The sequence below is a fragment of the Oryza sativa genome, chromosome 5 (genome assembly GCF_034140825.1).
Source record: "Oryza sativa Japonica Group chromosome 5, ASM3414082v1".
Taxonomy (NCBI): domain Eukaryota; kingdom Viridiplantae; phylum Streptophyta; class Magnoliopsida; order Poales; family Poaceae; genus Oryza; species Oryza sativa.
In genome coordinates, this window is record NC_089039.1 from 6,408,759 (window position 1) to 6,480,847 (window position 72,089).

The 72,089-nt window shown below is 39.5% G+C and overlaps 5 protein-coding genes, 1 non-coding gene and 1 pseudogene across 10 annotated transcripts in view; 4 read left to right on the forward strand and 3 right to left on the reverse strand.

Moving 5' to 3' along the window:
* The first annotated feature begins 11,499 nt into the window (after positions 1-11,499).
* Positions 11,500-13,758, forward strand: LOC107277091 (uncharacterized). Its single transcript, XR_010741613.1, has 2 exons — positions 11,500-11,713; positions 12,820-13,758. It is a non-coding gene; the product is annotated as an uncharacterized protein (transcript).
* Positions 13,759-19,515: 5,757 nt separating this feature from the next.
* On the reverse strand, positions 19,516-19,929 carry LOC4338064 (protein RALF-like 33). The gene has a single exon (XM_015783516.3). The coding sequence runs from the start codon at positions 19,927-19,929 to the stop codon at positions 19,516-19,518; it is 414 nt and encodes a 137-aa protein (XP_015639002.1).
* Positions 19,930-29,341: 9,412 nt separating this feature from the next.
* Positions 29,342-31,223, forward strand: LOC107280915 (uncharacterized; annotated as a pseudogene).
* A 1,830-nt stretch (positions 31,224-33,053) lies between these two features.
* Positions 33,054-36,554, forward strand: LOC4338066 (uncharacterized). Of its 2 annotated transcripts, XM_015783560.2 has the most exons (3): positions 33,054-33,386; positions 35,099-35,472; positions 35,549-36,554. In XM_015783560.2, the coding sequence occupies exons 2-3, from the start codon at positions 35,107-35,109 to the stop codon at positions 36,239-36,241; spliced, it is 1,059 nt and encodes a 352-aa protein (XP_015639046.1). In that variant the 5' UTR covers positions 33,054-33,386; positions 35,099-35,106; the 3' UTR covers positions 36,242-36,554. The 2 variants fall into 2 exon arrangements, with proteins under 2 accessions (XP_015639046.1, XP_025881212.1); XM_026025427.2 differs by lacking the exon at positions 33,054-33,386 and having other exon boundaries at positions 34,938-35,472.
* LOC107280916 (protein ALP1-like) lies at positions 33,899-34,934 on the forward strand. Its single transcript, XM_015783046.3, has 3 exons — positions 33,899-34,102; positions 34,182-34,407; positions 34,488-34,934. The coding sequence occupies exons 1-3, from the start codon at positions 33,899-33,901 to the stop codon at positions 34,919-34,921; spliced, it is 864 nt and encodes a 287-aa protein (XP_015638532.1). The 3' UTR covers positions 34,922-34,934.
* Positions 36,555-39,332: 2,778 nt separating the features above from the next.
* On the reverse strand, positions 39,333-48,263 carry LOC9269965 (MADS-box transcription factor 58-like). 3 transcript variants are annotated; one of them, XR_010741452.1, is made up of 8 exons: positions 48,106-48,263; positions 47,370-47,578; positions 41,343-41,424; positions 40,761-40,822; positions 40,525-40,566; positions 40,323-40,419; positions 40,086-40,147; positions 39,333-39,601 (listed from the first exon to the last, which is right to left on the reverse strand). XR_010741452.1 is itself a non-coding variant. In XM_066310624.1 (8 exons), the coding sequence occupies exons 1-7, from the start codon at positions 48,151-48,153 to the stop codon at positions 40,114-40,116; spliced, it is 519 nt and encodes a 172-aa protein (XP_066166721.1). In that variant the 5' UTR covers positions 48,154-48,263; the 3' UTR covers positions 39,333-39,601; positions 40,086-40,113. The 3 variants fall into 3 exon arrangements, 2 of the variants coding, with proteins under 2 accessions (XP_066166721.1, XP_025881106.1); XM_066310624.1 differs by having other exon boundaries at positions 40,378-40,419; XM_026025321.1 differs by lacking the exons at positions 40,323-40,419; positions 40,525-40,566.
* A 12,213-nt stretch (positions 48,264-60,476) lies between these two features.
* LOC4338067 (MADS-box transcription factor 58-like) overlaps positions 60,477-72,089 on the reverse strand; it is a 12,209-nt gene continuing 596 nt past the window's right edge. Inside the window, exons 3-10 of one of the 2 annotated variants that reach the window (NM_001420258.1) lie at positions 71,367-71,626; positions 62,574-62,655; positions 61,973-62,034; positions 61,779-61,878; positions 61,638-61,679; positions 61,495-61,536; positions 61,249-61,310; positions 60,477-60,745 (exon numbers count right to left, since the gene is read on the reverse strand). In NM_001420258.1, coding sequence (NP_001407187.1) covers positions 60,742-60,745; positions 61,249-61,310; positions 61,495-61,536; positions 61,638-61,679; positions 61,779-61,878; positions 61,973-62,034; positions 62,574-62,655; positions 71,367-71,626 — 654 coding nt within the window. In that variant the 3' untranslated portion in view covers positions 60,477-60,741. Of the gene's footprint in view, positions 60,746-61,138; positions 61,311-61,494; positions 61,537-61,637; positions 61,680-61,778; positions 61,879-61,972; positions 62,035-62,573; positions 62,656-71,366; positions 71,627-72,089 lie in introns of both variants that reach the window. The other variant, NM_001420259.1, reaches the window with a different exon arrangement.

The following is a 72,089-nucleotide window of genomic DNA, read 5'->3' on the forward strand; positions in this document are numbered from 1 at the left end:
TTTTCATGTAAATACACTAAAATTTTAAAGGGTAGTGGGTCTTTTGGAGTGGAGTGGAGCTGTGGAGCAGCAAAAACCTAGCTCCACCCCCGTAGTACAAATTTGTGGAGTAGCTCTGCCAACTCCGCTCTATAAAATAAAGGATCTGAACCGTTTGGCACAGCTCCGGCTCTAGGTAAGTTGGAGTTGGGAGCTGGAGCTGTGCCAAACGGGGCCCTAGATTAGATCAAAGCTAGCTCTAGTCCGAATGAGATGAGGCAGTACAAGAAAGTGATGAACAAAATTAAAACTGAACTAGAGTAGCTGATGACAACGTGTGCTCCATCGATCAGGTACGTAAACTTGGAGGAGCTTCATCCCCAACGCCGTGGGCAACGTGTCTGTCGTGGCTCCGGATGGGGAGAGGCAGGCGCTGACGACTCCGCTCATCCGCCGCTGCCGTCGCCGGCGCTCCACAACCCCGAGATTTTATTTGGACGGTTTTACATACTTCAGGGGTACACATTTCTGGTATTACGGCTTAGATAGACTTGGCGTACAATTGAGGGGCGTCAGATGAACTTATTCCAAGATGGATAGGCTGAGTGGGCCCTTCTAGTTAGCGGCTCACACTGGATGGATCAAGATAAGAAGGTTGGCCCAACATAGGGGAGTTGACTGAAAAGTGGATTTTCTGAACTTTGTAGAAAATTTGCAGCAACTTTTTTGTGACGAATTTTACAGAAATTTGAATTGGAACGGTTTGGACTTTCCGGAAACAGGGCAAAGGATAGCTAGAACACAAAGTTATACAAAAAGATGATAGTGAAAGCGGGGCCAACGAAAAACATTTGGCGAGAAGGGGAAACATGCACAGGTCGTTTTAGAGAGACAAAAATATGAGTGAGAATGTAAAAAACAAAAAGAAAAAAATGGCCATAAAACTCTATGGATCCAAATTTTCGCCTTGAATTAATTCCGGCTATTTGTCATTCCTAAATTTTCAGACACGATAAAAGTATCACCTTCGACTGGTTTTCAGTGGTAGTAGTTTTCACGTCAATAGCTAGATGACTATTTTGTGCCTTGACACGTTACGGCTGTATATTTGTCTGGTTTCCATGTCGATAGTGTAAACAAGCAGATTTTTCAAGTTTTTTAGGACAGTCTAATTAATTCTAAGGTGACTAAAATAAAAGAATTCAGTCAAAGTTTTGGATGGCTAGAATTATCTCGAGATTGGTGCAACAGCAGTACAGCTATCCACTCATTTCCTTTTTCACCTCCAAACGGGCGACCTCACGCACGGGCGGCATCACGAAAATGCTTACGATCGGACGTCCGATCCAGCGAAAACTATCGGATACTCGGACGGCGGATGCACCGTATAACACTTTTCTCATATTATGAGCCAGCATGCATACCGTCTCTTTTTCAATACCAAAACCTTTCTCTCTCACATCAGATAGCCCACGTACTACTCTTGCCCTCTCTCCCCTACGCATGCATGCATTCTTTTAATAAGTTTCAAATGTTTTTTTTCCAATAATCAACTATCAAATTTGTGATTCGATTATACCATTATATTCATTTTAATTAAATCTTCATAATAAGATATCACATGACTATATTCTGATCGAAATATTTTATTTTTATTTTTTTATTGCAATAAATGTTTTTTCAGTGTTTCACATTATTTTATTTATATATTTTAATAAGTATTCGATTGTCCTACGCCTCGGTCGCCCGGGGTAGGGTAAAAATTGGTCACTCCCCCCTCCCCCCACGACACGCGCGCGCGCACACGTGCGCCCTGGGCCCCACGATGTGTCACTGTCTACCTGCTACGTGTCTCTACCACATACTCCGTTGCAACAAATCACCCACATATTTTGGAAGCTCACTATTAAGGGAATTCATTTTATTTTTTGTTTCACCAAAAAATATTTCACCTAGTGGTACTCACAATGTTTCACTGTGTATAGATCTAATATTGCAGAGAACCGAAACATTCTTTTGCAACAAATTACCCACATATTTTGGAAACCCTCTATTAAGGGAATTCGTTTCATTTTTTATTTCACAAAAAATGTTTCACCTAGTGTACTCATAATGTTTCACTATGTATAGATCTAATGTTGCAGTGAACTGAAACATTCTTTCTCTATTTGCTGAAACATTGTTTTCATATAAGGTGAAACAACACCCGATTTAAACGATTGAAACATTTTCGATCTACTTAGTGAAACAATCCCGAAATACTTGGTGGAACGTTGTGCAACATTTCAAAAAAAATCAATAATAAGCTAAAAAGAATTCGTTGGAATATATCTATGTGTGGTCTTGTTTTAAAGATTTAATTGCGATAAATATAGTGATATAATCGGATCATGCATCGGATAAATATTTTAGGATAAAAAATAGTTTAGAGTTAGTAGATTTTCATACTGCATGAGGGAAGAGAGAGCAACTGTGATAGTGTGTATGCATGACTGCATGCTACAGAGAGAGCAGAGAGCTATAACTAGAGACAGCTAGAAAGCGCATTTGCATGTGGCATAGACCGTAAAGACAGAAAGACTAGTGCATGGGCGTCCGATTTTTCGCTATTCCTCGAACGTCCGACGCGTAGTTATCTCGGCAACATCACCACGTTCACCGGCACCGTTCTTTGCCCGCTCGACCTTGCTGCCCTGGCTTCACTGGCTAGCCAGAAAACATGAACACGAAGCCCCTACCTCCCTCTCTTTTTCTTCTCCAAGTCCAATGATGTGAAGCTCCCGTCAAGCTGGTCGTTCCTCTTCTCCGGGGCAAGCCACCCCCGGACCCATCTTCGCCATCCCCGTCTCCAAACCACTTGTTGGTGTCACCCCCACCACCAACCCTAGCCACTACTGGTCCGGCCATCACCCAATGCCCTCCAAGCCTAGGTATAAGCCCCTTTTTCCCCTCCTCTAAACCCCCTCCCATCCTAACCCTAGCTAACTTCAAACCCTAATCCGTATCTCCACCGGAGTTATGGTGTTGCCCTCACTGGAGAAGAGAAGAAGCTCGCTGTCATCGAAAGAAGACCATCGTCACTATCGCCAGCAAGCTACCTCTCCTTTGTCTCGTCCTCCCTCCTCTCTCCTACCACTACAACAGGGGATTAATTGTTATGCTGAAGATTACTAAAATTCGTAGCAATTTCCATCACATAAAAAATAGCCAATCCCCTTTTAGTTCAGGTGAAGTTGAGCAGGTCCAAAGAATAAGTTTGATTGTACATGCATGGAAAAACAAGTTTGCTGACGTTTGACTTCATTATTAATATTCCTCCAATTTAATATGTTCTTCACTTTTCGTAAGTGGCGAATTAATTAGGGACAGATTTGACACGATGCCAATGACGGCGATTGCTACGGCAAAGGTAAAATCTTGAGAAGCGACCAAATTAGGCGATAAGGTACGGTCTGTCTACTAGCGACATGTATGGCCATAGTTTTACAGAAATTATTGTGGCCCTAGCAAGTATCTGTAGTATAGTTAATTACCCTCTATTTACCTCTGCTTTAATTTGTAACGAAATTGTGTAGTTCATATTGAAATATTTTATGTTCTTTTCGAAGATTGAAACACCTGAGAATCTGTCAACATTAGTGTCCCGGACTAAGATAAATATATGAAGGGACACATCGATATTTAAATATTACTTGAAAAAAATATCGGTGAATTGCAATAGATAAATGTAATTTTATTCAGGATTTTCTAAGATGCTTGGGATATAAGAAGGCCGTTAATCACTTATAATCTAACCAGGGCCATCTTTGGGCATATGCGAGATGCGCGACCGTATATGAAAAATAGTCCTAATATTATATATTTAATTTATACCAATGCGTTCTAATATGTTTTGGATCTCTTCACTCCATTTTTTAGTTTATCTCTTTATGCTTCATTGATTTTTTACTAGAACAAGATTTTTTTTTCTGAGCTTCAACAAGTGTTCGATGACAATTATAGCTACAAAGAACTATACTTCGTGACGATGATATGAACGTGTGTTCCAAACAATAATAGTTTCATTTTCCTACTTATTTAGTAAGAAAAACTGTAACAATTCTTCTTCTACCTAGCTAGATCATCATAGGTGGCCGAGCTTCTTTGCTATTGCTCTAAGTGTCGCGAGTACATGTAAGGCCTCATTTTATAGTTTGCAAAGTGCCTCTATATAGGGATGGTTCTTAATCTAACGACTTAAGATGAAAGGTATAAACAAAAAGGTGTTTAAACTATGGGTCAAGTATTGTTTTGTGAAAGGCTAGATAAGTAATTTGCTTTGAGAAACCATTCACTGATACAACAAAAGGCGATTATGCTAGTTAGGAACTGGCTATACGTGCTGGGTTTCCTAACCGGCACCTTTGAGGATTTAAGGGTGCCGATTTAGGAGCAGACACCTTTAAGGTTCCAGGAATGAAAAAAAACTTGGCTTGATATGCATCGGCTCGAATCGAGCTAATGCACCAAACAACTCCCCTTCAACTCTCAGATTCTATCATCCCATCACCCCCGAGATCGATCTAATATCATAGAGCACAATCATAGAATCAACACTCAAGAGCGCAATTAATATCCATATATATTTAACTCCCCATCATTACCACATATGATTCTCATTTCTTCGCCTAAACTTAATGTAATATTCCACAAATTAAATTAAGTTTTTTCCTGAAATTTTATGTGGTGGTCTCGGATCGCCTTCATGCTCTAATATGTGAGAGCTTTTTTTTTTGCTGAGAATTATTTAAAGATTTTATATAAAATTGAGTTTGTTCTTGAAGTACGATTTCACTAATTTTTTTACCAGTTATGTGATATCCTCTTGTTTCTTATTTGTCACCTAAATAGTCATTAAAAAGTTTAACTAAAAAAATTGACTAGTTCGATTAAAGTTTGATATATCACTATGCAAATATTTAAGTTCAAATTATATTTCTACAAGTTGTAATAAAAATAACAAATATAACTATAAATTTATATTAACTAGTTTTAGTTTAATTTCTCTTTTTCTACAACTTGTAAAAGTCAAATTTAACCTTACATGCTATCTCATATTAATCTATCTTATTATCTTGTATTAAAATTTTCAATTACTAATTATATGAAATGCAAGAAATACAGGTACATCCCTCGAGGGATAAAAAACATATCCAGCTAAGGCTGCATTCAATCTCTCTATTTTGAGAGAGATCTTTTGATGCACATAAAATGAGAAATTTCATTAGCACATGATTAATTAAGTATTAATAATTATAAATTAAAAAAACAGATTTATTAAAATTTTTAAATAACCTTTATATAGATTTTTTTTATAAAAAGTATTATATAACAGTTTGGAAAACGTGTTAACGGAAAATGAGTAAGCCTTAATTGGGGGTAGAATTGAAGTTCACACACAGGCTAGCAGGCTAGGCTAGGTAGCGACTTAGCGTGTGTCCTACATCGAACAAATAAATTTCAGCGTGGCGCCAAAACGGAAAAAAAAAGCTTTGATCGAGAGTGCAGCTATAACTATAGCAGGTTCCACAAGTGAAAGACATGGCAAAGTTATCTGAGTTTACTGTTGTAAGATTCCTTTATTATTATCTTTTTTTTCCTTTGAATCTTTCTTTCATTTTTCTTCTTTTTTGAGATGGAGATAAAAAGAGATCAATGATCGATATAATTGATTAGTGATAAGAGATAGATTCGTTTGAGTTATGGGTGGAGATAAGGCTCCTCCAATTAAGCGTGTGCCTTCAGTGGGAAGCGTGTGCGAGCTGTGCAACCGTGGGAACCACCTAAGCCAGAAATTAGCTTTTCTTTTGCTATCGCTCGTCCTGGAGTAACATGGTATCTGATTCACACATTTCAATGCACAACCATATATATTATGGGCATGTATATATCCCACCCAAAATTTTGCACCTGTCACATCCAGTGTTTGAACACCTATATTAAGTATTAAATATAGGCTGATTACGACTAATTTGTGAGACGAATCTTTTAAGCCTAATTGCTACATGATTTGATAACGTGGTGTTACAGTAAACATTTGCTAATGACGGATTAATTATGCTTAATCAATTCGTCTCGCGGTTTACTGACGAATTCTGTAATTAGTTATTTATTAGTACCTGAACACCCCATACAATACCCTATATAGTATCCGATGTGACACGTTAAAACTTTACACCCCTGGATCTAAACACCCCCTATATATCCTTACGTTAAAACTTCCTCTGTCCAATTTTAAGTGGAGTTGTAAATTTAACATATCCAATATTTGTTTGTCCGTTTTATTTGAATGTTTTTTATGATTAGTATTTTTATTACTATCATATGATAAAACATGAATAGTATTTTATACGTGAGTTATTTTTTTATTTTTTCATAAATTTTTTAAATAAGACGGATGATCAAACATTGGATATAGAAACCCACAACTACATTTAAAATGGGACAGAAGAGTACAACAAATCTCATATATATAAAGTAATATGCAAATAAATCATACATATATATACCTAAAAATGCTTATATATTTTAGAAAAGTTATATAAAACCAGTTGAGAACCTATCTTATATATATCCTCCCTCCAGTCATGATTACATGACGTTTAATTAGAACGTACAGTATCTTATATTTTAGATTGAAGGTAGTACTACACATGCTCTTAATATAACAACGAAATCTCTTTTATGGGAATCTTATTCGTAGAAAGTAGTATCAAGCATAAATATATTATTCATTTGTTGGGTTAAAACCTATAGTGCATATATTTGAGATTCATTGTGGCGACTAAGGCCATGGAAAATATCCAAATCCTAGGGATAACAGTTGCTAATTAGATCAGCATTGCCACACCAGCCAAAACGGTGTCACATCCCCTCTGTGCATGCATGCAAAGCAAATTAATTGGTGCAGCAACATGTCGTTTTGGTTTTGTCGTAAATCAATTATATGTAACTTTAATAATCAATTTTTAGAAATAAATATATTTTAACAACATATGAATTATATATTACATATGAAAGCATTTCTTGTGGTAAATCTAAATACATGAACCTTACGATTTTAAACTATATAAAATTTCAAAAATTAATGGTCAAAGTTTAGAATGTTTTAGTAACAACAAAGCTAAAATGAAAAATAATTTGAAACTGAGGCAATGCCATTTTGTAGCGATATATGGTTTATATGAATGGCACTACTTTTCCTAGCTAACTTGGCTCTTCAGATTTTAAAAAAAAATCATTTTAGGAATATTGTTTAAAAATACTTTAGAAAATTCTACCACCTACAATTGGACACCTTGATGAGAAAAAAATATATAGAAAAAACAGTTCGTCCGTATCCTGGCGCGGCTATATATAGCGGGGGGAAGCCACGGCCATTGCTCTTCATCACAAGCCTCGCCTTCCAAAGCTAATCGAGATCAACCACACCAAATTAATCAAGCTCAGTTCATCGCAGATCGATCGATCGATCAACATGTCGGACAAGTGCGGCAACTGCGACTGCGCTGACAAGAGCCAGTGCGTGTAAGTACACACCCCAGCTAGCTAGCTAGCTGCCACTCCTGAATTCGATTCCCTCTTTAAGATTTACTAATTTTTCAGTCCTGCATGCGAACTGAATCAACTGATCGAATCTATTAATATAATTGACATGTTGATTAATTTGCAGGAAGAAAGGAACCAGCTATGGCGTCGTCATAGTTGACGCCGAGAAGAGGTACATACATACTGGCTTCTCCTCCCCTTCCCATCCCCAATACCTCTTAATTAACTCTACAACAACTCCTATATCTAAGAAAACCCAAATTAAATGGAGATGTGACATAATCCCAAATTCGTTGTACTATATTATACCATATATATCTTGATCTGTTCAGTTTTTTTTAGGGAGTACAGCTTTTGTTGGAATTAATGAATGGGCCTTAGCCCACTCGAAGATTAATTCTTTGGAAAATCACAAAAGCCCACCTCATGGGATGGCATGCATGTGGAGTTTAGTACCACCTTGCTTATTCTAGGAGAGGGGGACCTCCTTAAAAGGGAGGATGCCCTCCTAGCCACTTGAAGCATGTGTGGTGGAGAGAAGAGGGGAAACACACGCGCGCGCGCGCTCGCTCGCCTGGCAGGGCAGGGCAGGCGGCGCGCGTGCACGACGTACGCGTCGAATGGAATGGTCCGAAAAATTGGCTCCTCACCCTTGCGCAGATGCAGCCTCCTTTTGCAGTTTTGTTTTGCTGCAAATTCGGATTCGTTTTTGTTTTGGAAACGTTCCGAAAAATCCGGTGCGTGCAAACGGCGTGGAGTCCGGATAAGTTACGCGCGACTTATCCGGTTCGGTTACGCGCAGTAGAGATCGTGCGGGCGCCCTGATCAAGCGACCCTTCTCTATATAAACCGACCCGCCGTCTTCACGCAAAATATGCGAAAATCAATCTAGGGTTTGCCTCCTACTCTGTACTGCGCCGTCGCTCGTAGACTACTCCATCCCGCTCGCCGGCGTGCACCAGCGATCGGGAGAGCAGGTCTCCGGAACCTCTGCCTTTGACGTCCTGCACCGGGAGAAGGCGGCAATAAGGTTTTTGGGAAGCGCTTCGCGCGACTGCTCCCTGTTCGTTCGCGACGGCTCGCCTTCCTCTTCGCTCGCGTGTTTCGTGCCTTCGTAGACACCTGCGAAAAGTTTCGACCAAGCAGCCGGTCTTTTCGTCACCTCGGTACGTGTTCAATATGTTGCGCATATTTGATCTGTTCATGTTATTCTGCGTAGTTTACATGTGTAGATCTAATGATGCGTTCATGCTAGTTTTCATCTGTAATGTCATAATTTATTTATGGAATAAATTAAATCATTATATGCCTATAATCTCAACAGCTTTAGCCATACTACTAGCCTGATGATTGATTTAGATTCTGAGGGGTTATTATCACCGCTAATTATAATATTATAACTACAAATATTTTAAAACATGTGATCTAACCAAGTTTCGGAGAAAACATATTTTTCGAAGCTCAAAGCAAATAATATATCCGTTTCTATAATATAGTGAATAAACTAAAACGGACCCCAATACATGAATCTTACACTTCTGTGAAAGTAATTAAAGTCGTGCAAACATCATAACTCGAACAAATCGCGGTCGCTTCCACTTAATTAAGAATCATATAAATAAATATTGAACGATAAATTTAGATGTAAGTGATATATTTCTGTGCAACACATGCAGCCACTTCGAGATGGCTGAGGAGGTCGGCTACGAGGAGAACGACGGCAAGTGCAAGTGCACCACCGGCTGCTCCTGCGCCGGCTGCAACTGCGGCAAGTGATGAACAAAGCTATCCTCTGCAACCTGGCCCCACAATCCAGTGTGTCATCCGTTATGCGCCCATGCGTGCATATATATGCATATGCATGCATGCATGCTAAATAATGTTTCGTGTTGCGTATGTGTGCCATGTGACTTGCTATCATGTGAGTCATCACCTGCACCTTTGTGTGTCTATATGTATGTACGTGTCCTGTGATGTGATGATGTACCTGTGCTGTCATATATATGGAGTATACTGATATATAACTTAATTGGTGTGCTTGTATTTAGACTTTTTGTGGTATCATTTTGCTCATGCAGTTCTTTTTTCCAATACCAAGGACATATACATTCATTCATACATACATACATATACTATATTACAGATGGGTTGTGCTGTATTAAAACACAACCCCCTACCCTCCCCCCTCCAACCGGGGCGACCCACCCCACCCACCTACCTTCCTTTATGATCCGCACTTGTTATAATGATTGGTTGTTACTAGTAATGTAGTTACTGGAGTATATGATAACGTATTTAAGGGTCAGTAATGTAGTTACTAAGGGCATGTACAAAGGTAGAGTCAGATATGCTGAAATTTTCACAATTTGACCCTTTGCAAAAACTTTTTTCACAAATGAACCGCTGCCAAAACTTATTTCAAAAATGACTCTTTTGGTCAGCGCCAAATCACCTGGCGCTGAACTTAGACACCTCAGCGCTATGTCAACTGGCGCTGAATGCCGTGCCACCGCGGATGGGAGACTAAGTCAGCGTGCCAACGCATATTCAGCGCTACGCTATTTGGCGCTGAGGTGTCTAAATTCAGTGCCAAGGGTTATTTTTTAAATAAGTTTTGGTGACGGTTCATTTGTAAAAATAGTTTTTAAAAAGGGTCAAATTGTGAAAATTTTTGTCAGATATGAGCTCTACGTTATCTAGAGACTAGCACCCTACAATAGTTAGAGACAATATGGTCTCTAAACATTAATGAATCAAAAAAATCTTAATATTTTTTCCTTTCTTTCATCACCATGCAACAAAATTTGCTCTAAAAAATGCTAAGAGTCGACTCTAAGCCGTTGTCATGCATAGCAATAGAGAGAGACCACTAATAAAGACCGTTATACGTGCCCTAAAGGGGGAGCATCTATCCATTTGTCGGGTGATTTCTAATAAAAAATCACCTAGATTTTTTCTACCCCTAGATTTACATCCAACGGACTACAAAATAAAATAACAAATACATATTTACTTATATATTATTTTTACCAAAATTACAGTGCACTTACATGTCATATCAACTGAAGTTATAAATGTAAATTTAGTTACATAGGACTGTAATTTTATAATTTAAAGAAAATACCAAATACATATTTACTTACATATTATTTTTATCGAAATTACAGTGCGCTTACATGTCATATCAACTGAATTTACAAATGTAAATTTAGTTATATAGACTGTAATTTTATATTTTCTATATTTTAAATTTAGTTATATAGGACGTGCCGGCCGGCTGACGAGCTGAAAAAAAAGGGTTAAATGTCAGAAAAAAATCACGAGCAAAATCGATATACGATATGTAATGTGCCAGCTACCCAGCGAGCTGCACAAAGCTTACGACAAGCCAAGGCCGACGGTAGCAGCAGGTTAGCTAAGCACTTCGTGTTACTTAAAGATACAAAACCATATCCTTCACGATCGGACGGCCAGAAAAACGTCAAATAACCTTTAGCAAAATCGAAAGGGAATACATACACTGTCAACAAATTGGTGTGTTCTCGACTTGTCGCCTCTCATCCTCTGAATTTCGGATCTAGCATGGCAGGCGAGGTTCGTGCTCGAGCCAGGCGGCGATGGAGAGGAGCCCCGGTCATCCTCCGTGTGCGGCGCACGCTACTCGCCGCCGTCCTATACTCCGCCCCCATGGATATGCACCACCGCCACCGACCTCTCTCCCGTCGCTTGGTAGCCGCCGTTCGGGGGCGCCGCCCGGGATTGTCGTCGCGTCGTGGCTGTCCGTCTCCTCGATCGTCGCCGGATCAGGAGGCCACACTCTTCCTGGCCCTGGCGCATCTATCCCCGGTGCCAGATCGAGCCTCCCCACGCCCAGTTGCGTCAGATCGCGACCAGTTAATGCTGTGACCATTATTGAAGGTTTGCGTCTCGCTAGATCCACTCGCCGGCTAGAGCCCGAGGGACGCCGGGATGCAAGGGGAGAGGAAGGAGCGAAGACGTACGTGGTGTGCCTGCTTCATGGCAGTCGAGGTGGTCAGGTGGGGAGGCGAGCATACAGCAGCTACGTGCCTGCTTGCTGCGTCGTGGATTCGACGATGGCGGGTATCTGGCTGCAGTTTGGTGCGACGTCGATGTACCAGACAGAGAGGTGAGCAGCTGCTGTGTGCCTGCATGGTAACGATCAGAATGCCGGATGAACATTTGTTATATGTGATGTTTGGGGATGATTCGTAGCTGCATGCCTGCTTCATAGTTTTTTTTTTCTTATTTTCCAATCCGTCTTTTTCTGAAGCTGTTCATCCCCGGTTTACCCCACTGTTCTTGTATAAAGTCTCATGTTCATGTCCTCATCTGTCATTATATTGCTGTAATGGATTATTTATTACTCCCTCTGTATCAAAATGTTTGACACCGTTGATTTTTTTAAGTACATGTTTGACCATTCGTCTTATTCAAAAATTTAAGTAATTATTTATTCTTTTCATATCATTTGATTCATTGTTAAATATACTTTCATGTACACATATAATTTTACATATTTCATAAATTTTTTTTGAATAAGACGAATGATCAAACATGTGCTAAAAAGTCAACGGTGTCAAACATTTTGAAGCGGAGGGAGTAGAATATTTAGTGAAATAAGTAAACATGCTAGTAGTTTCTGATATTATCCAATTAGTACTTGACTTAATTTGGTGGTTCTTGGTTCATTGTTCTTCTGACAACATTCAGTTTTTACAAGGCATTAAGCTCCTCATTTTCACGCACTCATCTGAATTCACATCCGTTCAGTCATGAATTAGTTTTGTGCAGTATGTTCAGAATACTGCTATCATGAATCCTTTTTCCAGTGTTCCGAAAACTGCCAATAACATCATTATCAGGGTGGGTGGCAATATATTGATTTTTATACCTTTCTACCCCATTAGGGAATCTTATTTTCTCATCTGGCTGAATTGCGCAATATCAGGTTCCTTTTTTACCCCATTAGGAACAATCAGATGAAGTTCTAAGGTTTGACTACCATGGACAACCTGCTGAAATGAAAATTGATATGCACGTACCATGGTAAACATATAGAACCGCATCAACAAAATGCTGCTAAAAAATTGAATCATGTAGCCTTCCTTTATACAATGGAGAAAGTTTTGCTCATACTTAGGTATAAGTTTCACCTTGTCATGTTACTTTTCTAAAAGTGCTTCGGAATATGTAAATGATTTTCAACTATGTTGACCCATTTTCTTTAACCAGGCTGACCGAAGTATTGGAGCCGAAGTATTGGAGTCCAAAAATTATTAAGCTAAGGGAGCAAATATTATTAAGCTGGACCGGAGAGGCAGTGAGGAGGCCCTCCCAGGAGGGTGAAGCAGCCTCCTCTAGATTCTGATGAGACGAGGGCCGCGACTGTGGCCTTGACTACTGCCTACTGGTGCGATGACGGAGAGGGGAGAAGCATGCAGAGGCCGCTCACTTTCTACATCGCGTCATTGTTGTTGGTTCGCTACGACTACCTGGGACCTCGAGGGAAACTGTTTTAAACACTCGGGTGGACGTCCACCCATTTCTTGCATGTCATCTAAATGGTTATGAAAAATTTTCAAAAAAATTGACATGATAGGTTAATTTGTAATATATCACTTCACAAACATGCAAGTTCAAATTCGACTTCTACAATTTGTAACAAAAATAACAAATTTGACTGTGAATATACGTATACTAGTTAGAGTTTGATTTGTTATTTTTGTTACAACTTATAGAAGTCGAATTTGAACTTGCATGTTTGTGAAGTGATATATTACATATTAACCTATCTTGTGAATTTTTTTGGAATTTTTTCATAATCATTTAGGTGGCATGCAAGAAACGGGTGGACGTCCACCCAAGAGATTAGAATCCATCCTCGGGACCTCGACTTATCTGCCCCTGTCCATTCGCTCTACTCGGCTTGGTAAAAAAATCCCAATTTTTCTTCCTGTATGTCTAAGTTTGTAAATATAATTGTTTTGCTGAATGGAGATATATCATTTCTACAAAGAATGTCAGTATGTAGGTAGAAAGAGTGAATGTTGTTGTGTATTTTCCAGTTTATACCTACTAAAATCTGAATAAGCCAATTGGCTGGGCGGGAGTATATAATTTTTGGATGTAATGTACCTGTGCATTTTTTCCAAGGTTAATGTGCCTGCATTTCTTTAAATATGCCGATAAAATGTAAATCTTTTGGTGAATGGAGATATATAAATATCAGTTATAGAATGTCATTTTATTGCCAGCCTATCTGAAATACTTTATGTTTTCTGAGCAGGACAACCTATCTGAAATCTATTTTCTCCTTGTTCTTTTGGATTTTGAGAGGCAGGACACAACAGAACTCAGGCAGTGGAGGCATGACATCCAGGGCCGAGAGGTTGGCGGCTCAGTAGGGTAGCTGAATGGCGATTGGCGACAATGGCGTTGGCCAAGTAGCGCCACAGCGGCATCAAGGAGTGCTGGCGGTCAACTGTGCCAGGATTCGTGCAAGTATCGATCCGCGTCGTCGGCCCTAATTAGTCCTTGCATCAATCTCCATTAGCATATCCATCAGTGATGGTGCTATTGTGATTTTTAATAGTTTTGTGCATTCTACCTATGTATCGCATTGCATATGTGATTAGACTATTGATATAATACTGAATCTTATTCGAACAATTCCTTGATTGGAATGATTTTATTAAATTTTGTGGTTAGAACAGTATGTTCTTAAATCTTGTACTCTAGAAGCCTGGGTGTAATTTATTTACCGAAAGAAGATATCAGAAGAAAAGTATAGGAGTAATTTATTTACTACAAGATCTTGTACTCCAGCAGCCTAGGTGTAATTTATTTACTAAAAAAAGATATCAGAAGAAAAGTATAGGAGTAATTTATTCACTGCAAGAATTTACTAAGAGATTTTGTGGCAAGATTAATAAGCTGATCGTAAGTAACATATTTAATTTTGTGGCAAGATTAGTCACTGATAGAAGGGTTGTCATAAGTAATTTGCACCGGTCCAAATAATAATTTATTTACTAAAAGATATAATTTATTTACTAAGAGAAATAATTCTGTGGCAAGATTAGTCAGTTGATCATAAGTAACTTACTCCCTCCATTCCATAATATAAGGCACAACCACTTTTCTTAGATGTTCCATAATATAATGCATGCATGCAATTAATTATGACATTTTCTCTATTAAATTACTACTTTTTTAAATCCTCTACTCTCATGTTATCTAATACTATTGGATGCATGCATTATATTTATTAGGATGATCCAAACTACAAGATGATAATAATTATTTATTGGTTTTTGGGTTGAGGGTGGTTGTGCCTTATATTTTGGAATGGAGGGAGTATTTACTAATAGAAGGGTTGTCCTAAGTAATTTTCACCGGTCTAAATAATAATTTATTTACTAAGAGAAATTTTGTGACAAGATTAATCAGTTGATCGTAAGTAACATATTTACTGATAGAACGATAGTCATAAGTAAATCAGTTACTAAGAGAAGCACCGAACCAAATAATAATTTGTTGTAGAAGGGTAGTCATAAGTAATTTAGTAACTGAGAGAAGTAGAAGAAGTATCAGGGAGTGAGATGGGAAGAACCAAATAATAATTTATTTACTAAGAGAAATTTTGTAAATAATAATTTATTTACTAAAAGAAATTTTGTGGCAAGATTAGTCAGTTGATCATCAGTAAGATATTTACTGGTACAAGGGTAGTTATAAGTAATTTAGTTACTAAGAGAAATACTTGAGAACAAATATCAGGGAGTGAGATGGGAGGATACATGTGCAGGAGAAAAAAAAAGTGCGGACGGGAAGAGGGAGGGGTGCGGGAGGGGGGAGGAGGGACGGGAGGGGGTGAGGGGGTGTATCTGTGAGGGAGCGCTTTAGCTATTGCGCACCCTAGACGTGGTTTAGCGTGTCCCCATACATACATACATACGTACATACATACATAACATACATATGTATGTACATATGTGTGGATGGATGGAAAAGCAAATGTGAACCAAGGTTCATTTGCACCTATAATCTAGGACGTTGGTGTGTTCCAAGATGTGTGCAAGTTAAATGTTTCCTAGTATGCATTTGTGAAGGCTTACTATAGTGACAAAGGACATGGATGGTACATAACATCACTGTGCCTCATGGTCTTATTTTGCAGCCTTCCTACTTTACCCCTGAGCCTTAATAATATCGATATGATATATATATATATATATATGTATATATATGTATATGTATATGTATATATATGTATATGTATATGTATATGTATATGTATATATGTATATATATGTATATGTATATGTATATGTATATATATGTACACACACACACGTTGATCTTTTTTAAATGAATTGATGCATCGCAAAAGTAATAAGAACTCATGTGAAATCAAGACCACCGGTAAATATCATTTGTGGTGAACCACCGAAACATAAACATCATACACTTAGGCAATTAAGAGCTAGGAGATGTTATTATTGGTATTACTTTCAAGTGATTTGTACTCCCTCTATCTACTTTTGATAGTCATGACTTAATTATGTACAAGGTAAGTAGTTGTTTGTATTTCTTGCTGAGAAAGGAGAAAAAGTTATTCTGTTATAAAAGAAGTCATTTAATTAATTAATTCTCAATTCACAAACCCAGCGTTATGTTAGATGTTACTAACTTTGAAGGAGAAGACATTTTCACACATTTGAATACCTATCCTGATTATCTTGTACTCCCTCCGTTTCAGGTTATAAGTTGTTTTGACTCTAATCAAAGTCAAACTGCTTCAAATTTACCAAGTTTGTAGAAAAAATTAGTAACATTTCAACCCAAGACAAATTTATTATGAAAATATATTTAATAATTGATTTGATAAAACTAATTTAGTATTGTAAATATTAATATATTTGTCTATAAACTTACTCAAACTTGAAACAATTTGACTTTGATAAAAGTTAAAACGACTTATAACCTAAAACGGAGGGACCGGGACATAAATAGCCATGAAAAAGTTTGTAAAATATTGTAACATAGTACATCTTATACTAGCTCTACTACAATCTCTGTCCCAATATATACCAGGGATTTTGGTAATACAAATATATAGGCAGCTAAAATCTCTAATATTTTTGGACGGAGGTGGTAACTCTTATATTACTTTAGAGTGGCAAGTCTGCTTTTTCAAGAAAAATAAAAAAAAACAAATAGCCTTTTCTATGCTGTTGGTAGCCAATCGATTTTTTTCTCAAATCAAATTTGGAGTCTAGATTTATAAACATTGTCAAATTATTTGTATTAAACTTTTTTGCACAACTGTCGTTATTGGTTGATATTTCAAGAGTGAGAAACTATTGATGTAAAAACACGAGGCCTGGGAGATCTGCTTAACTCCAGTGCAGGTCCAAAAGCTTGCCTTTAGGTGTATGAGCGTGCCAGTTGATTTGATCCTACAATCAACAAGAAACAAAGACAAAGAAACCGCGGTTAAATCCATAAACGATAGCCGATCGGCTAGTTGCCGATGACGTATCATTTATCTTTGAGCCGATGTCATATGTTGATCGATTGGCAGTAATGAATAAGTAAGAAAGAACTAAATCTATTCGATCGGCTGTAGATATTAACGATATATAATCCTTATGTCGATATATACTTAAATCAGGTGATTGGGATAGATCGGTCGCCATGCCGAGATAGTATAAATCACTTAGGTCGAAATATATATTAACAACAAGACTATATATATTCATAGCATAGCCGATCAGATAGATATAGCATGTATCGGCTAATACTCCGATACCACTCTATATTAAGATATCAAAGGCAAGTAGAATATACCAAACAAAAAGCCTAATATACTTAAATGCAACAAGATCTTAACATAAATAGCAGATTTAACATGTCAATCAAGTATATAAGATAAAGATAATTAAATCAGGTAAGATCGGCTGAAACCCCGATACTACCCTAATCGGCAACCAAAGACAGGCTAGAGATTGAGATTCTAATATCGACTCATAAGATCAAACTCAACTGATGCAACTATAAGTATGAAAAGAAGGACAATATCTAGATAATCAAGCCGTTGGATGTTTCATAGAGTGGTAGATATCTTATATAATCTAGTTCAATGTCAATATATAACCTAACCGGCTGCCTTCTAGTAACAGATGCTAGCCAATTAAAGGTTAGATAGCGATATTGCCGAAGATTATGTAAGATATATGATAACTCGATGAATCACATAAACAAGATTAGAGTATCATGAAGATGGAAGCACTAATCCCGAGAACGCAAGCCGCCATAACAAGTTTTACCTTTTGTTGAAGATTGAAACCGATGCAGCTCAACCCGAAAGCAAGAACTCGTCGAAACAAAATAAAAGTAAAAAGGGCGGCGATGCGCCGAGATTGTATTGAACGTGTGTTAGTTTGATTACATGGGGCTCGGGGTCTATTTATACCCGAGATTACAAAATATGTCCATATCGGACACGACTCTTATCTCTAACAAACTCTAAGATACCATAAGTCTTTGCGGCAGACTTTTGCCCAAACATATCTCTAAGGAAATAAAATATCCTAACTAATAGATACAATTGCCTTCTCAGGATTCTATCCATGCGTGGCCATCCTCATGAAGCTCATTAACTTAACCCGACAACATATTCCTTGTCATATTGTCGAATTCGGCTTGATCGGCTAACCCTGTCCAACTCGGACTCTGCCGATCCTGGTCGCAGCCGATTCGGACTTCAGCCGATCCCACTCTGTTTCCGGAACGATCTCCATCTCGAACTCCGCTTTGATTCCTTCTTCATCTCCGATACTTAGATTACCAAATTTGGTCGTTAACGGAAACACATGAGATCATATATATGTGCCTAAGGTATAAAAATCCACATCCAGCTGCCATTAGGATGTAGGTGAAAAACATGAAATCCTAAGTGCTTCCTCTAGTCATAAATATTGGATATTTAGGTCAAACTTTTAAAACTTTGAAAATTAATTATATATGACAATAAGTTTATAAAACCTAATAACTTATAATAGGATGATTGTACTTTGTCAAGACCCAACGGTGAAATTTTTAAAAATTTGATCAAACTATATCTTAAACGTCCCATAGGGAGTACATATATGATTTGAGGTGAATAATATAATGTACACTACATTGGTCCTAAAATAACTGCCATTCTAAAGGCGAAGGGATGAATTAAGAAAAATATAAAATAACCTATATGCCCCTCATTCTAGGTGAATGGAGATGAGATGGGACAACTAATTCTCTAGGATTACACTTATTTTCAAGCGGAGGTAGTGCTTTACCAACATGAGTATCTGATCTATTTCTCAAGAGAAATAGATGCATGGTTGGAAAAGAAATAGATATATATCCCTCTATTTTGTAGTGTTATAATATAAGATCGGTCGCGCAAACACAAACTGAACTCAACCAACGCCATATCCACAAATCGGATCAAATAAAGAACATATATATATACATATGTACGTAGCAATGTTCGCATAGATAGAAGAGAGTAACAAATTTGAGGGGATTAAATTAAACTACATAATTACACATGAAACGATCACCAGCAACACACACATATGATCCTTCCGCGAAACTCATCGACTGATCGAACAAAAAGAAAAAAAAAGGAGATCCAAGAACATCATCACATCACATATATATAAATATATAATCATCATCATCAGCAGCATGCATATAAATACAACTAATCGATTAATAATTAGCCAATATATAATAATAATGCATCACACACACATATATATATATATATATATATATAATCGATCCATCCATGCATTCACCGACCGAATCAATGGATTGGACGAATTGGGAATTGGGGAATTTGGATGGACAATGATGTGATCACCATCATCATCATCGTCAGTTCATGTTGCGGGAGCAGCGGGTAATGGCGGAGCAGCCGCGGCGGTAGGGATTCGCCGCCTGCTGCGACGCGCAGTTCTGGTAGTAGGTCTGGCCTCGCTTGTTGCACGGCACCTTGTTCGCGTCCAGCGCCGAGTAGCTGACGTACCGGTTCGTCGGCTTCCTCGCCGCCAGCGCCCGCCGGAGCAGCCCGCCGTCGGCCCCCACCGCCGCTGAGCACTGCCGCCCCAGCCTGCCGCCGCACGACGAGGAGGAGATGGCGCCGAGGTGGGCCGTGGTGAGCAGCTGGCTGTAGCCGAGGCCGCCGCCGCTGTAGGCCTCGGCAGGCGACGCGCGCAGGCAGGAGACCACCAGCGTGGCCGCCACCACCGCCGCAGCCGCCGCCGCCACGCCGATGCCGAGGCGAGCCATGGGATGGATTCACGCCGAATTCCGAGGTGGTGGGGGGCTGGGGAGGTTGGCGTTTGGAGCAATTTGGGGAGGGGGTTCTTTGAGCGGGGTGGGTGTCTCTCTCTCTTTCAAGCGCGGGAGGAGGAGACGAGCGGCGGTGAGAGAACGCGGGGGAGACAAACGCGGCCATTCGCACAAGCCTCCACGGACGGTAAAATGCATACCATTAGACTCATCTGGTCAGAAAAAAATCGGACGTCCAATCTAATGTAGGTGCATGGCTAAGCAGTTCGTTAAGAGTACAAGGGAGCGTGCATGCAAGCATGTTTCAAAACTTAAATGATTTTTTCTCTTAAACTGTTTATCCAGATTTCAATCTAATTATATTACTGGATTCGTTACAATTAAATCTTTATAACAAGATATCACATGACTATATTGCGACAACTTTTCTTTTTACTTTTTAAATGTTGCACATATTGTTAATGAAATGTTCCAACAAGTATTTGTTGATGTTTCACTAGTGCATTTGCAATGTTTCATATTATCTTTTTATATGTTTTGGCAAATACTTTTTTTATGTTTCAACGATAACTATAATTCGATGTTTCAAGCTAAATATAAAAAATGCTTCAGTAGTTGGGACATAATGTTTCATGTAATAACGATTACTGTTGCAGTCAATTGCATCACTTTTTATATGTTGCACAGTTTATGAAGTGCGTTGAAACATCTCCACAGGTGATGAAACATTATATATATATATATATATATATATATATATATATATATATATATATATATATATATATATATATATATATATATATATATATATATAGTGCAACATAAGTTTGATTTTTCCAGAATGCACATATATATTTTCCCAAAAAAAATTGGATGGTCCAATGTTAGTTACAGTTGACCAACAAGTGAAACATTATGTTATATATGGTGAATCTAAAAAATCAGAAACTGAAACATTTAAATATTTATGAAACATAGTGAAAATACATGTTGAAACATGTCGCTATAACATAAGAAACAACAAGTATTAACAGACTGAAACATATGTTTTTCTTTCATCAAAATATAATCATGCGATATCTTGTTCTAAAGATTTAATTACAGCGAATACAATGGTGTGATCTAACCATAGATTGGATGCGCAATTTAGAAGAAAAATTATTTTAAAGCTTGCTAAAATAGATGCATGTATGCATGGATGAGATGGAGAGAGGAGAGAGGGTAGTAGCACATAGTTTTAGAAATTTTGTGAAACACAATGAAGACACACATTGAAACATATCGCTATCATGTTTGAAACATTTAGTTTTGACGGTTTGAAACACATGTTTTTTCTTTTGACATAATATAATCATATGATATATTGTTGTAAAGATCGATTTAATTGCAACAAATACAATGGTGTGATCGGATCGTATATCCGATAAGTAATTTAGGAGAAAAAAATATTTAAAGATAGGAGAAAAGGAGAAGAAATAGTTACGCATGCATGTGACAGTGACTGACAGGTGCTGCCATGTGTCAGTGGCATGCTGCCATACATGTAAGAAGCCGTGTGTGTAGTGCTTGTTGCCTGGCTTGGCGTCCGATATTTGGTAGGATATCGGACGTCCGAGCCATAGCGCTTTCCTCACGGACGACCTCGTGCGTGTTGCTTTTTTGCTTGGGCCGGCACAAGGCCCAGTTCCTATCTGGGTTGGGCTTAGCTAAAACTGGGCTGGTGGGCAGCAGGCTTGAATGAATAACTGGGCAAGGATATAGCTTGAAAAGGTTACTAGTAGGGATGTCCACTTTGGTTCCCTCAAATATAGGTCTGATCAGATTAAACTCTTTCCATCGTAAAACTGGATATCAACTATTGCAATTGGTATAGAATGACTCCATTAGCGTTTCTGAATGCGGTTTTCACTGATGTGGCTCGTTGGCCTGATCCAACCGGCTAAATCAACATGTGGGGCCCACATGTCAGCATCCCCTTCTCTTCCTCTCCTACTTTTCTCTTCCTTTCTCCCATCTCTTTCCCCACACGTGCGAACAACAATTAGCTCAAGTGGGGACTACGACACCGGCACAGTGGTAGCACAGCCTCGTGGTGGACATTCATTGGTGGGGACATCACTATCCATATCTCTACTCTTCCTTCGGCTTCTGGATCCACGAAGATGGCCGCAAAGGGAGTAGTCAATGTGCCTCTCTGATCCTGCTCTGCCTTCTGGATGCAAGAGGCCAAGGTCGAGGCAACCACAGTTGCTCTTCCTCCACGACACCCTCGACTAGATCTAGGTCCTCGCCTCACTCACTTTTCGCTCCCTGTCGCTGCTGCCCTCACTATCGGGGCCTACCCCACCGTCTCCATGCCTGACTTCGACACAGCCACAATGACCCTCTTCTAGCATGAGGATGGGGCATAGCGTGTGGTAATCGCAATTGGTACTTTACTTTTTTCACATGTAATTACACATAAGCATTGCATGTGTCATGTGAGGTAAAGGCCAAGTCAACATGCCACATAGACGTTTACATCATTGAAAACCATCTTCAAAACTGTCAAGGGGTCATTCTACACCAGTTTTAATAGTTGAGTAGTGGATATACTTGGTTTCAGGGATGCAAGAGCGGGAGCCGTATCTGATCGAATCTATATTGTGGGAATCAAATTGGACTTTCTAGTAATAGAGAAAAAAACAGACGAACAAGAAAGCCAGACCAGCAAAAGTGCCCTTATTGGGCCTAATTTCGAGTGGACCTATATGACTTCTAGTCCAACCATGACAACAGGAAGCTTTGTGTAGGTTTGTGACACGTTTCTGATCTGATCAGAAACGGTGACAACAGCAACGGCGGGATGGATAGATGAATCACCGGCCGACCGGCCGCCTATCTACTTGACGGCCCAGCACTGGGTGCCGGCGTCGAAGACGGCCGGCGCAGTGGCGTTCGCCGGCGGCGGGAACCATAGACACCTTGTACATGAGCGTCAGCGCCACGCTCACCTTCACGTGCACCGTCCCCTCCGCGGCCTCGCGCTCCAGCTCCGCCGCCGTGCCGCCATCCACCGCCACCACGCCGCGGAACGCCGGGTGCAGCACCTGCATATCCGAAAAAAAGTCAAATTAAGAACATCATCAGAACGTGGAGCTAGTTAAATTGTAAAGAAAAAACGTGTAGGAAATTAATTAATGTACGGAACGGTTGTGTTCTTGGGGTTCTGGCGGAAGAGCGGGAGCGCGTCGTCGGCGGGGCCGAGCTTGGTGTCGAGGTAGCGGATGGAGAGGCGGCGGTGCGCGTTCCGGAAGCTGAGGTCCACGGCGAGGTCGTAGACGAGCTGCCTGGAGCTCGGCTGGTCCTCCGTGGCGTTGGCCGCCGGCGGCGGCGGCGGTGAGGTGGAGGGCAGCGAGGACGGCGGAGTCGATCCTGGGGTGGAAGCGATCGGGGCCGGTAGAGAAGCCATAGCAGGATGAAGGTGATGCTGAACTGCGTCCAGAACTGCACGCACATCCACGCGCATTCGATCATGGACTTGCAGCAGTCCCACGGCGACGGCTCGCCATCGTCGTCCATTTTCTTTGTTTGAAACTATGTCCTTCTCGGTTGATGATTAGATCATACTCTACATTGCCGTCGTGTCCTAGCTAAGCTTTATCGGACGTTTGGCGTGCAGGTGATTGATGGAGATCATAGCAGGAAAGAAAGAAAAACAATGACTGCGTCGATCTCGATCCGGCTTAGATCAATTAATCTTGTTTCTTGACCCGGCCGGACTCTCCGCTCAATATATGCAGTTCGTTTACTTTGTTTTTTTTATATAAATTAGGAAGGAAGCTCACGCTCAATATATGCACGGGCAACTTATTTATTGTTTATAAAAAAAAGCTAAAGAAAGTTGTTTGTTACCTTATTCACTATAAGAACTATATAGTACTACCTTATAATAATAAAAGAATGAAATAACTATATCAAAAACCATTTACTTGATATACTAAATGATAATAATGTCTTCTATATTGAAACATAAATTGTTTTATCATGGTTATATGTCTATCACCACTAATTATTATGGTATGGAAACCTGAATGCATTTTTGATAGATGGAATTGCATCCATACCAAAAGTAAACCTAATACGTTGTAAATACTATAAAGCGTTCATTTCTACTTCATACCACTGCATTTCTAATCAATAGAATCTGTATATAATATTTTAAAATACCTTTGATAAACTAATAGGTTAAAATCATTAAAATATATATCAATGCACCTCTAACGGGTGAAACCGACCGTAGCCACAAATGCTTTCTTTTCTTATGGCTTATAATTAATATGGGTCTCATACTGACATAATTGTGTCTCTTAAGATCAACGTAGAGCACAAGTTTAATGTCAAATTCACTAATTGCCAATGGTGACTTCTCACTGGGCATGCCCAGTGAGAAGATGGATGTGATGCAGATATTCTTTTAAAAAGTTGAGTCAAATTGTGATATAGAATAGACAACGGTACAAATATAATTTTCCCTTTTGAAAATAAGCAGGAGTGATCCTTCGACACTACTTTAAAAAATACAAATATAATTTTTCCTTTTGAAAATAAGCAGGAGTGATCCTTCGACACTACTTTAAAAAATCTAATAGGGTTGATGGAGCCGTTTGTAAATGAATATAATGCCCGCTATTAATTATTTGAAAAGGATAGAGTAATTGTTAAGAATATTTGAATGAGATTGAAAAAAAGATAGAATATTGTTCCACATAATATTTTTTAAATTAAAATATATAGTTATTATGGGATGTAACGATATACATCTAGGATATATCCTAGTCAAATACCTAGTAAAACAAAGGGGAGCGAAATTAAAGGATCCACATAGGAGTGGACTGAAAGTTAGGAGGGAAGGATTCATAGTTTTTTCGCGATTAGTAGTCTCCCGGCAAATAATAGTCTCTCTACCATATATAGATGTATATATGTACATATTTTTTTCGGACGAATAGTACAAATTAGACAGGAGATTAGGAGGAAGGGATTATTTACTTCAGGAGATATAATCTAATAATTGAAAATAATAAGTTTACTGGTTTAAGTGTAAATTGATCGCTCCATGTTTTGTTTTCTTCCAATTTTTTTAGATTTTATTGATCCTAAATTATCAGTTTAACTACAAATTAAATTGAGACATTAAACTGCATTAAATTGCTTGCAATTCCTAGGAAGTAGAGAGAAGGGAGAGAGAGGAAATATATGTCCTGCACGTAGCCCATGTACGTATACAGGTATGTACGTATGGGTTCGTTACGTACAGGGGGGAGAGAGAGGTGGAGGTGGAAGGATTTGTTTCGGTTAATATAATGGCTGAATATAATGGGTCCACCAACTTTAATAAAAATTAAAGGTTAATCTAATGGCTGAATATAACGGTTTTTTTCTCAGAATTTCTTGGATTTCTCTATTTCTATAGAGCGCCACGTGGCAGCCTGAGAGCGTTTATAGGAAGTTTAATGGACTTTTAGTATATAATAGATAGATAATAGATAGATATGGTATGAACGCTCACATATGGAGTACATGACATGATCGTACACACATACTTTTTCCTTGTATATCTTGAGATTGATGAAATCATTACAAAGATCAACATAAACTACATACGTATCTCTATCGATGGATACGTCGTCTATCACTGAAAAATAATAAGGCCCTTTTTAGATTTCACTCAAAAATTTTACACCCTGTCACATCGAACATTTGAACACCTGTATGAAGCATTAAATATAGGCTGTCGACGTTTGATGTCGCGATTCCGGTATTTGCATAGTATGGGGATCGTTGGTACTAGGATATATGCGAGACTGAGGTAAAAGAGATGGAGACAGGGATTTTTATACAGGTTCGAGCCCCTGAATTGTCAGGTAATAACCCTACTCCTGTTGGTCGAAGCCGGTCGTTGCTCTTATTCACCATAATCACACCAGTATAATATTTGGGGTAGCCTATCTAACTGTTGTCGACTTTAGCGGACTGAAGTATCATCACGTAGTCGACAACAGGGTAGTCTTCCTCCTCGAATCCGTATCCGGCGAGATCAGAGACCGCTAGATCCCTACAGCCGGCCTCCGTAGGTACCGGATAGGGTCGTCCAGGCATATCTTTGATGTCGATATCCGGCGGCTTGTCTTGGCGTATGTAGGCTTGTGTTGGCTTGTGGCTTTGTGGTATCTATGTTGTCCGTCTCCCCTCTCCTCCTAGGGGGCCTTGTATTTATATCCATAGGTATCCCCTTGTCCAAGTAGAACTAGGGAAACCAATATGGATATAATCCGAGTAGTCTTTATCGTTTCCATGTAGAACTCTAGTTGTCTTTCCTTATCCGGAACTACTCCTATATCCGAAGGTTGTTTCCGTATAAGACATGGTATGTGGTGGGTCTTGCTGAGATTCAGTCAACTACTATTTGGTATGTGGTATCCATAGCCCTGACATAGGCTAAGAAACAATTAATTGCACAGATTACAACTAATTTGCGAAACGAATCTTTTGAACCTAATTACTATATGATTTAATAATGTGGTGCTACAATATATATTTGCTAATGACGGATTAATTAGAGTTAATAAATTCGTCTCGTACTTTACTAACGGATTCTGTAATTATTTTTTTATTAGTGCCCGAACACCCCATACGACACCCTATATAATATTCGATGTGACACGATAAAACTTTACTCCCCGATCTAATCACCTTCTAAGTTGTAAATGCGTCTACCGTACTGGTTAGGTTTTTTTTTTTAACAACCTGTCCACTCAGGTTCAATTCCGAGCGGTTGTTTATTTGACGGCTCTGATCGACTCCAGTCTCCGGTCCAGGTCAACGCTTCGTTTTCTTGAAGGAATCTCAGCAGTCTGGATCTAACAGGTGATAGAAATTGATAGAGGAGTTTAGTTGGAGATTAGATCATTAATAAAAGGGTTTGTTAGAACCATGCCACCTTAATTTTGTAAAATTTAAGATATGCTACCCGTATCTCAATGACATGTAGAACCCACATGAGTCAATGACATGTGGGTCAGGGTGGCATATCACATTTTCTGTAAAATTTATGTGGCATGGTTCAAATTTTCCCTTAATAAAAATGGTTGCTGAGATTTGCTTAGACAAAGTAGAGGAGGAATTCCCTTTTAATTATCTGTCCCTACCCAGGTATTAAAAAAGAGGGAGTTCCTTCCTCAATTCCTCATCCCCATCCCACTAAAATTTTCATCCCCATCCCTACCTTGACGTGAGGGTGAAGACGACGCTGACGTACAGGTTCTGGCCCACCAAGACCACCCACTACTACGAGTACGACTGCTGGCTGCAGTTCGCACCGCCGCCGGGGAACGGTACGCCGGCGGTCACCGGCGGCGTCAAGTGCGGCAAGCACAAGTGGTGCATACGCTATATATGCACGGCATTAATTTAGTTCTTCGCATGAACTTTGTTAACTTGCTTGGCTTTTTGTTTCTGATCGACTTAATGATATTTCATAGAGATAATATCACCACATAATATGTTTTTTTTAAATTCTCACAGCTAGCTTTATTCGTTCAAAAAGAATAGTTACAAGAAGTTGCCGAATGAAGGCAGGGGGATCACCCAGGGTTGGAAATTTTGGACCGAAATTTCGGTCATTTCGGCGACCCCCCGATACGATATTAATTCGGCCGAAATTTTTGAATTTTTGAATTTTTTCATTAATTTGGGTAATATTTGTTTAAATTCAATTAAATTTTGTTCAAAATTTCGGGTTAGAGTGAACCCTGGGATCACCACAGAATATGTTTATGTTTAGGGTTTTACTTCTGTGAAATAAATCCGTCAGTCCATCATAAGGTGGTACGATGGGAATAAGCGAAACAATGAAAAGATAAGCGAAACCGCACGAATCCATCTCCTTCCTCGCGCCGCCGGCCTGCCGCATTCTCATCTCTTCGCTCTTTTTTCCTCCCTTCGCATATGTGCCCCCACGGCGGTGGAACCACCGGCGCACAGTCTCCTTCACCGGTGGCGGCGCATGCATCATCGAGTAGCCATCCCGCACCCACGCCCCCGCCGCTACCGATTTCTTTTTCTCCATCCCCGCAACCAGTCCACATCTATCTGCCCAGGAGCGACAGTGCCATCGCTACCGAGGTGCCTGGTACAATCTATCCACAGCCACCAACGTGGCAACGCCGCCCCTCGCCGGAGGGAGGCGGATAAGTCGGGTGCTAGGGAACACGATAGAGCTGAGTGCTCGACGAGACGGAGGCGGCAGCTCCGGATGAGTGCGAAGGTGGAGGTGGTGGCGGCAGCGACACCGATGCCAGGTGTGCGGCAAGGCAGATGCGACGGCGTAGATGGCACATTGGCGAGGCTGTCGGCGAGAGCACGGCCATCCGAGATAAGAAAAGGCAGACACGGTGAGAGGAGGAAGAAGATAGAAAATTTACATAATTACCTTTTTCAGTTAGTACCTCCTTTAATGGTTAATGAACACGTGGGAAGTACTACCATGTACCATTTTTCCCCAGCCGTTGGATGGAATGAAATGGATGGCCTGGATTGCATGTACCGGCAGGTACCAGGAAACATGATGAACGGTAAAAAATCTCTTATGTTTATGTTCATGAGTTTATATGAATGAAGTGTCGTTGTGTTCCTTGAATCGAGTGAATGATTGACACTGTATATCACCTTAACTTTTATCAGTGGGACTAGCTCTATATATCACGCGGAAGACTTTTAACACAATACTCCCTTCGAATTGATAATACTTGTCGTTTTAGACAAGGGTACAATCTTAAAAAAACAACTTTGACCACTATTTTTTTATTATAATACGTATACAAGTGTTAACAAATACATAATCTTATTGAAGTATTTTTTAAAACTAATCTATATATATAGTTACCATATTTCAAAGACAAATATTTTAGAAATTATTCATAATTAAAGATTTTATAGTTTGACTTCACCCTTATCCAAAACGACAAGTATTATCAGCCCGGAGGGAGTATATCACAATTTTCACTGTGGCAATTAACCTTAAATTAATTAAGCCTTTTGATATCTAGATCAGTGATTGCAATTTCACTTGGAAATTTCCGAAATTTCGGACCCCCCCCCCCCTGCAAGTGATTATCTCGGCCAAAATTTTTAGGTTTTTCTCAAATTTTTGTGAATTTGGTAAAACTTTAGTCGAATTCAGTTAAATTATGTTAAAATTTCAAAACATTTCGGTCCAAAAAGTGTCGAAAATACCGAAATTTCGAGAATTTTGGTTGAACCAAAATGTGCAAAGTCGAAATTGAAAACCCTGATCTAGATAGATTATAATGTTGAGAACGTTAAGAACATATACCTAATTAATTGTAGCGGATATATATATGATATGATCACTTCACTTGAAATCAAAGTTGGTCATGGCCGTGGTGTCGAAGCTTTGCTGCGGTGTGAGTATCCTGGGGTGCGGCAGCAGCGCGGCGGAGACGTCGACGTCGCCCCACCACTCAGCGCCGTGCTCGACGTACCACTCCGCCGTCTTCTTGATCCCCTCCTCCCATGGCGTCCGCTCCGACCACCCCAGCGCCTTGAGCTTCTAGTCGTCGACGAAATACTTGTGGTCGTTGAACGGCCGGTCGCTCACCGTCGCGACGGCCTCGCCGGGGTCGAGCCCGAACACGCCGCAGACATGGCGGGCGACGTCGATCACCCTCGGCTACGCCGACCTCCCCCGGTGGAGCACGACGTCGAACGCCTCGGCTACGTCGTCGCAGTAGAGGTAGCTCCGGGCGTGGCGGGAGCCGTACGTCGCCGTGGACGGGGAGCTCGCTTGCCGCCGCGCATGGCGAGGAGGATGAGCTTGGGGACGAGCTTCTCCGGGAACTGGCGCGGGCCGTACACGTTGTTGCCGCGCGTGGTGATCGCCGGGAGGCCGTAGGAGCTAGCGCACGTACGCCATGACGAGCATCTCGGCGGCGGCCTTGGACGCGGAGTACGGGTTGGTGGCAGGGTTTTAAATCTCCCGTTATAGCTGCCGCTATCTCCCGCTATAGCTATTTGAGAAAGGTTCTAGTTATTTTCTCTTATGTATAATTTAGCAGCTATAGCTTTAGCCCGTTATAGCGGGTATAGCTGATTGAGAAGCTAACTGCTAAATGCCTTTGCCCGCTCTTTAAAAGATTGGTTGGTGGGGAGCAGCCGCGCCCGCGACGCCTCGTGGTTGCCCGCCGTGGCAGCGTCGCCGTAGACCTCGTCGGTGCTGACGTGGACGAAGCGGCGGATGGCGCCGGCGGCGCCTTCCGGCGGCATGGCTCGAGGAGGACGTGGGTGCCGAGCACGTTGTTCTTGGTGAACTCGAAGGAGTTGTCGTCGACGTGGGTGTGGGCGGCGAAGTGCATGACAGTGTTGATCCGCTCGGCGAGGAGGAGGTGGAGGACGAGGTCGGCGGAGGCGACGTCGCCGCGGACGAAGGCGAAGTTGGGCGACGCCATCGCCGGAGCCAGGTTGTTGAGGGTGGCGCAGTAGTCGTCGAGCTTGTCGAGCGCCACCACCCGGTACGACGGGTGGTCGCGCAACAGCCGGTTCGCCACGTGCGACGCGATGAACCCCGCCGCGCCAGTGATCAGGATGTTCCTCGGCGTCGTGTACGACGCCGCCGCCGCATCTGCGGCCGCGGAGACGGAGGCGGCGGCGGCGGGCGCCATGATTAATTTCTCGCTAGCTTGTGATTAATAATTAGTATTTGTTAGGTTATACTGATACTGATACTAATCTCGAGTTTCCCACTAGATCCGTATTTATAGCCAGACGCCTACATCTCATCACTTCATCTGCTTTCATTTTTTCTTTTCTGAAGAAGAAAAATGGTGATTTTTTTGTTAGCACAAGAGAAAATGTTGTTGAAATTTCATCACGTATGTATGTAGTACCAGATCAAATTGCTTCCATCTTAAAAGTTTTGGGGTGTAAAAAACTTGCGGAAGTTTTCTACCAAATGCGCTCTCCAATAAAAAAAAAGTGTAGGTTATCAACTGTATATGAGCCCATGCATGGTTGTAAAAAGCCAAGTCCAAATGCAGCCCACTGAGAAGAGCCCGAGGGCCTCACACCTGACTGGCCGATGATCCAGCTGATTCATAGGCCCACCTCACCGACACACACCCACATTATGACTACTATTATAAAAATTAAAAATATTTTTGCTAGTATCTTGATATGTCATCCACGGTTTTTAAGTTTGTTCATTTTTGGAAATACAGATCCGTGTTTGAATTGGATTTTAAGTTTTTTTCCTTTGGGAAGTATAAAAGGAGTCGTATAAGAAATATTTTGAAAAAACTCACATGCTAACTTGAGACAATATGGGCTCCTAATTGCAGCTCATGATTTTCTGAAAAAATATCTAAGCGAATTTCCACAGTGGATTTTACCCTAGCTAAACCATATAACAATAATAAAATTAAAATAGCATTTACCTGTTGCAACGCACGGGTATTTTTTTTTAAGTATATAAACATTCTTAAAAAAAGTTGTGATGGTGAGGTGGGTCTTGTCTAATAAGCACTATTATTTTAAAATATTTTTATGTAAAAAAATATATGAGCTATATATCTTTTATTTGGTATCCCTCCGTTACATAATGTAGCAACTTAGGATGTAATTAGACTCATCTTAAATTGCTATATTTTAAAATGAAGATAGTAGTTTCTTTCATAATTTCATATATGTTACGTGGTCCATTTCTTAATTACAGAATTAATTTCCATCTTCTCTTCTAAGAACCTCTATATATATATATATATATATATATATATATATATATATATATATATATATATATATATATATATATATATATATATATATATATATATATATATATATATATATAACCAGTTATTTATAGAGTTTATAGGTTGAACGACTGTGAAGTACAAAATCATAACTTGATTAAAAGTAATAAAACTACTTAAAATACCAGCCTAAAGACAAAGATAACACCTATTGTTAAATTCCTATATATCTATGGTTGGCAAAAATCTGCAAAGCGGCTTGAAAGTTGTACATAGTCCTTGTCTGTCTCAAATCAGCGGCTGATCGTTGTGCCAATCAAATTTCACGTATGGTACCAAAGCGGCAGATAACGTCGGAGGGTAACTGAGCTATAAATCAATCGTTCACGTAGTTCTCTAGCTAGCACCATGGCCATCGAAGCCGATCTATTGGGGACATCTTGCACCCTGCCGTCGTGGACCGTGGCGAGGTATAGCGTCTTACGATGCTCAACATATGTCTATCTAATAAGCTATGCTAAACTTAATTTAAGTTTAATCGTGACAGTGGAAATTGTGATCTTGTGCACACTTCAGTATTCCAAATTATTCTTTTCATAATTTAGTTTTCTATTGTGCAATATAAACGAGAGGCGGATCTATCTATTGGGTAGGGTGCGTAGGTCGACTGGCACAACTACGACCCATATTGCCACCCCCCCTCGGGCGGAGCCATGTAGGGCCAAGGGGGTTCATGGGCACCCGACTGCAAAAGAAAAATTAACGGTCAATACCACTTGTTGGCCATATGGGCACCCCCCCAATCAAAGCTTGGTGTACCCCCACCCACATTAGAAAAGAGATGGAAGCACAGACAACCCACAAACCCACATCATGAGTTGTGTCCAAGCCTGACCTAGCAAATGTATTGAAGGCCAAGAGGAGCCCAATACGTTGTAGCTTGTTGTTGTCGCGAGGACGCACACGCGCATGTCTCTTTGCCTTCTTCCTTTTATTTTCTTTCTAGCAGCTTCCTGCTGCTCTTTCCTCCTGAAAGTAGATCTAACCTCCTTTGTGGGTTTTGGTGATTAATGACTAAATGGTTAAAGGGACTAATTTGTTTATTGAGTTTATATACGGATAATTAGAGCCTGTTTGGTTGCTACCCTGAGCAAACCAGCCTGGCCTGAGCCCAAGCCTGTAATCTGCCTGAGACGTGTTTGGTTGCTACCCTGAGAATTTTAGCCTGAGGAATCTTGCCTGACGAAACTTGCCTGAGTCAGGCGTAGCAAAAAGGTCGCCTGAGCAAGCCACAGCATTTCCCCCAACATGCTTGAGTAGAATCACCTCTCTTCTACTACTTCTCCTCCTCACTGTACCACCGTAGGGTTAGGAGGAGAAAAAAATCCCCATCGATCCATCCATGGCTGCAGCAGCAGCGACCAAGGGGCTGCTCCACCTTGTAGATCCGGTGGCCGTCTACTTCCTCTTCCACTAAAATCTGGTGCCATCAGTTGGAGCTCAGCTCTATGCGTGAGAGCTACTAGAAAAAAGAGAGCACTTTTTCAGATCTGAAAGGGAATCAACTTTTCAACTCTCTCCTTCCCTGTGCATGTGAGATTGCAAGTCTCCACTAGTTTTTCCACGATCTTCTGCAGCAAGGTGAGAACACACTCTCAAGTTCTCTTCTTCTTTTTCTTTCTTCTTCTTTTTTTTTTTGTTGCTTTTCCCTTCTATTGTTGCTTTGTTATTCCAGGATCTGTCAAGAGCATGTCTGTTAGAAGAAAAATCTATGTGAACCATTGCAATATTTGTGTTTTTCTCCACCTATTTATTATTATTTGTCATGTGATGCTCAGATGGATTTAGATCATACTCATGAATACATTATCCAACAACAAGCTAGAACTTTGGCCATTTTAGCTACCGTGTTGGCTATTATTCGTTGGCGACGTCGTAAGAAAAATAGACGGATTCCAAGGAAATATGGGCCTTTGGTGGATAGAGATCTGATCAGACAAACAAGACTAGATGATTTATACAATGGAACTGATATCAATTGCATCAATCAACTTCGTATGAGAAAAGAAGTTTTTTGGAAGCTTGCCTCCAATTTACGAGATCGTGGTTTATTATGTGACACAATCCATGTCTCAGTTGAAGAGCAATTAGCTATGTTCCTGCACACTGTTGGTCACAATTTGAGAAATCGTGTGATTGGATTTTTTGTCAAAAGATCAAGTGAGATAGTGAGTCGATACTTCAATGAGGTGTTAAGAGCTTTATGTTATCTTGCTAAAGATATGATACAACTTAGATCAATAGACACTCATTCAAAGATAGTTAGTAACCCGGGCCGATTCTACCCATATTTTGAGGTATCTCGTGTCAAATTTATTGAACTTCTAATTTGTAGTTGCCTTCTTTTTTTTGTAACAACAATTTTTTTTAACATAGGATTGCATTGGAGCAATTGACGGTACACATGTCCCTGCATTTGTCCCTGCGAATATAGTTAACAGGTTTAGAGGTCGGAAGTCCTATCCAACGCAAAATGTGCTTGCTGCAGTTGACTTTGACTTGAGGTTTACATATGTGCTTGCTGGATGGGAGGGTTCAGCTCATGACTCGGTAGTTCTCAAAGATGCCCTTAAAAGATCAAATGGAATTCAAATACCTGAAGGTGTGCACAAAGTCATAGTATTTTCAGGTGTACAATAACTTGTGGCAACACAATAAAACCATTCATCTTATGTGTTCTAGGAAAGTACTATTTAGCTGATGAAGGGTATGCGGCAAGGCCTGGTATACTGCCACCATTTAGAGGTGTTCGATATCACCTGAACGAGTACGAAGGCAGGAAAGCACCAGAAACACCCCAAGAATTATTCAATCTTCGGCATTCCTCCCTTCGCACATCTGTTGAGCGAGCTTTTGGAACCTTAAAGAATCGTTTTAAAGTCCTTGCTAGCAAGCCATACTTTCCATACAAGGTCCAAGTGAAGATAGTCATAGCTTGTTGTGTTCTACACAACTGGATACTTGATAATGGTCCTGATAATATAATATATGATGAAGATCGTTGGTTTAGGAGACTTCCTAGGTCAGCTAGAGTAGCTACAGATCAGGATGAGGAGCACAAGCAGTGGGTGGCATTTAGGAACAATCTATCTAATACCATGTGGGATGAACACTAGTGTTCTAGAAATGTATGCAATAATTATTTTCAGTTCTAGTGCTGTACTCAAAGCTAGCCATGGATATTATTTTATGACTATGTGTTGTTTCAGTTGTATGTATACCAGCAATTATTCTTTTCAACTCTGTGCATTTATGTGATATCATTATTTCCTTCAACATGCATCTTTTTGTAGCTCATACCATGGATATAGGAGAAAGCAAAGGCAAAGGCAGGGGCAAGGGCAAATCAAGCAACCTAGCAGCGGGTAGGGCCAAACCTATAAATTGGCCGCTAGCACTCTCCGAGTTCCTCCTTGATTGGTACATTGAAAAGAAGTTGCAGCTACCGCCAAAAGCAGTGATCAAGAAGATACACCACACTGCTTGCACATTAGCTATAAATAGCAAGTATGGCACTACTTACACGGTTGATCAAGTTCAACACCACTACAGGCGTCATAAAGAAAATTGGTCTCTTGTAGCTCGTCATCTAAATGAAAGTGGTAATGGCTGGGATGAGACTACAAAAATGTTAACTCTCTCTCAAGCTACTTTGGATGCACTTTTGGTAATTACTTGTCCTCTAGAATATAACTGGTTTATTAACATCAATTAGAAGTTCTTGATGATTTTTTCACTTGCAGATAAATGATCGTGGAATTCTTTCGAAGCCAATCCAATTCTTTGACAAGCTGCAAGAATTATTTAGTGGTTGCTCGGCTGATGGTGCATTCATGGAAGATCCTTCAAGTGCTGCTGATTTTGATGACGAAGATGATGAAGATGATAAATTTGATTTTCTGAATGATATGTCAACCTATGCTGATACAAAAGTTCCACAAGGTGAGGACTTTGATAAATTGGAGTCAGACAGTGATGATTGCAAGGAGGTGGCAGCCCTTAGTGCAGCTACTATCCAAGTTTCATCGTCTACTAATTATGATTTGAAGCCAAACAAGAAGAATTTCAAAAGGTGTGGGAAGCCAAAGACGTTGCCCCAATCACATAATGATAAGTGTAACAAGACAAAGGCAAAATCCACAGCTCAAGTGCATGATAGTGATGATGTTGATGTGCTGATCAACAATACCTTGGTTGGAATCAAAAACACTCTTGAGAAACCAATACAGACAGTTGCCCCTCAAGATCCAAATATTCCTCTATGGGACATGCTTAAGAAGATTGCCTTAGACCCTGATGACAAGTTGAGAGTAGGGCTGCACCTTTGTAAGCCAGAGCTTCAAGCTAACCGCAGTTTTCTTATTAGCATGGGTCAAGAATACCTTGAGCATTGGATCTACAAGTTTCTATCTGGTGATGATCCAAATCTCGGCTGACTTATTGGTGCATATTATAAGTTAGCCAAAGCTTGTCATGGTCGATGAGGGTCTCTTTTTGTTGCACCCTTTTGGTTATGCAATTGCTGCACTATTTGTGTTTAAACAGTTGCTAAATAGTACTAACATAGGTGCTATGGTGGTGCATATTATGACAAGTTATTAAATATGCAGACAATGCTAATCTTTTGGATAATTCGATAACCTGGTAGCTTTGTAGTATCCTTGGTTTACTGCTATATTGTTTAAGCTGTACTATTATTGGCTGGACCTAATAGCCTTGGTTTAATGTTATGTTATTTAAGTTGTATTATTGGTTGGACCAACCAAAGAGAATGATGCTGAGATGGAAGATCATTTCACGGTACATATTTCTATAATGCAAATTTCCAAATCTTTATACATGTACATTTAGCTTTTCCTTCATGTATGAACAAGTTGAGAATATGTAGAGGGTAATCTCACCACCTCTGTACGATGTGGTGAAGGTATGCTCAGGCAAAATATGAGCCAAACACTGCCTGGCACTCGAGTTCACTCAGGCATGTTCTCAGGGCTTTAATCAAACACTACCTTAAATTTAAGCCATGCCTGGTCAGGTAACTCTTGTAAGCAAGCTCAGGCTATCCTCAGGCATGAAAAATACTCAGGCATGTTGCTCAGGGTAGCAACCAAACAGGCTCTTAGTCCCAAGTTGCTTCTGAGGTGGCTAGGACGTGTGGATACCTCCCGCCCCCAATTCATCAAATTCAAAGTGACGAGAAGAACCGGAGCCGAGTTAGGCTAGATTTATTTTTCTCTATGAGTTTAGGAAAAACCGTACTGTTAAGAGATATTTCAAGTGTGGTTCTGAGGTTTCCTAAGTGCTCTTAGCCATATCCAATCAGTGAAATATTTTTAGAAGCTATTTTTGAAAATAGCCCCTCCAAAGACAGAAAGTCCTACCCGGAAGTTTTGGGCCGCACTCTTGGCTGGAACTTCTGGGCAGAGGAGTGAAGGAGAATATTTCCTAAGTGCTGGCCGGAAGTTCTTAGTGCCCAGGACCGGAACTTCTGGGCAATATTCCAGTTCAAATCTGTGTGAGTAGCGGCTAGATGACGTCACCTAGCGGTTATATATATATCAAACTCGACCCTAGCTCATTCTTTGGCCATTTCACTTTTGCTCTTTGTTCCCTAGCTGTTTCTAGCCTCTCCCAATGTGATTTTTCTTCCTCCACCCAAATCTTGAGCCATTATTGTGTGTGTGAGAGAGTGATTGTGAGGGTGTTGGAGTGATTTGGAGAAAGTTTTGAAGGTTAGGAAGGTTTCAACACTTGGGGTATCTCGTGGGCTGTGATTTGAAGCTTGTTACTCTTGGAGAGACACCTCCTAGACGATTAAGTGTCACCCGCGAGTTTCTTCAAGATTGTGGACGTCCTGGGCAAGTTTGTGAAGGTATTACTCACCTCCGCAAGGAAACAAAGTAAGCAATTAAGGAAATTGTGCTGAGGTTTCAGAGGTAGTCCTAGTAGAGCAATCCTCACTTGTGGTTCTCTCTAGAAGAAAGTTGAGTTTGATCTTGGTGGTAACTTAAATTCTAGAGAATGACCTAGGGGTGTTAGATTGAAGATGGTGGACTTCTTCTAGGATCTTTGCACAAGTGAGGCAAAGGGTTAATCGAGACCCAGTTCTTTGGAGTTCCTCAATGGAGAGTAGGATCCGTGTGATCCGAACTTTAGAAAAAAATTGTCTTTGTCTCCTCTATGATTGTTCTATGCTCGTCCATGTGTTTTATATACTCCATTGTTCCTCCGTGCATCATGGTGACTGAATAGGCATAGAATTAATTTGCTTTTCAAGTCATTTTTCAGTATTTCTTGAAACCCAGAAGTTCCTGTGCTTGAACTTCGGAAGTTCCGGGCAGTATAAAGCTACCTGGAAGTTCCGGTGTTCTTCACCAAGAAGTTTCGGGCCCCGTTAAAATTTGACCGCTGCGATTATTTTTAGTGATTTTCAAGAAAGCCTATTTGCCCCCCCCCACCCTCTAGGCTACATCTTTGCATGTTGACCTCCTACCCATGCTAACACCATCCACCGATCTACTCGATCTCCGGTTGCTAGTTTCAGAATCCGGGGGATGGCCCCTCGGTGAGATATGCCGGGATGCCGCCGAGGTCGGCACCCTTAATCACTGGCCGCCGCATCCCGCCTCCTCTCAGTTCATCCTTACACAACTATATCTTCTCCTCATTTTTCTAATTCTTTATGAGTTAATTTGATTCACTAAAACTTGGAAAAACTCTTGTGGAAGATAGGTTTTGAAATTGATAATAGTTGTTTCTTTTCTCCTTAACAAATGGTTAGGGTTTACAGTGAAATTATATACACATATTGTGATGCAATGTAACCATGATAGGATAGTATAGTTATTGTCTTCTATTTTATCTATTTTACATCAAATTATATAGTATTTCAGTTGAAAGTTAAGGCAATTATTTTATTCACCATCTAGTGGATATATTTATTTGGTACATAATTTTTGTCTCTAATATATCCTCAGTTCACTCTATTAAATTATAATTAATTTACTATAATATTGTTTGCAAAAATTATATGACCCCCCCACACACACACACTTGTCTAGCTCCACCCCTGGCCTCTCTCCTCCTCCTCATAGTAGTGATAGATGGGCCATCAAAATGAGGTATAACAAGTTGTGAAGATCCAACAGATCAGCCCGCATCAAGCATCAATGTAGCTAGTGTTGGTCCGCCGCCTCTTCACAACGCACGCACGCACACCATGATTGAGGCAATGCTTCATCTCTATTTCTTTGCATCTTCGCCCGATCATTGGATGGAGTTGATGAACTGGTGCTTTTGTAGGCCACCAATATAATTTCGTTTAAGAGCCAAGTTTTGTGTTTGAATAAATAGAGAAGAAAATACTGAAAGCGAGCTCAACACAACACCCTGTCTTGCCCTGTTCATTCTGTTTTCGGTTAATTTCTTCAGTTTACTGTTTATGTCTGAAAAGAAAAGAGTCAGAGCGAGCAAATTCAGAGAGGGTGAGTTCAGAGAGTTCCAAGTGATTCCTGAAAAAACCGCAGCTAACGAAACAACACTTATATGTATACACAAGATATTATCACCAATATTACATATAGAAACTTAGGAAAAGGGTATGAAGTATTTGAATTTCACAGGTTGAACCGTACATCACCTTGATAGTGCCAAGCCTGAATTATGGGATAAAGTTAATTATTCATCCATACAAGAGTTCACACGTAAAAGTTCTACTGACACAGTGTAATATATCTAACTGATCACTCTCCTTGAAGAAAGCACATGCATGATACGGATCCATATTTATCTTTCATCTGCAAGTGCAAGGAAGGTAAACAGTAAAAGAAAATTAGTTACGCGTTGCATCAGAACGTACGTGAACAAACTTTTCTTGACCACAGTATTTGTCTATAACTTATATATGCCTTCTAATTCCTTCTATAATTTGATGCAAGGGAAATTTGAGTTATAATTCTTGTGGCTGCAAGCAAATCCAAACAATACCTAGAATTTGAGATAAGCCCTACACATATCGATCTGACCCTGTAATAATGCTCCCAAGAAAACTCTTCATTATTTTTTAAATTATTTTTTATTTTGAAAAACTTGATGTCTCTAACTAGGATTCCGATGCTTACAATGAGAAGGTAATGAACATTCAAATTTCATTTGTTGAACTATGAACTGTGAGGCCTTTCGGTCCTCCTGTTCAGGATAATACTGAGGCTAGCTAGCTGCTGCATGATGTTGAATTGCAGGAAGTTTCTTGGATCGTAATGGATCATATTTTGCACGTACTCGCTCGTAGATGCTGAACCCATCATGTTCACTGTTTGCAGTCCTCTTTCACTCTCGGCAACCTTCACAATAATTATTAATTAGTACGATGACATAGAATTCAGTCAATTCGGTATGATTTGCTATGTAGGTTACTCCCTCCGTCCCAAAATATAGCAACCTAGGACGGGGTGACCGTCCTAGGTTGCTATATTTTGGGGCGGATGTAGTATTTCAGTAACCTCAATTCAGATTTACCATGTAGCTATGTTAATCTCCTTTTTTTTTGCAATGTAGAACAGAATATAGTTACTTCGCTCTTTGAGTACATGTTGTCATTCTGCAGCTCCGTTTCCTGAAGGGATTACATTCGTGCTGTTATCTTATGATGCCAATTAACTAAACCAAATTAATAATTTTGCAAGAAAGAAAACAATGGTATTTTGCTGATAGTAGTTACCCTTCTCTGCATGTACTCAATTTCAGCACACAGATATTCGTTCTGCAGGATATGGAATGCTTATCAAATTAGATGAATTAATTAATAAAATGCCCTTTTCAACTTACAGTTCTTTGTGAATGTAGCACACAATTAATATACCTTCCGTGCTCTAATCTTTTCTAGGCCTATAACCAGATGAACTACTTTGTCAAGTTGAAAAAAAAAAATCTAAGCAGCTGAGTGAAATAATGAACCTGTTGGAGTTCTGCAGGTAGGTGATATGTTGCTTCAGCTTAGCAGCCTCCTGCTGGTAGTGCTGCAAGTTTGTAATTTGAGTTTTTTTTTAGTACTGGTAGTTAAAATCATGACAAGTTCTGCCAGTTTGCTAACTGGAATGTTTGACTCTTCATGTTTATTTTGTTCAAATGTGCAGCATCATCAAATCATACCATATTAAACTATGTAATCAACCTGCATGCATATGCATGCATGACAAAAGTGCCAAAAACATGCAGTAAGACATTTCTATTTTCAAGCATGGAATCATGAAGAACTTTGTCCAGTGGACAACCACAGATAGGAGTATGTCTGTTGGTCAAAACTATATATATATAGCGTCACTGGAATTTCCATTGCGTAAAGTACTGTAGCTTCTATTCAGGATGTCCAATCTGAAGATTTTGATCAGAGAACTCATTTTTTACAGCATAGAAACCATTGGTTAATTACAAGGAATGTTGCATTGGTTAATTACAGCATAGAAAACTACTGCATGCTGCATTTTTAGTGACAGATGATTTCTTTTTTTTTTGAGAATTCAGATGATGTTAGTATACCTGGGCATTGATCTCTGCAACTGTACTGGTATTGGAGGTGTCACTGTTGGCTTTCTTGTACCTCTCAATAGTTTCCTCCACGCTGCATTTGTGCGTAGTGTAGCACACAAAAATAGTTAATTGCGTGTATTGGAAGGAAGAATAACTACGAACTGTTGACCACAGTAAAAGTTTTTTCTAGAGTTTTTCTTGACAAATTATACATATTTCTAAGCTCAAATCTTCAAAATAACATGGGGTTTTTTCCTGAAGGATATCAACCAAAAAAAAAAGAGAGTTAGTGGCAGTTTGTTCATTATATTTCCGAAACAATAGAACAACTGTGGCATGATATTATTTAATGTTTAATCTAAAGCATTGTTTGGTCGTAAAAAAATGTCACTCTGACTTCCATAGTCATTGCTAATAAAATTTGCAAAAAAAAAATCAGGATGCCAGTTAGATTGAGTGTCATACTGTACAAACACTGGACTGTATATACCATTGTTGTGTTCATCTGTTTGTCTCCAAGAATAATGTCAAATTGACTGGTCTGGCCGGGGAGGGAGCTACATGAAGAAGTCTGAACAGGAGTCATTCTACTGGGGATCGATCTCCTAAACATTTGACAAATGCAATTATAGCACAAATCGTGGTGTAACTTTTAAAAATCTCTACGTAACATGTTATTCGGTGAAATGGAGATCGTGGGAACAAATCCTCTCACATATGTGCGTGCAGTGACTTTTTCCTTATTCACTTGCACAAATCTTGAAACAAATCTAAAGGTTCAAAATTATGTGAAAGTTATATGCAAGTTACAGTGTAATTATATGTAAGTTACAGTATAATTACACTATAATTATACTATAATTACATCTATCATATTTTTAGGAGAAAATTTTGTCGACAAATATATAGCAAAATTGTTCTACCTGCTATAGTTGTTGCCCTTTACCGAGGACATCTTTTCCCAACTAAATTGAACTATAGAGCCATCGAGGTCCAATAGCCATCCATGCATTGCATGCTCAGATGTGATTTTTGATTTCTTTAATATTATATGGAGAAGTAAATATGCTCTGTTAGCATTTCATGCATGTTATCAGAATACTTTTAAGGGAGTCGATCAACATCATATAAGAATAAGGAATATACTACATATATTAGCATGTAAGAATAAGGAATTCTCTGGAAATAATTGCTTAAAGCGTACACTTGATAATGCAGTGAAAGGGGTGTGTGGTTTCAACCCCAAGGTCTTGTGTTCAATTCCCAACACGCTTACAATTTCTTCTTAAAAAATGTCTGAAGGGATGTCTCTCCCTCCACGTTTCGTTTCCTTTTTGACTTAAAGGTCTGATTTAAAGTCATTATAATTGGTACTACACCTGCCCCATTTTAAGTGCAGTTGTAGGTTTTTGTGTCCAATATTTGAAAAATTTTAAAAATTAGTCACACATAAAGTACTATTAATGTTTTATCATCTAATAAAAATAAAAATACTAATCATAAAAAAATTTTCAAATAAGACAGGCAGTCAAACGTTAGATATGAACAGTTCAAAACTGGTCTTTTTGGGACGGGGTAATTCTAATAAGTTATTATTAGTATCCTATATGGATTTACCAAATAGCTAATATCTTGCTATTATGAACACTAGGAAACCATATAACCTGACAGTTCCACTTTATTAACTTCATTACTTAGTCAATGTTTTTTGCGAAATTACTTTAGCCAATTTTTTTTCTGCTGACAACATAAAAACTATACATATGTGCCCTGATCATAGATCTTGCACACATGTTTCAAGAAAGGACTCAGAGTAATGTCCTTCCCTCTCTTGATATAAGAAAAACTAACTACTGTATGTAAAGTATATACATGAAATAGTACAAAATATGTGTAATTAATTTTCCTTTGATATTGTCTGAGATTAAGGGTGCACTTATTGGCTAACCCACAAATCTACTTATAAGTCAAAATAAAATAAGCGGCTTATTTTGATATATAAGGGATTTATTTTATTTACCTATGAGTGAGTTTAGGGTTAACCATTTATACACCCCTATATCTGAGACTACTACAAACCAAAGAGGATATCACAAAGTTCCTATAAAAAGACGTGCTCCCGCTGAAAATTGACAGGCAAGATCATTTGGCCACATTTCGTACTCCAACTCTTTGTCAATCTCAGGGGCTGTTTGGATGGGACTAAATATTTTTAGTCCCTATCACATCGGATGTTTGAACACTAATTAAAAGTATTAATTAAACGTAGACTATTGACAAAACTCATTTCATAACCCTGTACTAATTCGCGAAACAAATCAATTGAGTCTATATAATCCATGATTAGCCTATATGATGCTACAGTAAACATGTACTAATTATGGATTAAGTAGGCTTAAAAAAATTTGTCTTATGAATTAGTTCTCATTTATGCAATTAGTTTTATAAGTAGTCTATATTTAATATCCAAACATATGTGACAGAGTCCCTAATCCAAACCACCTCAGGCATGCCGATAAGCTATAAAGTGCCATACAAAAATTTAACATGCCGATAACCCTCAGAAAACTTTCCCTTTCCTCGTCAAGACCAACATGAATTCTCAAAGGCAAGATCGAAGCAAATGTCACATCGCAGGGAGTACATCACATACGTATAAAATAGTGCCAAATAACTATTCCCAAGGACCAATATAAAAGCAATACTCCCTCCATTCCAAAACTTTCATTGCAACAAAATAACATGGAGCATGTGTGAACCAGTATATAGCAACACTTCCCTGAAATTCTTCCTAAATGAGTACTATAAGCAAGTTGCCATATTGGCAAGTACATACTGTATAATTTTTTATTAGCACTGTTTATGTAATGTTCACCAACAAATTGCAAAACCCTTAGGGCAAGTTTTATAAAAGAGGTGGATGTTGCATCTAATTTTGACCACATCATCAACAAATAAATGTAGAGATAACATGTACAATATATCACATCTATACTAATTCTAATACACTAGCCCCAATGTTTGTTTGCCCAATCTACTCTTCCCCTCTCTCCTTTTGTCTTGAATTTTGTGAAGTGGTTGTCTCTTACATGAGATGTGGCTGCTTATCTCTCTCATCTCTTCTCTTCTCCACCTCACTATTTTAGCTTATGTGATATCTAGGAGATTGTGTTTGGATACCCGTAGTACTTGCCCTAATAACCTCGAGCAACCTATTGAGAACCACAGTATGAGCACGATTGGATGTGGTCAGTGAATCATAGGAGTACGTCCAAGTGACCAATGGCTTATAGAGAGAGAGAGAGAGAGCGCCAATGCAAGACAGAGAAGCAGCTACGGTCAACCTAGCCAGCCAACCCAGCCAGGCAGGCAGAGACCTTAACCATTCTGACCGGTTCACCAGCCTTTTTCTCTTGTAGTCTCCCGATGCAAACGCTGCCATTTCTACGGGGTGTTTAGATATTATTATATAGGCTGTTGCATAAGTATTCGAACACTAATAAAAAACTAATTATAGAATCTGTCAATAAACTACAAGACGAATTTATTAAGTCTAATTAATTCATCATTACTAAATGTTTACTCCACATTATCAAATTATAGAGCAATTAGACTTATAAGATTCGTCTCGCAAATTAGTCGCAATCTATCAAGTTAGTTATTTTTTAGTCTATATTTAATACTTCATCCAGATGTTCAAACGTTCGATTTGACAGGGTGAAAGTTTTTGGGGTGGGATCTGAGGCCATGTTTAGTTTGCGAACGAAAAGTTTTGGCTTGTCAAATCGAATATACAGATACGCATTTGAAGTATTAAATGTAGACTAATAACAAAACAATTTACAGATTTCGCCTGTAAATTGCGAGACGAATTTATTAAGCCTAATTAACTCATCATTAGCAAATATTTATTGTAGCACCATATTGTTAAATTATGGAGCAATTAGGATTAAAAGATTCGTCTCGTAATTTACACGCAATATGTGTAATTAGTTTTTTTTAATATTTAATACTTCATGCATGTGTCCAAACATTCGATGTGACGGGGTGAAAAGTTTTTGCGCGGTAACTAAAGAGGGCCTGACCGTGCCATTGGTTAATTTTTGCTTCCATACATGTACAGTTCTACATTTGCAGCCTTGTACACACAGGGAGTGTGTTTCTCTGCTGCTGCGGTGCAAACAATTGCTTTTTGTCCTAACAAGTTGTAAATATTTCTTCCGTTTCACAATGTAAGTCATTCTAGCATTTCTCATATTCATATTGATGTTAATGAATCTAGATAGATATATATATTTAGATTTATTAGCATCAATATGAATGTGGGAAATGCTAGAATGACTTACATTGTGAAACGGATGGAGTAATTGTTAAACTGAAGTTTTTACTAAATAGATCAAAACAAGGAAATTCATTATTAAATTAATGGGAGTCCAATAAATCACTTTTAATAAATGCAAAAAATATATATTTCTATTGTATATATTGACCAGTCGTAATCCAGCAATATAGTACGGGAGTATATATAATACTCTCTCCGTATTTTAATGTATCACGCCGTTGACTTTTTAACGAACATTTGATCATTCGTCTTATTCAAAAAATTTATGTAACTATAATTTATTTTATTGTGACTTGATTTATCATCAAATGTTCTTTAAGCACGCCATAAGTATTTTTATATTTGCATAAAAATTTTGAATAAGACGATTGGTCAAACGTTGGTTAAAAAATCAACAGCGTCATACATTAAAATACGGAGGGAGTACTAGAGTCTATAGATAGCGTTGTGCATGCAGGATATTAACATTTGGAGTATGATGTTTAATTGTTTTAAGTACAGATATTTTTTTCTTAACCAAGATAGATCGGGTTATTAGAACATAATTTTAAAAATGAAGGAAAAATCATACATAATAATCTAGTTTAGAGTTTTTGTAGACCTTTTTACCAATAGTTTTTTTACTGGTTCAACTAGGTTGTTTTTTGTACAATCACTCTTTTATTTCGCTACCCTCTTTGCCGGATACTAGATTGAAGAAGATGAATGCAAAAGAATCATGAGTGATCAATGTGTGCATCACTCGTGTACACCACTATTTACCTCTGAAAAAAAGCATCAAACCTCACACGCCCACAATCTTGCATAATACTAGTTAGTAGTTACAACAAGTTACTGCACACATATGCATAGCCAAGAGAGAAAATATAATATATAATATATGATCTCTATATGCAGTGAGGTGTGAAGGATCTAAGCAAGCCTCATCACACAGACAGAGGTAGAGAAAGGAAAGAACATAAATGGAGCAAGAAAAGAAGAGGACCACCAAGCCAAAGCAACACACACATACAGTCACAGACACCCATCACCACACAAGAAAAGCTCATAAGCATATACTCTCTCCGTATTTTAATATATAATGCCATTAACTTTTTTAACCAATATTTAACCACTCATCTTATTTAAAAAATTATATAATTATCATTTATTTTATTTTGACTTGATTTATCATCCAATGTTCTTTACGTCTGACATAAATATTTTTATATTTGTACAAAAATTTTGAATAAGACGAACGGTTAGACGTTGATAAAAAATCAACGGTGTTATTCATTAAAATACGGAGGGAGTATATGCTCATGCTTCCTTCACAAAGTATGCACTGTGCTGAATCAATCTACGCATCTAGCTCACCTCACAGGAAACACAAAAGAAACCAGATATGTGCGCACCACATCAGCAAGCACACAGATCATCACACACACAAAGAAACTCCAGCAATTTCTTTCTCACTTGCTAGTTGCTACTACCCCCCAGAAAGCACAGAAGTTACAACAAGACAGTTAATTAACTGAAGAACATATATGAGTAATAGAAAAGAAGGTGAGATTGATGCACATCACCATATACATGCCTCCTCTTTGTCACAAGAAAAGGTAGCAACTAACTTTCTCCAATTAGGACAAGATAACATATATCACATGGATTAATTCAGGTTTCTAGAACTGAAGAGAGGAAGAGGAATGCAGTACCTGTTGTTGGAGTACTCGTAGAGGCGGCCGCGGCTGGAGAAGACGATGAGGGCAACCTCGGCATCGCAGAGCATGGAGAGCTCATACGCCTTCTTGAGTAGCCCGTTGCAGCGCTTGCAGAAGGTGACCTGACGGTCCGCTGTGTCCTCGATGCTTGAGCCCTCTGAGCTGCCGGAGCCGGGGGAAGCAGCAGGTGCTGGTTCTGGCATCTAAATTTGAGTCACAAAAAAATTCCAGAGATATGGATCAGTCCTCTATGCAACAACTCAACAGCACTGCATAAGCCAACATAATCAAGAAATTGCAAGACCGGAAGATGGATCTATGGCAAGAAAATCAAGAAGTGCCATAGACATCATGGCCATCATCTCTCTTAAAAATTAATATATGCAACTACAGCTCCTTTCGTGAGTTGTATAATTCTTGTAGATCAAAAGAAAAAAGGAGAGATCTTTGGTCCTGTGGTGATCAATCTCTTTGATCTTGTGCCTTCCTTTCACCTTTTTTTCTTCTTTTTCTTGTTTTGCTTAAAGAGTAAAGATCTCTAGCTATATCTCCCCGTCTTCATGGCCATCTAGCTATTCTCACACATCAGCTAGCAGCCATGATTCTACTTTTCTACTTTCCCAAAGCTCCCATATGCATACAATTAAAAAAGAAATCCAAACCCTCTTGCAAAATGACACTGAAAAAGAGGAGGAAATTTAGGAGTTTCCAGGCCAAGAAAAGCAATTACCATCAGGCCAGTGGATGGTTCAGCCTCCTGCTCTTTGTATATGTGCATGTTTGCTAAATCCTCTCTATAATGAGGAAGAGAGGGGTGTGTTCAAGGAGAAGAGAAAGGTTGGGGAAGGATGAGATGAAATGGAGTGGTGGTCGCTGTGGATAGAGTCCATCTATATATTGCCCTTGTTGTTTTTCTTCCTCCTTAACGTACTTTCCTCCTTTCCCCTCTTGGCTGGCCTACCTGCACACTGTAACCATTAATTGCATGGGGTTTAATAAATTCTTTGAAGGATCGAATAGCAAAAACTAAGCCAACCAGAGGGGAGTGAATGGTTATAGTACTTAAAAACCGAAACTTTTAGCGGAATTACAAGTTACCATTGTATCTGATGTAAATCGATCTGACCGGTGTTCATCACCCGATTTAACCGCTGAAAGATCACCCCTGCCTCCTGTCGCCGCCGCCGCCGGTTTGACCGCCGTGTCCCCGTTGGTCTGACCAGTGCGATGCCACCGGTCTGACCACCAGTGTCCCGCCGGTTGGACCGCCAAACCCGAGCAAACATAAATTGAAGATCTCCCAAAGTAGATTGAAACTTTCTTACTTCTCTCCGTATTTACAAAGTGCAACAACAACACTCCTCACGAAAATCTCAACTAAACTCGAAACCCTAACTTTTCTCTCTAAACTCAACTCTCTCTCAAAAAGATACCACGAGGACACACCCTCCTTCTCTATATATACTCGAGGTAGGCAGCCTAAAGCCACGAACAAACCTTGTACAAGAAGTCATAATCCCCTAGAACACCTTTCCATACAAAAAACAAACTTTACAAACTCCAATTGTACCAAATTTGGACTCCCTCCAAATTCGACTCCACATCCCAGACGTACACAATATCTCCATCGTATGCCATATGGAATCTTCACTAACCACGTACATTGATCTTTAGCCTAGCATATATTTTTCTCTCAATTATTCCGAGTACATCCTTGTCGGCAAGACTGTTCCCAAGGATTCGGCACCCATTTTTTTTCTCCATAAATATTTTTACTCTCGTGCACAATGAGCAATTAAAAAGTTATTTGAGGAATAACAATTCAATAAAGTATGTACATAAGCATTTATCATTCAAACCACACACTAGCATCAATATTGCATATTGGCTTAATTCAAGTATAGAATATAAGTGTCATTCATCATCTCTCATAAAAGCAATATCTAAACCTCATAAAATATCACGCCCGGGAAACAGAGCACTAGATTCCATTTGTGAGAGCATTATTTCCTTGCCCTAGGAGGCAAGGTACACATAACCAAGTTGATAATTAACAGAGTTTACAAGTGGAAGCGTAAACATAGTACTTTTATTACATGGGCGACAAGGGCCTAACACTGCAAAGATAAACGAAAAAGAAGAGGCGACGGCCAACACGCGGGCAACCACAGGCAACGGCCAACACGCGGGCAACCACAGGCACTTGACGTCAGGCATGAGCTAGAAGTCGAACCCACCATCTTCAAGGTACTCCTCTGCTAAAGTGGGAAAGCAGAGCAAGACTGAGTACAACCACCGTACTCAGCAAACCATGCCGAAACAATACAAAAATAATGCTAAGGGTGTACAAAGGATCATATAAGTATGTTGGGGTTAACTTGCAGCAAATGAGCATTTTATTTGGCAAACAGTTGGAAAGCATTTTATTAAACCACGCCCTATCTCTAGTCAAATTGCTACCAAGTTGCGCTACGACGTGAACTTGCGTAAGCCACACTATGACGCGAACTTGCCTAAGGGGCACTACGACGCGACCTCCTTAACCCAATCCCATAGGCTCCAACCATGTGTTCCAACCTAATAGACAGAAACCACTAACTTTGGGTCTTTGCTCCGCTTGCCTATAACCGAGGGCGCGGCTATTCGAATAGATTTAATTCTGGCCAGAGGTGTACCACTTTACCCCACCCAACACGTCTCCCTTACGTGTCGCCACGTGCCACATGCCACCACGGCATTTGGGCGGAAGCTGTCATATAACCTATCGTCCAACGTTGCCCCGAACAAGGAATACCGACATAGACTTCCACGACCAATAAACTCTGGGACAGGTGGACAGATTATGCCCCTAGGCGCGACTGCTAGGAACATCAACACAAAACTTGGGCCTCATCCATCCCTATCCATGCCTTTCTTGATCAAGGCCACACTAAGCGATACACTACACCTTACCCACTAGACAGGTGGTCGGATGGAAAATGCTTTGCAGTCGTGCCCCGAAGTCCGGTCCATATGTCGGCCGAGGTGTGACAAGCAAAACCAAACACCTCAAGCCCAGCCGAAAATAGGTTTTGAGGTATTTCGAAGAGAGAGCTACTTTTCACGGAAGAACAACCGCTAACCAACATTATCAAATGAGGGGAGAGGGGAGCGGCGGCGCAGCGAGGGGAGAGAGCAGCCAGCCCGGGTAGATAATGGGAGAGGGAGTTCCCATGCTCACCGAGGGGAACGGAGGGGCATACGGAGATGACGATCCTGTAGGCGGCCTCGTCGGCACAAGTGGAGGTCCCAACCGACGTTTAGCGGCGGCTGGAGGCGGCGGAGCGGCGCGATGGCGAGGGATGGGCGGACGGGTTCGGGAGGCGAGGAAACAGGGATAAGGTGGATCGGGGCTTCCTTTTATAGGCTGCAGAGGAGGAGGAACGGCTGAGGAGCACTCGTCCGGCAGCCATCAATGGCGCCAGCATGCTGGCAGGCATTTACTCCCCACCGACCACGAATCGCAGGGGGTAAATAGGGAGGGAGAGGAAGAGGAGGGTGTGGGGAGCATTTTCCCTAGCTCCAATGGAGAGGGGAATGCAGTTGGCAAGCAGGCCGGGCGCGCCAAGGAGGGAGGGAGGAGACGAGCCGGAGGAGGGAGGTGGCCCTGATAGGTGGGGCCTATCCGTCAGCGGTGGTGGCGAGGGCGTTGGCTCGGCTTGGGTAGAGCTAGGCTAGCATGTGAGAGATGGGCCGGGGAGGCGGCCTAGGTTTGAGAAGGAGGAGGGGGAGGTGCTTGCTAGGCTGGGCCGCGAGGGGAAAGGTGGGAGGGAGTGGGCCAAAAACAACCCAAGGGGGAGGAGGGGATTTAAATCAATTTATTCTTTTTAACAAAGCTGACAAGGGTTATTGTGGCATTAATAATATTTCCAGTGCTCTTAAAATTCAAGTAAAAATTGGTTACACATTTGAAGGCACGAGGAACTCTACAAATATTCCCGCACACCTTTTTCGAGTTGAATCTTGATGCCATTTAATGGTTGAGGCTAATTCGGCTTTTACAATTTCTCTGAACCAATTAAAAGGGTAGGAAATTTTTAGGGTGCTTTAGGGCGCGACAAACTTACCCCCCTTACAGAGAATGTCGACCACGAGATTAGGAAGCTCCAACGAAGAGGTGAAGATGGACCAACTTCAACTTGTCTTCGCGCTCCCAAGTGGCTTCTTCTTTGGAGTGCTGGCTCCACTGAACCTTGCAGAAGTGGATGACCCAACTGCACGTATGTCACTCTGATACGTCCAAGATCTTGATGGGCTTCTCAACATAGGCCAGGTCTTCTTGGAGTTCAACCTGGGAGACATGGAACACATCATGAACATTCCCCAATGATGCTAGCAGGTTGAGCTGGTATGCAACTTCCCCTCATCTGGCAAGGATCCTATAGGGCCCACGTATCTGGGAGCAAGCTTTCCTTTGGTGTTGAACCTTCTGACTCCCCGGAGTGGAGTAATACGCAGGTATACATAGTCCCCGACTTCGAAGGTGAGATACCTGCGGCAGTTGTCGGCATAGCTCTTTTGCCTGGACTGGGCCACTTTCTAGTTGTTTTGAATGGTCTTGACCTTCGCTTCCGCTTCCCTGATGAATGTCAGTCCCGAAAACCTGTCGCTCACCTGTCTGATCCTAGAGGAGCGGCGTTCTGCACTTCTGCCCGTAGAGAGCCTCGTATGGTGCCATCTACAAGCTGTATTGATAGCTGTTGTTGTAGGAGAACTCTGCGTATGGGAGACTCTTGTCCTAGGTCTTTCCAAAATCGAGGAAGCAGGCAGAAAGCATATCTTCTAAGATCTGGTTAATGCTCTATGTCTGGTCGTCGGTCTGAGGGTGATAAGCAGTCCTGAAGTTCAAACGAGTCCCAAGCTCTTATTGCAGTTTCTGCCAAAACATAGAGGTGAGCTGGGTACCTGTTATTGGGTACACCATGCGGGCGAAGTAGAGTTATGCCATCTTACTGCCGGATTAAGTGGTCTTGACAGGAATGAAGTGTGCCACCTTGGTCACATGGTTCACCACGACCCAAATGGAATCATAACAGCCTTGAGTGCGGGGAAGGCTATGACATCTTGGCCGAATTAGGATGAAGCCTGTGTGGCCCATGTGAGCTGTGTGCGCATATTTAGTACCACCTTGCTAGTTTATCAAGGACGAAAGTGTAAGCGGGGTGGTGTGTGTAAGTTGGCCCGCCCGTCAGTTGGGCAGGGCTACGCGGTTCTTGAGGGAGGGTTGTTACAAAGGCTGGTGATGAAGTCCATTCCTATCTCTTCCCATTTTCACTCCGGGATTCGGAGCGACTGCAGTAGCCCTGCTGGCCTCTGGTGTTCTGCTTTGATTCTATTGACGACCAAATTTGGTAAGGTGTGAACCAGGTTCGACATTGGGATCGAGGCAGATTCAAGAAAGAGATCGATTCGAAGAACAGAGTATGCATCGGCTGAGATGGATCGGACAAAAGACAGCCGATACAGCCGATAAAGATGATGTAGCCGATTCCGATGAAGATGGTTTCAAAGCTGTTTCCCGAATCGTTCAAAGTGCTTCATGAGGATTGCCGTGATGGAGATAAAGCTCTCGGATGAGGCAATTGTATCTATTAATTAGGATATTTCATATAATTTCCTTAGAGATATGTTTGGGCAAAAGTCTACCGCAAAGACTTATGGTATCTGAGAGTTTGTTAGAGATAAGTGTCGTGTCCGGCAAGGACATATTTTGTATCTCGGGTATAAATATCACCCGAACCCATGTAATCAATTAACAATCGTTCAATACAATCTCGGCGCATCGCCACCCTTTTTACTTTCGTTTATTTCGACGAGTTCTTACTTTCGGGTTGAGCTGCATCGATTTTGATCTTCAACTAGAGGTAAAGCTTGTTATGGCGGCTTGCGTTATCGGGGTTAATGCTTCCATCTTTATGATACTTTAACCCTGTTTATGTAATCCGTCGAGTTATCATATACATGTTTCAATCTATGTTAGTTGCACTACATAACTTGTTATCGGCTGGTTCTTATCATTAGGAAACAATCGGTAAAGTTACGTTTTGTTATTAATCTAGATTGTATCGTGTATCTACCATCTCTCGTAGGTTTTCATCATCCTGTTTAGATATCACACTTGTCTTTATGCTTAATGCTGCATCGGTTGAGTTCGATCTATTAAGTAATATTTATAATTGTGATATCTGGCTTGTTTTATGATCATTAACAGAGATAGTATCGGGGTTTCAGCCGATCTTTCCTGGTTTAGTTTTATGTCTTATATGCTTAAATGATATGCTAAATCTGCCCTTTATATTAAGATCTTACCGCAATAAAGTATATTAGGCTTCTCTTTGATATATTCTATCTGTTTTAATATCTTAATGTAGAGTGGTATCGGAGTACTAGCCGATACATGCTAGATCTATCTGATCGGCTATGCTATAAGCGCTTATAATCTTTATGTTAATGTATACTTCGATCTAAGTGATTTATACTGTCTCGGCATGGTGACCGATTTATCCAAATCACTTGGTTTAAATATACATCGATAGAAGAATTATATAGCGTTAATATCTACAGCCGATCGAGTAGATTTAGTCTTATCTTGCTTATTTACAACTGCCGATCGATTCACATATGACATCGGCTTGAAGATAAATGATATGTCATCGGCGGCTGGCCGATCGGCTATCGTTTATGGATTTAACCGTGGTTTATTTTGTCTTTGTTTCTTGTTGATTGCAGGATCAAATCAACTGGCACGCTCACAAACCTAAAAGCAAGATTTTGGACCTGCACTGAAGTTAAGCAGATCTTTCAGGCCGGTGTGTGTTTTTTGCATCAACGGATTCGTTGACACACGTCACGCAGGGCCACAAATTCTGCTATCTCACGCTTCATGTTGACCCACCAGTACTTAGCCTTTAGGTCTAGGTACATCTTGGTGCTGCCCCGGGTGGATGGAGTATTGGCTCTTGTGTGCTTCCAGCAGGATGAGCTTTTTGATCTTCGGGTCTTTGGGACACATAATTGTTTGCCATTCCAAACGGTGCCATGTTCGTCTTCCATGAAGCCACACACTTTCCCTCTTCTCATGTTCTTCTGCAATTCCTTCATGTCTGGGTCGGTCTTTTTTGCCTCTCGGATCCGATCTAGTAGCAGAGGCTTCACCTCCAAGGTTGTCAGAGAGCCTTGGTGGATGATGTGAAGATTCAACCTTTCCATGTCCCTGCATAGCATTGCTGAACACGGGCTTGCGTGAGTCATATTGCAATAGCTCTTTGTTGGTATTTCTTAACCTTACAGATAGAATCCGCAAGCACATGAAAGATACCGATGCAACACTTCATTCGGGAGTATTCCAAGGTATTGATTTCCATAGGGAACGTGTGTGTCAGCTCTTCACCAGGTTCGTCTAAGGACACGAAGCTAAGATAGGCTAACGGTAGAAAGGATTTACTAGTGAGAGACGATGTATACAGAAAGCTCAATTTGATCCTAAAAAGGTACTTCGGGCGCTGGCCAGCCCACTGCTCCCAGATATGGCTCTACAACGTACCCGGATAGGGAGGACTTCAGTGTTTTGAGGGATATCACTACCTATACACCCACCTCAAACCTATTGTGGGATACAAAGCAAACACTGAAAATTAACTACCCAGACACCACGTCTACGCAGTTTAATAACTACTTTAATGCTAGCTAAACACTAAAGCAACCACTATATATTAATGGATTATAGTGATCAGTGATCCCGTACGTTGATTAGGAACTAACTAAGAGGTAACTCTCACAGAATAAATCTTAAATACTCGGAATGATATTCAATTAAAGCAGGGTACTTATCAGAAACGAGAGAAGGACTACGAACAACTCCAGAATTCCTCCGACTTCTTCTACTCTACTCTCTCCCTAATTCTAGCATACAAAATAGTACAATAGAGCCACTTATAATTCAGCTCAAGCTTCAAAGAGTGTGTGAATGAGGGAGAGGAGAGAGTATTTATAGGTCTAGAGATACCCTGGGAATGTGGAGATGCTTAAGCATCCAAAGAGCATCTCTTCTCTTCTCTTGACAAGTGTGCATGACGGTTTCTTCAGGTATAACGCTCACAACCGTCATTGGGATGTCATCCACAGCGTACACGTGGAAGGCCAGGATCAAAGGTGCCAGTGGCGGTTCAGCCGAACCCCTGGTTCGGCCAAACCACGGGCCCCACCTCCTGGCCTCTCCTTTGGCAGGGACACTGACTGGTGGGCCCTGATGGTGCTTATGACAGTTATGACCCATTCCATGCGGTTTCACCTGACTTGTGGGCCCTCCAATCCATGTGCTTGCATCTGATTGGCCGGAGGTGTGTTTCCTTGCATGCCGGGTGTGTTTTCTCCTTAAAAATATCTGCATATACATATTTCACCAACACTAGTAGAATTGGTTAGTAATAACCCCTACCACTAAGTTGGATATCATATTTTATTTCATTATATGCAGGTATTAATGGTCAGATATTATGATTTAAGGACCGTCAACACTCTTCCTGTTCATCATAATCCTTGATCAATTCCAACCATTGTTGGTATTTCTTACGACCACAGACAAATCCGCAAGAGCATGGAATACGTTGTAGCACTTCACCTTCGAGTGACTCCAAAAGGATATCAAACTCAGGGAACGTGTGTAATCTACCTAAGGCTAAGACTATCCAAGGACAACAACCGTTAGTAGGCTAGCAAGGCTAGAGAGGACTTTCTATATATTTTAATTATCTACGCTAAGTTGAAGGTAATTTCCTACCTATTGCTTCGGGCACCGACTCCTGCTAGTCTGCCAGCGTGGTTCCGTCTATGGCTCTATAATGTATCCGAACATGGAGGATCACTAGGACGGGATTCAGGGCTGTCATCACCTGTCGCCTACCTCTGACAAATCCGTGAGATACACAACAAACAAAGGTAATCTCTAACGTAGACACCACACCTAAGTTTTTAATTACTACTCTAATACTAGCGCAGGAACTTCCTTCTTTATCCAAAGTCCTAGTACTAGAGCACCTAGTACGAAAACTAAACAATGAACACGCAAAGATGGAATTCTATCTCACTTAGACTAAGTAATTAAATAACATAAGAAAGGATCACGAATGCTTATTTAATAGAAGAAGTTTCTCCGAAGCTGGAGCAAAGTGTACCGACAACTCCGGTACTCCTCTAGAATTCCTCCTAGAAAGCTACACTCGTCGAGGTAGAAGTCAGAGAAAGTGCCAAACCTCCGGGCACTCCTCCAGAGTTTCCCCTCACCCTCTAAATATTTCTAATGTATAAAAGATACAATAGAGCCTCTTGTAATTTAGCTCAAAGTTGTGTGTTGTGAAGTGTGAAGGAGACCTCCTTTTATAGGCTCCAAATGACGGTTACAAGTATGTGAAATGTCATAAATGTCCTCCAACTGTCATCAGGAAGTAATCAGGAGCGTACACGTGTAAAAATGGTGATCAACTATGCCAGAACGGGATCGGCTGGACTGGTGGTTCGGCCGAACCAAAAAACCCTCCTCCCGGCCCTCCTTTGGTCGGGAGGTTGCTTAATGGGCCCGCAACATCATGTACTATTTTTTGGACCAATTCTAAGTGGCTTTGGTTGATGTATGGGCCCCCTAATCTGTGTAAACACGTCTTGATTGTCCAGAGGTGTATTTTGTTGCATAACGGGTGTGTTTTCTCCTTAAAGTACCTGCATACACATATTTCACCAATACTAGTGGAAATGATTAGTAATAAACCCTAGTACTAAGTTGGATACCATATTTTATTTCATTATAAGCAAGTATTGACAGTCAGATATTATGATTTGAGGACCGTCAGCAACCATCTTCTTTGTCGGAGATTCAGGTCTGGCTGGGTGAAGATGTACTTCAAGCTCTTGTGGTCGGTGTAAACTTCGCACCGGTTCCCGATGAGATAATGCTGCCATATTTTCAGAGCATGCAATATGGCGGCCAATTCGAGGTTGTGGGTGGGGTAGTTGCCATCGTGCAGTCGCAGTTGTCGCGAGGCGTAGGCCACCACATGCCTTTCCTGCATTAGGACGCAACCCAAACCCTGACGGGACGCGTCGCAATAAACCTGAAAGTCTTTGTTAACATCTAGCAGAACGAAGACCGGGGAAGATGCCAGCTTCGTTTTGAGCAATTGAAATGCCTTCTCACATCCCAGTCAAAAAAAATGCCTTCTCACATTGCAGGGTCCACATGAATTTTTCTTCCTTTTTCAACAACTGGGTCATGGGCCAAGCGATCTTTAAGAAATTTTCGATGAACCGGCGGTAAAACCCTGCCAGCCCAAGGATACTATGGATCTGCGTGATGGGCTGCCTCCACTTGGTGACTGCTTCGACCGTGGCGGGGTCCACTGCCACTCCTTGTGGAAAGATAACGTGGTCCAAAAACTTCACTTTTGACAACCAAAACTCACATTTACTGAACTCTGCATACAACTGATGTTCCCTGAGTTTCTCCAGCACAAGTCACAGATGTTGCTCATGTTCCTCCTCTGTTTTGGAATATATCAAGATGTCGTCGATGAAAACTACTACGAACTTATCCAAGTATTCCATGAACATTTTGTTCATCAGGTTCATGAAAAAGGCGGGAGCATTAATTGGTCATCCCAAAGAATATCATTGTGCATTCATACAAACCTTATCGGGTGGTGAAGGCTGTCTTGGGGATATCTTCCTCGCGAATTCGTAGCTGGTGATACCCGGATCGTAGGTCGATCTTGGAGAAACACTGTGGCACCCTTCAATTGATCAAACAGGTCATAGATGCGGGGTAGCGAGTACTTGTTCTTGATGGTGACCTCGTTGAGAGCACGGTAGTCGACACACATGCGCTTGGTCTTGTCCTTCTTCTCGACGAACACATTGTTTAGTAGTTTGGGAAACGTGCGTATGAAAAATATAGATAATAGAACTCAGCCGAGTATAGAACTTAGCACACCTGTAAATGTGGTCAAGCACTATAGTCTAATAAGCACTACATTTTTTTAAAGAAGTTTATATAAAAAAATATATATGAGCTATATATCTTTTCTTTTGGTATCCCTCCGTTTCAAAATGTAGCAACTTAGGATGTTGTTAGACCCATCCTAAATTACTATATGTTGAAATGAAGATCGCAGTTTCTTTCCTAAATTCATATATGTGTTACGTGGTCCTTTTCTTAATAACAGACTTATCCATCTTCGCTTGTAAGAACCTAGCTATAACCAGTTATTATAGAGTTTACAGGTTGAACGACTGTGAATTACAAAATCATAACTTAATTAAAAACAATAAAACTACTTAAATACCAGCCTAAAGACAAAGATAACACCTATTGCTAAATTTCTATATATCTATGGTTGGCAAAAATCTGCACAGTGGCTAGCGAGTTGTGCATAGTAGTCCTTGTATTTCTCAAATCAGCAGCTGATCATTGTGCCGATCAAATTTCGCGTTCGTCACCATTAATGACTAGTGCCGAACTAAAGCGGCAGATAACGTCGGACGGTAACTGAGTTATAAATCAACCGTTCACATAGATCTTGCTAGCACCACGGCCATCGAAGCTGATTCATTGGGGACATCTTGCACCCTGCCGTCGTGGACCGTGGCGAGGTAGCGTCTTACATTTTCAACATATGTCTATCTAATAAGCTATCCTAAGCTTAATTCAAGTTTAATCGTAACAGTGAAAATTGTGATCTTGCACACACTTCAGTATTCCATTTTATTATTTGCATAATTTAGTTTTCCATTGTGCAATTAAAACGAGAGGCGGATCTATCCATTGGGTAGGGTGGGACACCCCCCCCCCCAGCCTCTCTCCTCCTCGTCCTCCTCATAGTAGTGATGGGCCATCAAAATTAGGTATAGCAAGTTGTGAAAATCCAACATATCATCCCGCATCAAGCATCAACGTAGCTAGTGTTGGTCTGCCTCTTCACAACACATGCACGCACGCCACATAGGGGTGGACATTCGGTCTAACCGAAAAATTCGGTTCGGTTTCTCGGTCTTTTTGAAAATTCGGTCTTTGTAATCTCAAGACCGATCGGTCTCCAACAAATCTTAGGACTGAGCAAATCGGTCTTCGGTTAGTTCGGTTCGGTCTCGGTCATAGACCGAACTAACAGCAAAAACAAAGCAAATCAACAAAACTATATGTAAAAACAGCAAAAGCAAAGCAAATCAACAATTAGTGGAGGCGGCGCCCGGCGGTGGAGCCGGCGTAGGGCCGGCTGGGGGTGGCACCAGGCGGTGGAGGCGAAGGAGTGCCGGCTAGAGGCGGCACCCGGCGGTGGAGGTGGCGGTGTGCCGGCTGGAGACGGCGCCCGGCGGTGGAGGCGGCGCACCGACTGGAGGCGGAAGCGGCGCCCGGCGATGGAGCGAAGGAGGACGCGGATGGGATGGAGACGGGAGTCGGGACGGCGCCGCTCCAGGATGGATGGGGATGAAATGATGCGTCGATGCCTGTGACGCACCTGCCCCTAGGGTTTTTATTAGTGGGCTTATTGGGCCAACTAGATCTATTGGGCCTAATTCGGTTATTTCGGTCAAATCGGTTAATTGAGGCCCATGACCGAATAAACCGAACATATTTCGGTCTTTTAGTAGTTGAGACCGAATTACAGACCGAATTTTTCGGTCTCGGTTTTTTCGGTTCGGTCTTATTCTGCCCACCCCTAACGCCAGAAACAATGATCGAGGCAGTGATTATTCTTCGTCTTTGCTTCTTCGCGTCTTTGCCCGATCATGGGATGGCATGAAGTTGATGAACTGGTGCTTTTGTAGGCCACCAATATAATTTCATGTAAGAGCCAAGTTTTGGGTTTGAATTAAAAAGAGAAGAAAATACTGAAAACGAGCTCAACACAACACCATGCCTTGCCCTGTTCTTTCTGTTTTCGGTTAATTTCTTCAGTTTACTGTTTACGTCTGAAAAGAAAAGAGTCAGAACGAGCAAATTCAGAGAGCGTGAGTTCAGAGTTCGAAGTGATTCCTGAAAAAACCGCAGCTAACGAAACAGCACTTATATGTATACACAAGATATTATCACCAATATTTCATATATAAACATAGGAAGGGTATGAAGTATTTTAATTTCACAGGTTGAACCAATACTTAGGTACATCACCTTGATAGTGCCAAGCCTGAATTATGGGATAAAGTTAATTATTCATGCATACAAGAGTTCACACATAAAAGTTCTACTGACACAGTGTAATATCTAACTGATCAGTCTCCTTGAAGAAGGCACATGCATGATTGAGATAGTTGCATGATACGGATCCATATTTATCTTTCATCTGCAAGTGCAAGGAATGTAAACAGTAAAACAAAATTAGTTACGCGTTGCATCTGAACGTACTTGCACAAACTTGTCTCGACCACATTATTTGTCTATAACTTATGCCTCCGAATTCCTTCTATAATTTGATGCAAGGGAAATTTGAGTTATAATTCTTATGGTTGCAAGCAAATCCAAACAATACCTAGAATGTGAGATAAGCCCTACACATTTCTGACCCTGCAATATAATCCTCCCAAGAAAACTCTTCATTATTTTTTATTTTTTTATTTTGAAAAACTTGATGTCTCTAACTACGACTCAGATGCTTACAATGAGAAGGTAATGAACATTCAAATTTCATTTGTTGAACTATGAACTCTGACTATGTTACACTGAGAATATTTTTTACCTGACATAAAGGCCTTTCGGTCCTCCTGTTCAGGATAATACTGAGGCTGATGCATGATGTTGAATTGCAGGAAGTTTCTTGGATCATAATGGATCATATTTTGCACGTACTCGCTCGTAGATGCTGAACCCATCATGTTCACTGTTTGCAGTCCTCTTTCACTCTCAGCAACCTTCACAATAATAATTATAATTAATTAGTATGATGACGTAGAATTTCAGTCAATTAGGTATGATTTGCTATATATGTAGGTTATTTCAGTAACTTCAATTCAGATTTACCATGTAGCTAGGTTAATCTCTTTTTGAAAGCGAATCTCATTCTTTTTTTTTTGCAATGTAGAACAGAATACTTACTTTGCTCTTTAAGTACATGTTGTCATTCTGCAGCTCCGTTTCCTGAAAAGATTATACTCGTGCTGTTATCTTATGATGTCAATTAACTAGACCAAATAATTTTGCAAGAAAGAAAACAGTGGTATTTTGCTGATAGTATTTACCCTTCTCTGCATATACTCAATTTCAGCACACAGCAATTCGTTCTGCAGGATATGGAATGCTTATCAAATTAGATGAATTAATTAACAATATGCCCTTTTCAACTTGGAATTCTATGTAAATGTAGCACACAATTAATATACCTTCCGTGCTCTAATCTTTCCTAGGCCTTTGTCCAGTCTGCCTTCCAGCTGCTTAAGTTCTCTGTGGTTCATGGTGGTGATATTATCACCTACTAGGGTCCTAATTCATTAATTAATGGAGAATTTAGTTATAACCAGATGAACTACTTTGTCAAGTTGAAAAAAATTCTAAGCAGCTGAGTGAAATAATGAACCTGTTGGAGTTCTGCAGGTTGGTGATCTGTTGCTTCAGCTTAGCAGCTTCCTGCTGGTAGTGCTGCAAGTTTGTAATTTGATTTTTTTTTTAGTACTGGTAGTTAAAATCATGACAAGTTGTGTCAGTTTGCTAACTGGAATGTTTGACTCTTCATGTTTATTTTGTTCAAATGTGCATCATCAAATCATACCATATTAAACTGTGTAATCAACCTGCATGCATGCATATGCATGAATGAATGACAAAAGTGCCAAAAACATGCAGTGAGCCATTTCAATTTTCAAGCATGGAATCATGAAGAACTTTGTCCAGTGGACAAACACAGATAGGAGTATGTCTGTTGGTCAAAACTATATACTACTACTATATATATAGCATCACTGGAATTTCCATTGTGTAAAGCACTGTAGCTTCTATTCAGGATGTCCAATCTGAAGATTTTGGTCAGAGAACTCATTTTTTACAGCATAGAAACCATTGGTTAATTACAAGGAATGTTGCATTGTTGCTGAATGATAAAAGCTCCAGAGAAAACTACTGCATGCTGCATTTGTACTGACAGATGATTTTTTTTTGTTTGAGAATTCAGATGATGTTACCTGGGCATTGATCTCTGCAACTGTACTGGCGTTGGAGGTGTCACTGTTGGCTTTCTTGTACCTCTCAATAGTTTCCTTCACGCTGCATTTGTGCATAGTAGCACACATAAATAGTTAGTTTACTTGCACACATACGTCCATGGAAGTAAGAATAACTACGAAGTTTTGGCCACGGTATAGAAGTTTCTTCTAGAATTTTTTTTTTTCACCAATTATACATATGTCTAAGTTCAAATCTTCAAACTAACATGGGGTTTTTCCTGAAGGATATCAACAAAAAAAAAAGGGGAGTTAGTGGCAGTTTGGGCCACCTTTCATTTTCTAAACAATAAAACAACTGTGGCATGATCTTATTTAATGTTTAATCTAAAGCATTGTTTGGTTGTAAAAAAATGTCACTCTGAGGGGCTGTTTGGATGGAGCTAAAAATTTTTAGTCCATATATATCTCATTGGATGTATGGACACTAATTAAAAGTATTAAACGTACGTAGACAAATGACAAAACTCCTTTCATAGCCCTGGACTAATTCACGAGACGAATCTATTGAGCCTAATTAATCCATGATTAGCCTATGTGATAGTACAGTAAATATGTGCTAATTATGGATTAATTAGGCTTAAAAAAATTGTCTCGCGAATTAGCTCTCATTTATATAATTAGTTTCGTAAGTAGTTTATGTTTAATGCTTCAAATTAGTGTCAAATAACCGATGTGATAGGGACTAAAGTTTAGTCCCTGGATCCAAACACCCCCTAACTTTCATATAGTCATTGCTAATAAAATTTGCAAAAAGATCAGGAAGCCAGTAAGATTGAGTGTCATAGTACTGTACAAACACTGTACTGTATATACCATTGTTGTGTTCATCTGTTTGTCTCCAAGAACAATGCCAAATCCACCGGTCCGGGGAGAGGTTGAAAAAGTCTGAACAGGAGTCTAGTACAAATTTTACATCACAAGTCATTCTACCTGCTACAGTTGTTGCGCTTTACCGAGGACATCTTTTCTCAACTCTATAGAGCCATAGAGGCCCAGTAGCCATACATGTATTGCATGCTCAGATGTGATTTATGATTTTTTTCAAATTATATGAGAAATAAATATGTTCTGTTCGGGGGTGTTTAGATTCAGGGGTGTAAAGTTTTGACGTGTCACATCGGATATACGGACACACATTTGAAGTATTAAACGTAGTCTAATAACAAAATAAATTATAGAATCCGCCTATAAACTGCGAGACGAATTTATTAAGCCAAATTAATCCATCATTAGCAAATATTTACTGTAGCACCATATTGTCAAATCATGTAGAAATTAAGCTTAAAAGATTCGTCTCGCAAATTAGTCGTAATCTGTGCAATTAGTTATTTTTTAGCCTATATTTAATACTTCATACAGGTGTTTAAATGTTTGATGTGATAGGGTGAAAAATTTTGGGGTGAGATTTAACCAGCGCCTTAGGATTTCATGTAATCAGAATATTTTTATGGGAATCGATCAACATCATACATGTAAGCATAAGGAATTCTCTGAAAATAGCTGCTTAAATTGTACTCCCTTGGTTCTACAGTTCTTGACATTTTGGACAAGGTTTAACTTTTGTAACTTTGACTATCAATAACTTTAAAAAGTATTTAGTTTAAAACAACAAGAAAAACATATATGAATTTGTCTTTCAAAGTTCTACAATAAAAGTAAAACATACATTTATTTATTGTATATATTATAGTAGAAAAACAATGTCAAAGATATAATTTGAAGTTCGTGCCACTGTCAAAAACGTTAAGAATTATAAAACTGGAGGGAGTAGCTGCATATATAAATAGCTATAACAGGACTTAAAAGTCTGATCTGAAGTCATTGTAATTGGTACTAATAAGTTATTATCAGTATTCTATGGATTTACCAAATAGCTAATGTCTTTGCTATTATGAACACTAGGAAACCATATAACCTAAGAGTTCCACTTTATCTATCTATCTATTATATACTAAAAAGTCCATTAAATTTCCTATAAACGCTCTCAAACCGCCAAGTGACACCCTATAAACACTCTCAAATCGCCAAGTGGCACCATAATAAATAAGAAAAATCTGACCATCTATTTTTACTTATGTTGGTAGACCCATTGTTTTGGATGGTTGGATTTAGTTAGATCTATTTTATTTATAAAGAAAAAAGAAACCAACGTACGTAACGCCGAACGTACGTGCGTATGTACTGTACGTACTTCCCTTTTGTCTTTCCATATTTTCATTCATGTGTTATTTTCTGTTTAATGAGAAAATAAAAACAAAAATACTTTTACAGGTAAAAAAACACAAATAGACCAACTACTAGGACTAGCAGCTCTCCCTATTTCTAAATCGCTACGTGGTACTATTAAATTATTAGAGAAAGTATTAAAAAATCTTAAAAAATACAAAACGATGGACCATCGATTTCTACTTAAATTGATGGATTTAAGTTGTTAGATTTTTTAATTAAAAAATCCCAAACCTCTGTCCCTCCCTCTCCACCCCTGTGCAGTGTTAAAATCTATTAAACATTTTGTAAACACCTCTAAGCTACTATATCACATACTTAAATTAAATAAAATCTTAAATTTCAAAAAAAGACAATTATATAATAAAAGTTCATTAAACATCTTACAAATACTTTTAATTCGTCAAGTGGTACCTTACAAACACTCCTAGGTCGTCAAGTGCACTCTAATCCAATCATCGATTTTTATTTAAATCGGTGATCCATTATTTTTATATTAGAAGGTTAGATTTTTTTAAAAAAAGCACGCATTCCAAACCTCCCGTCACGTACGTACCAACGAGCTATGTTCATGAGAAATCATAATCAAAATTATTTTTACATTCAAAAATCACAAAGAGACCTCCACCTATTAGGTCTAGCAGCTCTCGCTCTTTGACTCTAAATATTCTACAAATGCCTCTGAACTACTACGTGGTGCTATTAAATTAAATAAAATGCTAGAAAATCTTTAAAAAAAAGAACAAAACATTTGGCTATCGATTTGTTAGTTTTTTAATAAGAAAAAAAACACAACCTCTCTCCCTCCCTCCCCACCCCTATGCGGTGTTAAAATCCATTAAACATTTTATGAACACCTCTAAGCTACTATATCACATACTTCTTAGAATTTTCAAGAAAAAGATAATTATATATAAAAGTTCATTAAATATCTTAAAAATACTTTTAATTCGCCAAGTGGTACCTTACGAACGCTCCTAGGTCGCCAAGTGGCACTCTAATCCAACCATCGATTTTTATTTAAATCGGTGATCTATTATTTTTATATTAGAAGGTTAGATTTTTTTCTTAAAAAAAAGCACGCATTCCGAACCTCCCGTCACGTACGTACCAACGAGCTATGTTCATGAGAAATTATAATCAAAATTATTTTTACATTAAAAAAATCACAAAGAGACCTCCACCTATTAGGTCTAGCACTCTCGCTCTGTAACTCTAAATATCCTACAAATGCCTCTAAACTGCCACGTGGTGCTATTAAATTAAATAAAATACTAGAAAATATTAAAAAAACAACAAAACATTTGGCTATCGATTTGTTAGTTTTTTAATAAGAAAAAACCCAAACCTCTCTTCCTCCCTCCCTCCCCATCCCCGTACGGTGTTAAAATCCATTAAATATATTATTAATGCCTCTAAGCTATTATATGGCATTCTTAAATTAGAGAAAAATCTTAGAAATTTTGGAAAAAAAAAACCCAACCATTAGATATGACATAAATCGATGGACACATTTTTTCAATGGATTAATTGACACATTATATTAGGTCATTAGATCTTTTTTTTTAAAAAAAAAAGAACACCCTAAACCTTCTTCCCTCCCTCCTTTGCGGCATACGGTGTTAAAAGTCGATTACACATCTTATAAATGCTCTTAAGATATTATGTTATTCTCTTAAATCAAATAAAATCCTAATAAAATTCTGACAAGAAAACAAAACATCCGACCATCGGTTTCGACATAAACATCTGACACATTATTTTAGTCTGTTAGATTAATCATTTAGAAAAACATCCCAAACCTCCCTCCCTCCCTCCCTGCCCATGTACAGCGTGCGCCATTCTTTTCTCTCTATTTTTTATCTCCTTGACAATTAAAATTAAAATTATCTATATGGGAAAAAAACACAAATGGACCTCCATTTATTACTTATATCATGTTAGGCATCTAAAGACTTTCTGCCAACTTAATTAATTTCTCTTAACATGCCTATACAAATTGACCTTGATACTTTCAAAATAATGTTTTTAGTACATAGATAAATATTTTTAAGAAAGATGATCATAGCGTCCGAATTACACATATGATCTACGAAGTCACTAATCATAGCAGGTATTCATCTAGCAATATAGACAATAGGGTGAAAATGAAGGTGTGGTTGGTTGAACATCATATCGATAAGCATGTGGGTTGTACCTAAGGATTTTAACCGTGGAACAACCTTGCAGTGGCTTTAGCAATAAATCAAGTCAGTTCCATATAGGAATTAATGACCATGTCCTTTTTTTATTTATTTTTATTAAGCTTGCTACAGTACATTGTAAAGTCTTGACGTAGAACAATCTAGAAACATGTATTTGTTATAAGACAATACACTTTAGTGATGATTCGCTAAATACATTATGACCATTACTTTTATATTTCAGGAGAGAAAATTTAGAACGTATACCTTTACCCCATACTAGGTTATGTGTTCTGATATTTTTGTCCCAAATTGCAAAGATCAAATCATTTCAAGGATGATTCATAGAATAAAACTATCCAAAAGAAAAAAAATAAAAATGGGCATGAAATAAATTGAAAATTGAACAAATTTTGTTGGATTTAAAACCAATACTTGATAGAAAAATTCAAACATTTTACAAGGACGGTTAGAATGAATATATTATATATATATATATATATATATATATATATATATATATATATATATATATATATATATATATATATATATATATATATATATATATATATATATATATATATATATATATATATATTAAAATACAATCAAACAAAAAAAATGATATTATTGAATTTGTTTTGAGGTTGTAAGCTATCCTTTTGGCGATTTAAAATACCCTAAATTTTATCATAGGAACCACCTCCATTGTTTCGACACAATAGTTTCTCATCAATTCAAAACCACATGATCTCAAGTAATTTTATTTTAGAATTTATATGTTGCAAGGGTAATTATAAAAATAGAAAAAGCTTTCAAAGCACACAAAATAAGTTTAATTTTAGTTTAGAATATAATACAAGAAATTTTAATAAAAAGCCACCTGCATATAAATATTCATAATAAAATTTCATTCACATTATACGAGAAGATGCCCGCGCATGTGCGCGGGCTACCTTTCTAGTTGTCTTCATTATTTTAGCCAAAAAAAATTTTGCAAAATTACTTAGCCATTTTTTTCTACTAACAACATAAAAACTATGCATATATGCCTTGATCATAGATCTTGTACACGTTTCAAGAAAGGACTCAGAGTAACGTCCTTTCCTCTCTTGATACAAGAAAAACTACTACTATACGCAAAGTATATATACGTTCATCATCTAATTGAAATAGTACAAAATATGTGTAACTAATTTTCCTTTGATATTGTCCTAGATTAAGGGTGTACTTAGTGGCTAACCACAAACCTACTTATAAGTCAATAAAATAAACAGCTTATTTTGACATATAAGTAACTTATTTTATATATTTACTTATGAGTGAGGTCACGGGTTAATCATTTACACCCCTATCTGATCGAGACTACTACAGAGTACAAACCAAAGAGGATATCACAAAGTTCCTATAGAAAGACGTACTCCTGCTGAAAATTGACAGACAAGATCATTTGGCCACATTTCGTACTCCAACACTTTGTCACTTTGTCAATCTCAGGCATGCCCATAAGCAATAAAGTGCCATACAAAAATCTAACCAAGAAAACTATCATATCATTTCCCTTTCCTCGTCAAGACCAAACATGAATTCTCAAAGGCAAGATCAGAGCAAATGTCACGTCACATACGTATAATAGTGCCAAGTAACTATTCCCAAGAGCCAATATAAAAGCAATGCAAGTCAGCTTCTGTCTATCTCTCACACACATAGGAACGGTATTATTGGATACATTTTTAAACAAGAAAAAACATGTGAAGAAATCATGGTCCAAGCAAATTTGACCAACAATGATTTTCTTAACAATTTATTTTTTAAAGAAAAATACAAAGATGCAAGCTCATTGGAACAAATTAACATGGAGCATGTGTGAACAAGTAGCAACACTTCTCTAAAATTCTTCCTAAATGAATATTTTATTAGCATTGTCTTGTAGTAATGTTTACCAACGAATTACAAAACCTTAATATCTTCGAGCATCCTATTGACAACAGCGGCTGTGTTTAGTTCCTTCCAAAGTTGAAAGTTTGGATTAAAATTGGTACGATGTGACTGAAAAGTTATGTGTGTATGACAGGTCGATATGATGGAAAAAGTTAGAAATTTAAATCTAAAGTTTGGATCTAAACATAGCCAGCATGATCATGATTGGCTGGCTGCAAACAGTGAATCATATGAGTACCCAAGTGACCAATGGCTTATAGAGAGAGAAAGAGAGAGCCAATGCAAGAGAGAGAAGCAGCTACGGTCCAACCTAGCCAGCCAGCCAGGCAGACAGGGACCTTAACCATTCTGACCGGGTAAACCAGCCTTTTTCTCTTTGTAGTCTCCCGATGCAAACGCTGCCATTTGTACGTATTCTACTGACCGTGCCATTGGTTAATTTTTGCTTCTGCACAGTACAGTGTACAGTTTTACACTTGCAGCCTCACGCACACGTACTGAGAGAGTGTGTTTGTCTGCTGCTGCTGTGCAAAGAATTTGCTTCTTGTCCAAACAAGTCGTCAATTGTTAAACCAATTTTTTTATTACTCAATAGATCAAAACAAGGAAAATTCACTGTTAAATTAATGGGAGTCCTATAAATCACTTTTAAGAAATGCACAAAAAATATCTCTATCGTACGTATTGACCAGTCCGTCGTAATCCAACAAGATAATACAGGAGTATATATATAACAAATTTACTATATATATATATATATATATATATATATATATATATATATGATACTAGAGTCTAAGCTAGATAGTGTTGTGCAGGGTATTAACATTTGGAGTATGAAGTTTAATTGTTTAAGTAAAGATATTTTTTCTTAACCAAGACGGGTTATTAAAACGTAATTTTAAAAATGAAGGACAAATCATACATGATCTAGTTTAGAGTTTTTTTCTAGATCTTTTTGCTACTAGTACTAGTTACTCATCTCTACTACTAGTAGTTCATTCATGTGTAGTCACAGACTCACAGGGGATCACACATTTCATAATTTTTTTTCACATGGGATTAGGATTTAGAACATAAGGGTATTATCATGGCATACATCCTGATTATATAGTATAAATTACTCTTTATCCTTTCTTGGCTGAACAACTATAGGCATAACTAAGCACACACTTGTGTGAGTGTGGTCTGCGTGTGTGGTGTCATGTGTGCGTGTATTTCTTCTGTAATCGCACAAGGAAAAAGAAGCACAACAAATCCTTAAGATTCTCTACTAAAAATATTGCACAAATTACTAATCTGTAAACCTTAGGTAGTAACAAAAATACATATGAAAGTCCAAACCTTATAGATGGAGAAAAAAAAGGGTAATTCATGCACTGTTTTTCCTATTTACTGCTGACTTCACTGTGTTCGGTACCTCATGAGAAGTACAGTGCCGGTGTCAGAGAGGATAGGTAGCTAGGGGCCCAGAGCACTCGTGATGGGGCATCCTGTTAATACAGGAAACCACACATGGCTGTAAATGAACAGAGAAATGACTAGTGAAAACAGTAACATCTACAGCACTCTGCAGAGAGAGAGAGAGAGAGATGGAGGATGTGATGAAACCCTAACCCTAACTAACCTCCAATTGAAGAAGATGATGCAAAAGAATCATGAATGATCAATGTGTGCATCACTCGTGTACACCACTTTTTACCTCTGAAAAAAAAAACATCAAACCTCACATGCCCACAATCTTGCATACTAGTTACTAGTAGTTACAAGTTACTGCACACATGCATAGCCAATAGAGAAAATATAATATATGATCGCTATATGCAGTGAGGTATTAAGGATCTAAGCAAGCCTCATCACACAGACAGAGGTAGAGAAAGGAAAGAACATAAATGGAGCAATAAAAGAACAGGACCACCAAGCCAAAGCAACACACACAGACACACAGTCACAGACACCCATCACACACAAGAAAAGCTCACAAGAATGCATGTACATGCTCATGCTTGCTTCACAAAGTATGCATTGTGCTGAATCTATCTACACATCTAGCTCACCTCACAGGAAACACAAAAGAAACCAGAAATGTGCACACCACATCAGCAAGCACACAGATCATCACACACACACAAAGAAACTCCTGCAATTTCTTTCTCACTTGCTAGTTGCTACTACCCCCAAGAAAGCACAGAAGTAACAACAAGACAGTTAATTAACTGAAGCACATATATGTAGTAACAGAAAAGAAGGTGAGATGGACGCACATCACCATATATATGCCTCCTCCTTGTCACAAGAAAAGGTAGCAACTAACTTGCTCCAATTAGGACAAGATAACATATATCACATGGATTAATTTAGGTTTCTAGAGCTGAAGAGAGGAAGAGGAATGCAGTACCTGTTGTTGGAGTACTCGTAGAGGCGGCCACGGCTGGAGAAGACGACGAGGGCGACCTCGGCATCGCAGAGCACGGAGAGCTCATACGCCTTCTTGAGTAGCCCGCTGCGGCGCTTGCAGAAGGTCACTTGACGGTTCGTCGTGTTCTCGATGCGCTTGATCTCAATCTTTCCCCTGCTCCCAATCTTCTCAGCTCCCACCGAGCCTGAGCCACCTGAGCCACCGGAGCCGGGGGAAGCAACAGGTGCTGGCTCTGGCATCTAAATTTGAGTCACAAAATAATTCCAGAGATATGACTCAGTCCTCTATGTAAGAACTTAGCAGCACAGCATGAGCCAACATAATCAAGAAATTGCAAGACCGGAAGATGGATCTTTGGCAAGAAAATCAAGAAGTGCTGGAGACATCATGGCCATCATCTCTCTTAAAAATCAATATATGTAACTACAGCCCCCTTTTGTGAGTTGTATAATTCTTGTAGATCGAAGGAAAAAGGAGAGATCTTTTTTTGAGGGGAAAAAAAAGGAGAGATCTTTGGTCCTGTGGTGATCAATCTCCTTGATCTTGTGCCTTTCTTTCACCTTTTTTTCTTCTTTTTCTTGTTTTGCTTAAAGACTAAAGATCTCTAGCTATATCTCTCCCTCTTCATGGCCATCTAGCTATTCTCACACATCAGCTAGCAGCCATGATTCTACTTTTCTACTTTCCCAAAGCTCCCATATG

Excerpts from the sequence above, each read along its gene's own strand:
- LOC4338064 (XM_015783516.3), bottom strand. The coding sequence starts at position 19,929 with ATGGCTCGCCTCGGCATCGGCGTGGCGGCGGCGGCTGCGGCGGTGGTG.
- LOC107280916 (XM_015783046.3), top strand. The coding sequence starts at position 33,899 with ATGTTCCTGCACACTGTTGGTCACAATTTGAGAAATCGTGTGATTGGA. Across the intron at positions 34,103-34,181 it reads GATTCTACCCATATTTTGAG|GATTGCATTGGAGCAATTGA; the intron begins GTATCTCGTGTC and ends TTTTTAACATAG. Across the intron at positions 34,408-34,487 it reads TGGAATTCAAATACCTGAAG|GAAAGTACTATTTAGCTGAT; the intron begins GTGTGCACAAAG and ends TATGTGTTCTAG.
- LOC4338066 (XM_026025427.2), top strand. The coding sequence starts at position 35,083 with ATGCATCTTTTTGTAGCTCATACCATGGATATAGGAGAAAGCAAAGGC. Across the intron at positions 35,473-35,548 it reads CTACTTTGGATGCACTTTTG|ATAAATGATCGTGGAATTCT; the intron begins GTAATTACTTGT and ends TTTCACTTGCAG.
- LOC9269965 (XM_066310624.1), bottom strand. The coding sequence starts at position 48,153 with ATGCACATATACAAAGAGCAGGAGGCTGAACCATCCACTGGCCTGATG. Across the intron at positions 41,425-47,369 it reads TACGAGTACTCCAACAACAG|CGTGGAGGAAACTATTGAGA; the intron begins GTACTGCATTCC and ends GCACAAATGCAG. Across the intron at positions 40,823-41,342 it reads TTGCAGAGATCAATGCCCAG|CACTACCAGCAGGAGGCTGC; the intron begins GTATACTAACAT and ends ACAAACTTGCAG.